General features: G+C 45.0%; 4 protein-coding genes and 1 non-coding gene across 5 annotated transcripts; 2 read left to right on the top strand and 3 right to left on the bottom strand.

Moving 5' to 3' along the window:
* The first annotated feature begins 10737 nt into the window (after positions 1-10737).
* Positions 10738-10810, top strand: TRNAR-CCG. The gene has a single exon. It is a non-coding gene; the product is annotated as a tRNA-Arg (tRNA).
* A 1941-nt stretch (positions 10811-12751) lies between these two features.
* Positions 12752-16913, bottom strand: LOC124682139 (ubiquitin-conjugating enzyme E2 7). The gene is made up of 6 exons (XM_047216887.1): positions 16661-16913; positions 16479-16581; positions 14783-14880; positions 14601-14701; positions 13876-13953; positions 12752-13136 (listed from the first exon to the last, which is right to left on the bottom strand). Exons 1-6 carry the CDS (start codon positions 16710-16712, stop codon positions 13059-13061), a joined length of 510 nt encoding a protein of 169 aa, XP_047072843.1. The 5' UTR covers positions 16713-16913; the 3' UTR covers positions 12752-13058.
* Positions 16914-26058: 9145 nt separating this feature from the next.
* Positions 26059-26831, bottom strand: LOC124682137 (osmotin-like protein). The gene has a single exon (XM_047216884.1). It carries the CDS (start codon positions 26800-26802, stop codon positions 26059-26061), a length of 744 nt encoding a protein of 247 aa, XP_047072840.1. The 5' UTR covers positions 26803-26831.
* A 10158-nt stretch (positions 26832-36989) lies between these two features.
* On the top strand, positions 36990-39820 carry LOC124682140 (heat shock cognate 70 kDa protein). Its single transcript, XM_047216888.1, has 2 exons — positions 36990-37206; positions 37958-39820. Exons 1-2 carry the CDS (start codon positions 36990-36992, stop codon positions 39718-39720), a joined length of 1980 nt encoding a protein of 659 aa, XP_047072844.1. The 3' UTR covers positions 39721-39820.
* Positions 39821-43114: 3294 nt separating this feature from the next.
* LOC124682138 lies at positions 43115-45124 on the bottom strand. The gene has a single exon (XM_047216886.1). It carries the CDS (start codon positions 44708-44710, stop codon positions 43166-43168), a length of 1545 nt encoding a protein of 514 aa, XP_047072842.1. The 5' UTR covers positions 44711-45124; the 3' UTR covers positions 43115-43165.
* Between the last annotated feature and the right edge of the window lie 16115 nt (positions 45125-61239).

Genomic DNA, 61239 nt, shown 5'->3' with positions numbered 1-61239 from the left:
ATCGATACGTTGGAGACGTATCGCATCCCCAAGCTTAGTTCTGCTCGTCCCGAGCGGTGTAAAACGATAACAAAGATAATTTCTGGAGTGACATGCCATCATAAACTTGATCATACTATTTGTAAAGCATATGTAGAGAATGCAGCGATCAAAACAATGTGTATGACATGAGTAAACAAGTGAATCATAAAGCAAAGACTTTTCATGAATAGCACTTCAAGACAAGCATCAATAAGTCTTGCATAAGAGTTAACTCATAAAGCAATAATTCAAAGTAAAGGTATTGAAGCAACACAAAAGAAGATTAAGTTTCAGCGGTTGCTTTCAACTTGTAACATGTATATCTCATGGATATTGTCAACATAGAGTAATATAATAAGTGCAATAAGCAAGTATGTAGGAATCAATGCACAGTTCACACAAGTGTTTGCTTCTTGAGGTGGAGAGAAATAGGTGAACCGACTCAACATTGAAAGTAAAAGAATGGTCCTCATAGAGGAAAAGCATCGATTGCTATATTTGTGCTAGAGCTTTGATTTTGAAAACATGAAACAATTTTGTCAACGGTAGTAATAAAGCATATGCATCATGTAAATTATATCTTATAAGTTGCAAGCCTCATGCATAGTGTACCAATAGTGCCCGCACCTTGTCCTAATTAGCTTGGACTACCTGGATTATCACCGCAATACATATGCTTTAACCAAGTTTCACAAAGGGGTACCTCTATGCCGCCTGTACAAAGGTCTAAGGAGAAAGCTCGCATTTGGATTTCTCGCTTTTGATTATTCTCAACTTAGACATCCATACCGGGACAACATAGACAACAGATAATGGACTCCTCTTTTAATGCTTTAAGCATTTGACAACAATTAATTCTTTTCTCATTAGAGATTTGAGGATATTTGTCCAAAACTGAAACTTCCACCATGAATCATGGCTTTAGTTAGCGGCCCAATGTTCTTCTCTCACAATATGCATGCTCAAACCATTCAACTCAGTGCAGATCGCCCCCTCGTTGCTACCGTCTTCTAGATTGCATCTTGGCTTGGATTGCGTGTTCGCGGTAGGAAAATTTTTGTTTTCTATGCAAAGTTATCCTACATATCGCACAACAAGCAACTTAATAAGAGATAAAGTGCATAATTACATATTCAATACCACAATAGTTTTTAAGCTATTTGTCCCATGAGCTATATATTGCAAAGGTGAATGATGGAATTTTAAAGGTAGCACTCAAGCAATTTACTTTGGAATGGCGGAAAAATACCATGTAGTAGGTAGGTATGGTGGACACAAATGGCATAGTGGTTGGCTCAAGTATTTTGGATGCATGAGAAGTATTCCCTCTCGATACAAGGTTTAGGCTAGCAAGGCTATTTGAAACAAACACAAGGATGAACGGTACAGACAAAACTCACATAAAAGACATATTGTAAACATTATAAGACTCTACACCGTCTTCCTTGTTGTTCAAACTCAAAACTAGAAATTATCTAGACCTCAGAGAAACCAAATATGCAAACCAAATTTTAGCATGCTCTATGTATTTCTTCATTAATGGGTGCAAAGCATATGATGCAAGAGCTTAAACATGAGCACAACAATTGCCAAGTATCACATTACCCAAGACATTTATAGCAATTACTACATGTATCATTTTCCAATTCCAACCATATAACAATTTAACGAAGGAGAAACTTCGCCATGAATACTATGAGTAGAAACCAAGGACATATTTGTCCATATGCTACAGCGGAGCGTGTATCTCTCCCATAAAGTGAATGCTAGGATCCATTTTATTCAAACAAAACAAAAACAAAAACAAACCGACGCTCCAAGAAAAAGCACATAAGATGTGGCCGAATAAAAATATAGTTTCAGGGGAGGAACCTGATAATTTGTCGATGAAGAAGGGGATGCCTTGGGCATCCCCAAGCTTAGACGCTTGAGTCTTCTTGATATATGCAGGGGTGAACCACCGGGTGCATCCCCAAGCTTAGAGCTTTCACTCTCCTTGATCATGTTGCATCATACTCCTCTCTTGATCCTTGAAAACTTCCTCCACACCAAACTCGAAACAACTCATTAGAGGGTTAGTGCACAATATAAATTGACATATTCAGAGGTGACACAATCATTCTTAACACTTCTGGACATTGCATAATGCTACTGGACATTAGTGGATCAAAGAAATTCATCCAACATAGCGAAAGAGGCAATGCGAAATAAAAGGCAGAATCTGTCAAAACAGAACAGTTCGTATTGACGAATTTTAAAATGGCACCAGACTTGCTCAAACGAAAATGCTCAAATTTAATGAAAGTTGCGTACATATCTGAGGATCATGCTCGTAAATTGGCGTAATTTTCTGAGCTACCTACAGGGAGGTGGACCCAGATTCGTGACAGCAAAGAAATCTGGAACTGCGCAGTAATCCAAATCTAGTACTTACTTTTCTATCAACGGCTTAACTTGGCACAACAAAACTCAAAACTAAGATAAGGAGAGGTTTCTACAGTAGTAAACAACTTCCAAGACACAAAATAAAAACAAAGTACTGTAGGTAAAAACATGGGTTGTCTCCCATAAGCGCTTTTCTTAACGCCTTTCGCCTAGGCGCAGAAAGTGTGTATCAAGTAACATCGAGAGATGAAGCATCAACGTTATTACCAGGGGTGTTGGGAGTTTTATCAATTTTAGGCCTATAGTAATTCTTTGGTTTAGGCACCTTAGAGACATACATGAACTTTTGCTCCTTACCCACATAAGCTTTCTCATTAAATTTAAAAGAAGAAAAAGTTGAACTCAATTTTCCCATAGCTTCTTCAAGTTTACCAATTCTATGGGTTTGATTATCATGGATAGCGCAAGTTTCTAGAGTAGCAATTCTTTCATTAATTCCTCCTAGGATTTTATCAAGTTTATCAGTATTATCAAGTAATATTTCCAATTTAGTTTCAACGCTACAATTTTTCTCTATGGTTTCCAATTTTTTCATAACATCCTCAAGGGAGGTTTCAATTTTAGTTTCATTAACAGGTGGTGTTCCAAATAAACTCTCAATAATGCAACTAGCTTCTAAAGCGGGAGCGCCTAGGAAGTTACCTCCCGCGAGACAATCAAGAACATATCTATTCCAGCTAGAGATACCAACATAAAAATTCCTGAGTAGGATAGTGGTGGAGTGTTTCTTAGTGCACCTATTATGGGCATCACTAATTCTATACCAAGCATCTTTTAAACATTCTCCCCCTTGTTGCTTAAATGAACGAACTTCAACTTCAGGATTACTCATTTTAGCAATAGCAAATAAAGCAAACTAGATAAAGTAAATGCAAGTAAACTAATTTTTTTGTGTTTTGATATAATGCAGCAAACAAAGTAGTAAATAAAATAAAGCAAGACAAAAACAAAGTAAAGAGATTGAGAAGTGGAGACTCCCCTTGCAGCGTGTCTTGATCTCCCCGGCAACGGCGCCAGAAAATATGCTTGATGGCGTGTATTTCACACGTTCGTTGGGCAACCCCAAGAGGAAGGTATGATGAGCACAACAGCAAGTTTTCCCTCAGAAAGAAACCAAGGTTTATCGAACCAGGAGTAGCCAAGAAGCACATTGAAGGTTGATGGCGGCGGGATGTAGTGCGGCGCAACACCAGAGATTCCGGCGCCAACGTGGAACCTGCACAACACAACCAAAGTACTTTGCCCCAACGAAACAGTGAGGTTGTCAATCTCACCGGCTTGCTGTAACAAAGGATTAACCGTATTGTGTGGAAGATGATTGTTTGCAGAGAAAACAGTAAAAACAAGTATTGCAAGTAGATTGTATTTCAGTAAAGAGAATTGGACCGGGGTCCACAGTTCACTAGAGGTGTCTCTCCCATAAGACGAACAAGCATGTTGGGTGAACAAATTACAGTTGGGCAATTGACAAATAAAGAGAGCATGACAATGCACATACATATCATGATGAGTATAGTGAGATTTAATTGGGCATTACGACAAAGTACATGGACCGCCATCCAACTGCATCTATGCCTAAAAAGTCCACCTTCAGGTTATCATCCGAACCCCCTCCAGTATTAAGTTGCAAGCAACAGACAATTGCATTAAGTATGGTGCGTAATGTAATCAACAACTACATACTTAGACATAGCATCAATGTTTTATCCCTAGTGGCAACAAGCACAACACAACCTTAGAACTTTCGTCACATCGTCCTGGTGTCAATGCGGCATGAACCCACTATCGAGCATAAGTACTCCCTCTTGGAGTTAAAAGCATGTACTTGGCCAGAGCATCTACTAGTAACGGAGAGCATGCAAGATCATAAATAACACATAAGCATAACTTTGATAATCAACATAACAAGTATTCTCTATTCATCGGATCCCAACAAACGCAACATATAGAATTACATATAGATGATCTTGATCATGATAGGCAGCTCACAAGATCCGACAATGATAGCACAATGGGGAGAAGACAACCATCTAGCTACTGCTATGGACCCATAGTCCAGGGGTAGACTACTCACTCATCACTCCGGAGGCGACCATGGCGGTGTAGAGTCCTCCGGGAGATGATTCCCCTCTCCGGCAGGGTGCCGGAGGCGATCTCCAGGATCCCCGAGATGGGATCGGCGGCGACGGCGTCTCGCAAGGTTTTCCGTATCGTGGCTCTCGGTACTGGAAGTTTCGTCACGGAGGCTTTAAGTAGGCGGAAGGGCAAGTCGAGAGGGGGCACAGGGGCCCCAGATGACAGGGCGGCGCGGCCAAGGGGGGGCCGCGCCGCCCTAGGGTTTGGCTCCCCTGTGGCCCCACTTCGTTTCGTCTTCGGACTTCTGGAAGCTTCGTGAGAAAATAGGCCCCTGGGCTTTTATTTCGTCCAATTCCGAGAATATTTCTTTACTAGGATTTCGAAACCAAAAACAGCAGAAAACAACGAATCGGCACTTCGGCATCTTGTTAATAGGTTAGTTCCAGAAAATGCACGAATATGACATAAAGTGTGCATAAAACATGTAGATAACATCAATAATGTGGCATGGAACACAAGAAATTATCGATACGTTGGAGACGTATCACCTCCCTCGCGCGTCCATGAGATTTCTTCATGTCCAGCTCCACGTCCATCTTCACGTCCAGCTGCTCTTCTCCTCCTCGTGCAATGCTTGTCTCCTCTTCATACCTGATGATACATAAGTAATGGGACTTAGGTAGTATAAAGTTCTGATCAATCAAAGTATCGTTTAGGAACAAGTTCACCTGTTGTTTAAGTAGCTTCGCACGAGCCCTTGTAATAGGTCCAATCCGAACTTCATTGGACTTGAGCTTCACAGCAGGTTCATCTTCAGTTGGTAATGACGGAGGTGGTAGTGAGGTAGGGATGTCCTCATCATATATCAAGCTAGGTTTTCATGTAATTCGCGAGTATGTCGAAGATGGTGACATAAATATTTGCAAAGTACACACAGATCTAAATGTGACAAATATGTTGACTAAAGTTCTCCCTATAGCAAAACATGACCTACACCAGAACACCATGGGTGTTAGGTACATTACCATTTAATCTAGATTATTGACTCTAGTCCAAGTGGGAGACTGTTGGAGATATGCCCAAGAGGCAATAATAAAGTGGTTATTATTATATCTTTGCATTTATGATAAATGTTTGCATCCCATGCTATAATTGTATTAACCGGAAACATTAATACTTGTGTGTTTTGTGAACATAAAAGATTCCATAGTAAGCCTCTTGTTAAACTAGCTTGTTGATTATTAGATGATCATGGTTTCCTGATCCTGAACATTGGATGTTGTTAATAACAAGTTTATGTCATTAGGAGAATGATGTAATGGACACACACCCATAGTAAGCACAGCGTAAGATCAAGTCATTAAGTTCATCTTGCTATAAGCTTTCGATACATAGTAACCTAATCCTTCGACCAGGAGATCATGTTAACCCCTTACACCGTAAGGATCCTTTGATTACATCAAACACCACTTCATAAATGGGTTTCTATAAAGATGGGATTAAGTATTCTCAAAGTATGAGTTGAAGCACATGGATCAAGAGTGGGATTTTTCCATCCTGATGATGGATAGATATACTCTGGACCCTCTCGGTGGATTATCATCTAATTAGCTTGCAAAAATGTGACAAGGTCACAAGGAATGAAATATCACGGTACAAGAGTACTTATCGGTAACCGAGGTTGAACTAGGTATAGAGATACCGATGATCGAACCTCGTATAAGTAAAGTATCGCGCGACAAAGAGAATCAGTATCGTATGTTAATGGTTCATTCGATCATGAAGTCATCGTTGAATATGTGGGAGCCATTATGGATCTCCAGGTCCCGCTATTGGTTATTGATCGGAGAGGTGTCTCGATTATGTCCGCATAGTTCGCGAACCGTAGGGTGACACACTTCGGGTTCGATTATGTATAGTTGATATGGAATATGAGATGGAGACCGAATATTGTTCGGAGTCGCGGATGAGACTGAGGACATCACGAGGAGGTACGAAATGGTCCGGATAATAAGATTCATATAAGGCAAGTAATTTTTGGGGTTCGGAAAAGTTCGAGAACTTTCCGGTGGAAGACCGAGAAGCTTCTATAAGGTTTAGGGTGCCACCTGTGGACCCACAACCCCGGTAGGGGACACCTGAGCTGAGGGGGTGCAGCCCATCCCTAATGGGCCACGCGCACCAGCTCTCAAGGCCCAGGCCGGCCAGACCTACGGTTTTAGGGGAAACCCTAAAGGGGGAAGGCTTGGGGGGAAGGAAAGTTCCCTCTTCCCCTTGCGCCGGCCCTAGATGGTTTTGGGCCAAGGGGGGCAACCTTAGCCGACCCCCTATATAAAGAGGGGTGGGGTGGCTGGCCATTGCCCGCTTCCCTCAACCCTAATCTTCCACCTCTCCTCCCTCCCAGTTTCTCCTGCTCCGGCTTAGGTGAAGCCCTGCAGGAATTCTCCTCCACCACCACCACCATACCGTCGTGCTGTTGGGATTCCGAGGGGATCTACTCCCCCGCTGCCCGCTGGAACGGGGAGAGGAAGGACGTCATCGACACCGTACGTGTGATCGAGTACGGAAGTGCTTTCGGATTGCAGCACCGGAAGGATCGTCTACATCCACCACGAGATCTGATCTCGTTAAGACTTTGGATCTTCGAGGGTTAGTCTCTCTTGTATCTCGTTGCTCCGATCTCATAGATTAGATCTTGGCTTTTCCATAGATTGGATCTTGGTTTTATTCGTCTTTGCGGTAGATTTTTTTTGTTTTCTATGCAACGAACCCTTCACAGGTAACATGATATCAAGAACTCATAGACAGGAACTTGTTTGCTAGTAAACCGGTGACCCCCCCCCCCGAGTGACACAATCGATATCCAAGAGGATCTAGCAATACTCGAGGAATCATAAGGAACCACCAAGCTTAAAGCTTTGATCTGGTTTAACCACCTTAATAGATGCGCTGACCATGGCTTTGGAAACAGGCAGAAGGATCATCGGAGAAAGATGAAATCTAAAAAGAGGAGTTTTTTTTCTCTTTTGGGATGCCTGCCTTCTCAGATGTAAATAGGAAGAATCATATTCACTTATCACATTTATTTCACCAGGCACATTCACTATCACCGTGAACTGAATCCTCCCGCGCCTACCTTTTCATCTGCAGAAACCCGTTTACTTCTTAATAGTTGTATACTTTTATGCACTTTCAACACTTCAAGTTCCCTTATTCATATTCAACATTTTCCATTTCAATCCTTGCAGTCAATTCACCTGAGACTTGTGACACCTTGGGTGCGACAGAAATACCGCAGATAAACATCCTCCTGCGCTCTTCGTTGGGACACGATATATAAACCGGAAATAATACTTCCACGAAAACATGCACGAATGACCTTGTGTTCTTGCAGGACATCACATCTCCTCCATGAGTTCGGATTGAATAAAAGGTGGTGGTCGTTGGATTCCTTCTCGGTGCCAAGGTGATGATCCGTCGGATGTCTGGCGTCATCGATCTGGCTGAGGCGTCGTATTCCGGAAGGCTCCGCCGGCGAGCTCCACTGGGCTCATCATGCCTGGAGTTTGCTGGTTCAGAAGGGATTCGGTCGTGCGCACCCATGTTTTACCCTGACCGTTTGGTTTCAGAGGGAGCGCTTCGAAGCTCTACTAGCTGTTAATATTGTGGGGCATATGTTCTCGTTCCATGGTGTTGATGGAGAAGGTCATGGAAGCCGAGATCTGAGGTATGGCAATGATGGTTCGAGTCTGGGCAGTGATGAGGAATTGGTTTGGTGGTTAGTGACTCGGAGCAGCTTCATGATAGCGGTTGCGAACTTGCGATTGCACAGGAGAAATCCATAGTCTTACCTTTCAAAGTGAAAATTCAAGGTCTGACCTTAACTGGTTATGTCTGGCAATGTCCTTGGCGTTGTTTTGAGAGTGAGGACTTTCTTCAGGGTGAAAACCTAAGATCTAGATCAGCCGATGACAGTGCTTATGCTATGTTCCCTTCTTGGAGACGCCGCTTTTGGAGAAGTTGGACTTCTAGTGTTGTCCTGGTGGTGTTTGGGTTGTTGTCTCAAGGAATTGATCATTGTAGCGGGTTTTTTTTTTGTAATTCTCCTCTTTTTTTAGTAGCTATGTGCATCTGTAATGCCGCTAAGGCTATACGTTTTTGCAGAGCTTGGTGTAATTGATATATCCGCGATATTAATATATGCTCCTTATTGAAAAAATGACTTGCTCCTAGTCTCTCAAACATGCAAACTGGAACGTGTGCAGATTGTCGTCCATGGTCCTTGTTTTGACATCTTGGGCCAGATCCCATGCCAATTTCATATTCTTGAAAAACCAGTAAGTGGAGTACTCCCCCTCCGTATAGAGCTTAGCAATTACAAGCCACCTCGTTGCCTCTTTCGCCGGCGAGCTCTCCTCCTCAGAAACTACATCATCCAACTCATCTTCCTTGATCCCCAATTGCTTCATCATCGCTTCGATCCCTCCATCACCTCCACTAGATGACGATCCTCCCTAATTTTTCATCATCATCTAAAGCGACTCACAGCAACCGAAAAAACGTGGAACCCCAGAAACCCACGACCTGCGCGAGAGATCCAAGGCTGGGCAACGCTACATGATCTCCCTGAATCAGCTCGCGATCGAACGCAGCAACATCAATCGTAGGAAACATGGGAAAACTTGGTCAACTCCGGCGTCGCCTCCGCGTGAAACTCCAAAACCCTAGCTAGAGGGAAATTTTTTTAGAACATTTTTTGAGAATACCTTTTAAAAATATTTTAGAGCTTTTTGAGAATATATTTTTGGAACATTTTTTGAGAATATTTTTTTTAGTTTTTTTTTAATCACTTGTATTGGTGTTCAAGTTTTCTCCGGTCAGCTAGTGCCACGGGCCCACGGCCCACAAAGCCAATCGGGATAGTTTCGCGCAGAGGCCTTCTTTCCGCCGCCAGCCCGCCATTGCTTCCTCCCCTCGTACAGATCGCGGATTCCTCAAAAGCCTCAAAAGAATAAAAAGATCGCCGTTCCGGCACGTCTGAGCTCTCCGAACGGGGCGACAGCCGATCACCGGCGGCGCGCCCCCAGCGGGACCGAAACCGAGCGCTCCAGCTGCCCGTGTAACCAGTCATGTCCTCGCCGGTTTGCCGATGTATCACCGGTACGCTCTATTCCATCTCCCACCATCCCCATGGCCCATCCGCCATGCCGTGAGGCAAGGCCTCACCAGTCACCAGATCCCCTTCTCCAAAGATTCGCTCGCTTCCGCCGCGATCGGATCTGCCTAGGCGCACAGCGAGTTAAGCCTCCCATCGATCAACCGCTCGGGGAGCTCCTAGGTCAGATCTGCTGGAACTTTTTTCTGCCTAAGCGTAGCAAATATGTATGCTGGTCAACACGCAGGCGGCGGTACAGTTCGTGACACCTAGTAGTATTTTAGTTCTTGTTTTGGTGGCCGCGGTTACTCCCCGCTTTCTTCCTCTCCAGACTAGGGTTGGAAGTTGGAACTTATGGAACCATGGGGCATTTCTGAACGAAATGAAATTTAGGGAGACACATGTGACCTGTTTGGTACCTCCAGATTGCTCCTTTCTGGCGGTTCGCTAGTTCTCCCTCAGCAGAGCCAGGATTGAACTGCTAGCTGCTGCAAGCAGTGAATGGAGTGATCACTGATCAGTGCGACAATGTTTGTATGTATTATGGTGGACATACGCTTAAACTTGTTGGTTCTTGCTGTTCTTGTGCCTTGAATTTTCATCTCCTTGCTTGTAATGTACCATTCTCCCTAGATACAAAATCATGTGTACAGCACATTAGTGTTAGCGATTAGCGAAGCAATTGTTTTGGAGTTGATATAGATCACCTCTGTTTGTGCTGCAAATTTCGCAACTCTGCCATGATCCCATGATGCAGCTATCATTCTATAAAATCTTAAACCTCTATGAGTGTGTTTTGATACCTATTGATAAATTGACATCGACTCTAATGTACCAGTACTAATGTAGTATACAGTTAACTTCACGGTTCTCTGGTTGTATATATCAAATCATTTTGTTTCAGTTTTGGATGTTACTGATGGTAGGCATGTGTGGTGTGGGCCTTAACCTTGTCTGGTGTCCCTTGTGCTTCTTTGAAGATAGGACATGGATGGATGTGGAAGCCTTATGTACCAAAATTCTGCAAGGAAGCCAAGAATGGTCATATAGCGAAGTGGATATCGCGTTAGATTCCGAATCTATAGGTCGTGGGTTCGACTCCCACTATGATCAATTTTCCTTGTGTTTTATAGAGGATTTTTTGTGTGGCTGCTGTTTTTTTGTTTCTTGTGTTTTTCAGAAAACAGGGACATACTGGAATGGAATTGCCCACAAGGTATCAGGGTTCTTGTGAACAAGATTGGTCCCAAGACCCCAGGTCCCCAGCTGCCTTACAGGGCGGTTGTCATGGAGTGCAGAATTTCACCTGTACTAGTGCATTATCAGGAATTTTTTAACCCCTCTCTGGTAACTGTTGGTGTAAATCATTGTGTGGAACAAATGTCACCATTCAATCACATGGAAGACTTGGTTGTCAATGAACCCATAATTATCCAGAACATGTGGACATAAGGTGGTTGTTTATAGAGCTGTAGTTATTTTGATACGGCTGCTACTTCGCTGTATGTTGTGTATGTTTTTGTAAAGAGATTGAATTGGTTTCAAGAGTTCCTTAATCTCAATCTGAATTCGCATGGCAAAAATGATGATACTAGGGAAATCGGAATGTCCCCTGAAAGGGGACGGGCATCGCCGAATCTAACTTCCTGGTTTAGATAGTACTATATGAATAAGCCTGACTAAATCCTTGTATCTTTCCTCTATTTCTCTATAAAATGAAATATGATCAAGAGTGGTTCGAATTTATATAGAACGAACTTTTTTTTTTAATATTTCCCACTATTAGATATTGCAAACTTGGATGTATCTAGACATCTTTTGTAAATGCATATGAATCTAACACAAAAATTATGGAACGGAGGCAGCAACACATTTCTGAAAACTTTGCTGTGTTTTGTGTATTTGTTGGAAACAGTTCAATTTGATTTCAGGCTCTCAGCGCAGTTAAGTTGCACATTTCTGTAAAAGATCTTACACACGTAATATTTTTGATCTTGTAGATGTATGAAAATGGATGATCAGAACAAAGGAAGCGAAAAGTCATTTTAGATCATGGGCACCAGTGCTCTCATCATATTAAAAATATTCGAAAAGGAGCTGATGATGTATCTCACTAAAGTACAAAATCTTAGTTACAAATGTTTGGTTTTCTGAGCTACACAAAAATGATAAAGTCTGATTTTTTTAGAGATTTAAATCACTATACTCAGATCTACATATTTGTTATTTTGTGTAACCCAAAATACACATTAATTTCAGCTGAAAGTTTACACAGTTGTGGGATACTATACTGGCTACATGATAATTTATTTTCAATTTTTAATTTTTTTAGAAATATAATTTTTAATTATTTTTTAAAAAGGGATCACTCGTGCGGTCGTGCCCATGCGCACCAAATCTCTGTTTGGAAGGAAGATATATAAAGCAAAGATAATAACGAAGATTTGTTGTTGATCTTGGGTGCATTATGCTTATCACCGAAAAAAGAAATTAATATGTACTCCCTCCGTTCAGAAAAAATTGACACAAGTGGTGCATAAAAAGTAGCCTAGGGACGCACGTATCTCACGTCAATTAAACAATACCAGAGGTAGTATATGTATATCTTGACAAAAAAATTGTACTACCCGGTTTAAAATAATTGCCGTAGATACATCTATTATTTTTAGGCAATTAATTTGAACTAGAGAGATTATGTATATTTTGAACAAAATTTTGTGGAGAGATTTTCTTACACCAAATTTTCTTTTTTTACAAAATACAATAAATTTTGGTTTTGCATGAAATGATTTTGCGAGCGCATGGAATCAAAATGTACATGAACAGAGCAAGTTTAAGCTTCTGCTCAATTGCAATGACAATTAAGACGGGCTTTTGCAGCATAGTACATTCCCTTCGAGTCTGCAATATAGTGATGACAACAAACCAAACTAAGATCAATTGTATGTGTCAATGTGTGGAGGGGCGATTTCCCTATCACTACCAGGTCAGATTAATGCTGAGACAAGAATTGTTTTGAGACGACATATTGCACCCATCCATAGACGTGTTCAATTTGGACTTCAACAATCAGCTCATCAGGCATGTGTCCTTTTATATCAGATCCGTTATAAATGTTATGGTGAGTGGCAGCTCTCCCAAGTTTTTCAATCATGATAGCCCAAGCCACAAATACAACAACGTTCGGTCCCAGTGCGATTCCAAAGACAGCCAAGATGAGACCGCCAATGGTGACGCACTAAATGGAAAATATACAGGGGAAAAGTGAAATTGCTATCGCCGGATGGGTATTTGGAGATCCACAGCAAAACCTTGCACGCCTGGAAAGGCATGGCTAACTTCCCCAGATACTCCCATTGCTTCATAGCATTTCCTGAGATTTACGTACGGCACGCCTAACCTTTTTCTTGAACTCATCCCGCTTGTCCCTCCAGTCTTTCTGCACAATAAACGCAGCAGGTGAATTTCAAGCCAAAGAAGTTCCATTAAGCGCATGAAGAACAAATTCTGCAACTTTTTGAACTTGCATTCACATCGCTGTAGTGACAATATCTCCATTCAGCAAAAAGATAACCCAAATGTTCGTGTAGATGAATTTACAAATGTTGCAAGGTTAAGATGAGAACCTAAAGAGTTGTCTACAGCAGTATTTAGGGGTGCTCAAACAAGGGTTTCCTAAAACCATTGAAACCCAAGAACTATTCCACTTCATATTTTGTGCATGTATCTTTATCGAATAGTTTTGGTGAGCTCCATAGTTGTTTTAGCCAATTATGTCCCTTTTGGATACTTACCATATCTGGTTGATTGGTCCAAACTATAAAACTTTAGTTACATGTTAGGCTCAGCTCTATCTAGGAGGAGGACTAGTTCACCACCCAACCTGTGCTCTCCGTCACCTAGCAATGTACTACTTCAAGTCATGCTGTTTGGCCTCTTGGATGTTTACTGTATTGTCACTCAACATGCACATCAAATAGTATTTATGACTGTCAGAGTGGCACTTTATGCATTGGCATGTAATAGAAACTGTAGGTGCTGTTATATTACAATATGAATCAGCTGCACATGCTTCAGCCAAATTAATTGAATTCATGAAAACGAAGTTGACTTTCCATCACACAAATATAACATCAGCAGAATAAAAGTTATGAGGTAATTTGTTATAGTGAACTTACAGCGGCTTCAATATTTGCTGGCGATTCATCATTGGGGCTAGAAAGCATCGAAATGATGCTCAGAACTATACTCTCAACCTGCAAATGGAGAACAAAGTTTTAAATTAACAACTACTATAAGCATATATAAACATTGGCATGCACATGCTCATTATTCCACTGTAGGTTTAAAATGAAACAAAAGTCTGATCAAGATGAGCACTCGAATCAAGTGGAAAATGTTCAATTTTTTCTCATAATTACCCTGAATGGAAACAAATTGGTAGCACGATTTAAAGAGAAAAAATATTCAGAGATAGAATTTATGAGGATGACATATTGACATCGCTACATCTGATGATGGATCTAAAAGCACATGAACTGCAAGAAGCCAAGCTCCTCTAGTATTTTTTTCAAGATTTTTCATCATCAGTGTACCAAGTGTGAGCTAGTTTAGAAGATTTTAGTATTGGTATTAAAAGAAGATGAATCGGGAGAAGGGCTACTACACAGGTAAGAAGTTTGACATAAAAGTTGATCATAAACATACAAAAATCAACACGGGGAGGCATCACCATGTTCTATGAGACTAATAAAATAGAGCCATGAAATAGTTGCATCTTTTGCCTTTCAAAAGCTGTTCGTTGATGTCAGCACATATAGCAGATAAAGCCATAGAGTTACTATCACAGAGCAAAACAGAAAGGAAGCAAACTGTTAGCGTGGTAGATCATCAGAAGCACTACCGTATGCACTGGTGTCCAACGCTCACTAGCAAGCTCGTATCCGTTGGGATCATCACCAGGTGGATGAAGAATAGAGATGCATACGCGCCCATCCGGATAGACTGAGTGGGGAAAGAGCACAATGTCAGCATGATGTATCGCACAAATACAGAAATATAAAGTTCTAATTGTGAAAATCTGACCATTTGGATGCCACATTTCAGAAGTAAATCTAACTGATGGAGGGCTGTTCGGATAATTTTGTGGGAAGCTCATTATTGCATTGAAGTAACCTCCATCACTGCAAAATGAAAATAAGTGTTACTAAGCAGATCAAAGAATATGATATTACATGACCGCGTGGATCTAATACTTAAAAGTATAATAGAAAGCTCGTGCACCAATATTATTTTTTTCGCTGAGAAAAGGCCCACTAAGTGCTGTCCGTAGTATAAACAATGGCAGCAGACCCATATAATCTCTCGACTGTTTACAATTCTATCGATATACTATTAACTGGACTAACCAAAGCATTGCTTAATTGGCGAGTCTAACAGTTAAGATCGGTGGAAAAAACTAATGAATGAACATTGAAGCTAGTAACAGAAAAGAGTTATATATTCCATTCAAGTCCCCTAGATTATTTTCTGGAAACGCCTAAATTTCAGCATTGTAAGAACATCCTGAGGTCTGTGCTTTGTTAAAGAGATCAATATATATGAAACATGTACTACTATAGATGCCAAATTTCTAGAATCAAGGACACATCAAGTCCAGAGTATCTCCTGACACCCCATAGGCAGAACCTCCTGCCAGCTTCTCAGAATTATCGCAGTAGAACATGCCCATACTTCTTGTCCTTAGCCCTCATTCCAATATCGTCTCCTTTGTTAAAATTTGTTGGAAACCACACTACTTGTCGCAAAGATAGAATGAATGTAAATTTCACAACCCCACGTGACAATTAACCCCATTACCCCCGCTTACATACTAGCATCAAGTCAAAATATAACATGATAAAGGCTCAATATATATCTCGGTAGTTTTGATGTCTGTAGCAGAAAACAGAGAAACATCCACCAACATCAGTCACTTGATTCTGCCACCTCGCCAAGGTACATTAATTTTAATTGAGTGTATATCACCAACACATGGAGGAAGAGAAGAAAGTCGCCGCAACACAGGTACATATGCCCCCCTTCTAATCCAAGCCCATCTCTATAAATCAGAGCACGGCATTTCAAACAGAAGGGATGCGCGCGACAGTACATATGTACATTGAACTCATTGATCAATAGTAGTAGTATTACAAACTGGTGTGTCCACAAGTTAACACAAAATACACATGGTTTTATCTTGTGAGGCATACACATGCGCTTGCTACTTTAGATATATTATTATTTCAAGCACCAGCATCAAAAAGTTTAGCACGCCTTCATCTTCGTGTGCTTAATAAGCTTTATGTCGGACTTAATTTTTCGATCTGACTGGGACGTCTATGATTGCTACTCCTCCCTCCGTTCCATAATTCTTGTCGCAGATTCGGACGTATCTATGCACAAAATATGACTAGATACATCCAAATCAGGACAAGAATTATGGAACAGAGGGAGTACAGAGTATCTCTTCGTGCACCAAACCACCTGATGAAATCAGCATGCTCAGCCACGAGATACATGTAGTCCATCTATTAACACGATGCTGAACAATTCGACCCAATTTTGCATGAATCCTCCCCAATTCCACACAAGCACCAAAACTATCGAGCTACCTGAGGTATACTAACGGTTTGCAGAGTTAGATTAGAGGCCACCACCCGCACGGCACAAACACACACACACAAACAGACGGTTCATCAGGAAGGGAAATCGAAAGACGATGAGAGGGAATCCAACTCACTACAAGGTTTCGGGCGGGCCGATGATGGTGACCTGCCACTCGAAGACGTTGCTGTCGTCGACGAGCCCGGCGGAGAAGCCGTCGACGGGGTGCTTGGCGAGATCTGCATCGAACAACAAAACCAGCCCCGTCAGATCGATCGATAGCTTCCCGGACGGGGGAGGGGGCGGGCGGATCCGCACCTCGGAGCTGCTTGGAGAGCAGCAGGCTCGCCTGGCTGGAGGCGGTGGCCATGGGATCCGCGGCGGGCGGCGGCGGCTAGGGTTTTCGCGGCGAGCGGAGGAGTAATTCGTTATCCGTGCGTGGCTGGATTGATGGCCGCCGCGGGCGGGCCGCCTGGCTTATTTATAGAGGAGTAGAGCTTGGAGAAGGAATCGGGGCCGGAGGAGAGAGAGAGAGAGAGAGAGACGGGAAGGAGAAAGCGGAGAGGTGGTTGAATTGGAGTCTGCGGCGGCCAGCCCAGCTATAAACGGGAGCCTCGTTCGGCGGCTGTTCGTTGATAGGGGGAGTAGATGCCAACTCTGTTTCGGTTAATCTTTGGGTAGTATCTTCGTTTGGGGTAGTAGTAGAATTGACTTTGAGTTGGGTGCTGTGTTAAGGAGCCATAATTTTATACGGAGTACTAATAGCTCTCTGTTTATAAAAGAAGGGTTGTAAATTTGTTTAAATTTAGATGTATCTAAACACGTTTTAGTATATACTGATATTCTTGGATGGAGTAGATGATTTAAATTTATTAAAACTTAGATGTATATAGATACAATTTAGTGTATAGATACATCTAAATATAAAAAAATTAAAACATCTATTTTGAACAGAACGAGTAGCTTTTTTGCGCTTTGTCTCCTGCGCACATCTAATTAACAAAATAATGATATTGAGTATTTAGCACATGTAATTATGCACTTTTAGAAATACTAATACTAATATCTGCTCGTGGTGTTCTTTCTTAAGAACCAATACTTTTAGATCTTGGTGGTAGTAGATATACACCTCACTCTCTGGAGAAACAACCGGTCTCTTGAGGCAGTTTCTCTTTCTCTCGTCAGTGTTTTTTGTCACTCCCCTTCCCCGCCTTCCTGCCATCATAAGGGGAAGGAGAGGTCGTGTTCTCATCTCTGTGCGTGTGTGTGTTTTAGCCCTAGGTTTTCTAGGCTTTCGAGTTTTCTCTCTTGAGCTATGGTGGGGCAGATGTTGACGGTGCTTTTAGGAATAATGGTATCCCAGTCCATGACCCTACTCGATGGAGGTGTTGTTGACGCCGATGAGAGGCTTGTGAAGTCCAAACTGTTAGGGTATCTTAGATATGTCGTTGCATCGTGGCGTTGCGGCAGGGATGGGCTGCTCGTGAAGTGCGACGGTCTTGCCTGCTCCGTGTTTACGGAAGACGTTGGGGGTCCGACCGCCTGCAGGGCGGGGTGGAGCTAGCCCTAGATCTGACGTTGAAGAAGCTCGAAGGGCTCCTCCAACAGATGTTCATTATCGGGATAGATCCAGTCTTACGTGCTGGTAGCTATTGCGGCTCGTTAACACCTTATGGCTAGAGGTTTTTTCAGCGCCAAAGTATGCTCTAACTCCTTGTGCTCTTCTTTCTCTAGCAATGTCAAGGATGTGTGTGATTAGTAGTTGCGACGATGGCAATTTGCAGCATTACAACCGTTTGCATCATCCTTGAATTATATCACTTATATTGTATGTGTATCAACTATATATTGTTATGTTTATGAATACAAGTAATGTATGTCTTTGGAGATACCTCATTTAAAAATTAATTTTAAATCCTTTTCAGGCCACGTCCCTTTCCCAGCGAGTAGCCACGACCAAATACGGTTGATAGCATTGTCGTAATCCTTTACAGGAGCCCACGAAAATGATTCGTAACCTAAGCTGCAGCGTACGTGGTCATTCTCGAGTGTACCATTGGCGAATTAAAAGCACAAGCGAGAGAAGCCTCACTTGGACTAATATATTTGCTGCAAGTTGGAGAAAATTTTAAAATACCATCGCAATAGCGTCTATGGTTTTCTAAAAAAAATTACTATTTCACGTTTACCATTTAAAAAGGCACCACTTTAGCGTTAACACGTAATAAAATACACGAATTCGCTCAATTAATCATAATCCAGCATGTGGGATCCCACTCTCAAGCGGACGTAGCATGTGCATTCCGCCAAGAAAGAAAGGCCTTCCTTCACTACAAATTCCAATTTCGTGAGCCTCATGTCCTTCTGCACCGTGCTTGCCGTCGTTCCAACCGTTGGTTCGGGAGGAGGATGGGCGGCTTCTCTACCAGCTCGCAGCCTAACCATGCCGGCGAACGACCGCACCACTGTCGTCGTTCCAACCGTTGGTCCAGGAGGAGGATGGGCGGCTTCCGTGGCCTCTTGCACGAAAGTAGCGTGTGTGGCCGTCGGCGATGGGTGTCACCGCCCCAGCTAGTATTTTAAAACCCTAGCCACATTTGTGGTGGTATATTGTAGTATTGTACTACCCCAATTTAAAAATAGGTGTCTTAGTTTTGTGTAGATATAGATATATCTAGATAAATTTTAATTATAAATATATCAACATCAAGATAAAGCCGAGACAAATATTTTTGGACGCAGGGAGTAATTCTCTCTGCGAGTTTTTTTTTTTTTTTTTTTGATAGAGAATTCTCTCTGCAAGTTGGCTAGTGGCTACTCTCGTCTCTCTCGTCTCTCTCGTCGTTCCTTTTTACGGCTACGCGACACGGCGGCAGTGCGACGACACCCCTGACGGCCCTGACCATAACGAGCAAATGGGCCGACCAAGGTAGCGTAGCAGCGCAGCGGCAGCGGTTGCGTTCGCGTTCCCGAGCCCCGGACCCGTCGCTCTCTCCCCCACCGCCCAACGCCCAATGCCAACGCGAAGCGATGATGAGCCGCCGCCCGCCGACTGTGCCATGGGGCTATCATACGCGATCGCGATGCGTCCCCCCTGGCGGTCGACACGCACAGGAAACACCACGTACGAGGCTGGATTCAGCGGCAGGGTAAACAGTCTCGGCAGATCTCCCGTGGATGGGAAATGGTGGCTGTCCACCGATTCATCGCCGGCCGGCGCCCGGCGGCGGCGGCGGCGGCCCCCGCGATAGCGACTCGCCGGTCCTCGTGTAGATAGATCCGTCTCCCTTGACCCGTATCGCAGCACTATGCGAGTTTCCTGTCCTGCGCGCCACCAATAGTGCGGCCGATGATCGGTCTACGCGACGGCGGCGGTGGACGATGGATGCGATGCGTGAGGCGACCGCGGCGTCCGTTTTGCTCGCCGGCTTTTGCTATTTCGGGGCATCATATCTCGCCGGTACGTGTTGGTCTGGTATAGGCCACTCGCAAAGAAAACTCCCGGTGAAAACGCAGCCGTCGCTCTCGGGAATCTTTCAAATCGAATACTGTGCTACCAGTACCAGCCATTCATTTTTCTCAGCAAGCTTTTTTCGAATCGCGCAAGTAGCATGAACGACAAATGTTGCTAGGGCCCGTGGATATTCAGTCTACATACACCACCAAGGCGTACACCGCCCATTTTCATCTGCAGGGTGATGAATCTGGCGTTTGATGCCCTGCGCTTTTTAGAATCGTGCAAGTAGCCTGAACGACAAGATATATCATTACTAACCGAACCGGCACCGGAAAGAGAAAGATAGCAAGGCGATCTGGAGGCGGCCCTTAAACTCATCAAGGTTTTCTTCTCTCTCACCGGCAATGCTGCCGGTCCGCTTCGTCCTCGGTGACCTTGATGCTTTGGAGGTGTGCGGACCGCGGTCTCTCATCAACGAAAATGTTCTAGTTCTTCGTTTAGTTTGTTCTCAGTGTTTTTTAGGACGGTGAGCTGACAACTACTTCCTGAAGTTAGAATAAAGTCCTCCCCGTCTTGTCCTCGCTCCGGTGATGCATCTAGCGCTAGCAGAGGGCGCATGGAATTCTGTGTCCGGCAGATCTCCCGTGATTCAGTTGTCTTTCATGTTCGATCGTGTGGTTTCATGCTAGTCTCTTTCGATCTACGGTTGTCATCATTACCGATGGTTGCTGCTCTGGTACGTTGGTCCTTTGGGGCCTTAGCACGACGACTTTCCATCTGTCTACTACACAACAAGCTCTACTACGACAAGCTTTGCCTGGCTCCGGTGATGGAGGGGCGATGACGGCGGCGCGCCTTTGGCTCACGCTAGTGTCTGTAATCGTCGCTAGGTGGTCTAGTGATATATTTGTAATTTCTATTACTTTTGGGCATCTTTGTACTGTTGTTGATAATTATTAATAGATCGGTGAAATTTTTGCAAAAAAAGGTAGCCTAAACGCGAAGTGTTGTCACTGCAGGGTCGGTGGATACGAAGGCGTGCACGGTGCAAAAGGACATGTTTTTTTTCCAATTAACCAAAGTTTACCATCCACTGTGCTCGAAATTCGAATAAAAAGAGGAGAGAGAAAACAATCTTTTCATCTACCATGGTGAGCACGAATCTCAAGAAATAAATGAACGGTTATGGAAACACCACAGTACCACACCCATGCGTGTAAGTACAAAATCCACTCTCTTAAGTTAAAGCTTTTCAAATTTCATCAACTTTTTAACAAAATATTAGCAACATGTGTCACATCAAGCTAGTATATCATGGAGCTACATTAAAAATGAATCTACCGACGCTAATTTAATGTCTTAAATATTGCTATTTTTCAAAAAGAAGTTCAACTCAATTAAAGTTTGACTTTTGGCAAAGGTCAGCGTACCACTTATCTGTTGACGGAGGGAGTATTTAGCTAGCCAACAATTTGGCTGACCTTTGGTTCCCATGACCTAACCAGTGTTGGCAAGAAAAATGTACCGCTTGGAACAAAGGGGTATTGGCATGCCAATAAGTTGGTAATCATCCAAATGAAGATCATTTCCTTTTGTCATGAGCTAACAAATTCGTGGTGTGTGTATTGCATCATCAAAATATAACCCAAATCCACCAAGGAAATGTGATTCTAATGCATCTACCCACTTGTGCTGTCAAATAATTGGTGTGGACGGATGGTCGGGTGATCCATTGGTTAGGCACAATCATTGGGATATTTTTTTTATGTTAGAAAAAAATGTTCAAAATATACAAAACCACTAAGTTTGTTTAGTTCTTCGAAAAACATGTTGCATTTTTTGTCAATAATTTGTTAGAGTATAAATAACAATTATTTAAAATATTATATTCTATAAACCAAGATATTTGTTTTGAGAACTCCAAAATAATATACTTATGAATTAAATGTATGTGATATATGAGGCTGACCCATACTACTATGACTAGGCATGGACATTTATCGGTTTTAGCCAAAAATTCGGTTCAGTTCTTCATTTTTAGATAATTCAGTTAGTAAGAAATGAGCACCAAAATTATATCATTTTCTGTAGTTTCAGGTATACAGGAAATAACAACACTGGAACATGCGTCCATATGATGGCATGTATGCAGCTAGACCCCGACATAAACTGCAATTTTTACAACACACATTGCTCCTAGAACTGGCCACATGTCCATGCACTAGTCTGAGCATATGCCTAACTGAATGAACTAGTATAAAACAACATAAGAGCACGTGTATAGCAAAAAAAAAAGGATGAATGCATGTTGTCGGCAGTGGTGGAGCCAGCAGGGCGCCCCACCCTAAGATTTTGGTCCAACCCATATGTTTTTTATAGAGAAAAAACAAGAAAAAAAAGCCTAACCCAAGTAAGGTTCGCCCCACCCTAGCAAAATAGGCTGAATTCGTTGATTGTGGGGACTAGATGTAAATGCTTGGGGTTGCCATGAGTGCATACAAGTTGTACATGCGTACTCCTGGGCCTCTTGCATATACCGTTTGTCCTGTAAACTAGTATGAACGGAGTGAAACATTTAATTTCCATCGAAGGGTTCTGCTCTCTCTCTCTCTCTCTCTCTCTCTCTCTCTCTCTCTCTCTCTCTCTCTCTCTCTCTCTCTCTCTCTCTCTCTCTCTCTCTCTCTCTCTCTCTCTTGTGTGTGCGTGTGTGTCTGTCTATCTCAGTTCTTGTGTCTGTCTATCTCGGTTCTTGGGCTTATGACATTTATGACATTTATAAATCGACGTTAGATGTTTAAATTTGACTTATGACATTTATAAATCGAAATTAGTTTAGGTTAATTCGGTGTATTCGGTTTTGGTTCGGGTCAGTTCAATTTCAGTGCTTGGTTTTTTATACCACCCCTAACTATGACACATAGACGATCACCCCCGCATACTACTAGGAGTCTTATGCGTGGCCGCACTAGTCCTTTCGGTTTATGGCGCACATGTTCCTAGAGGGACTGCAACACGAGTCGGAGCAGAAGAAGGAAGTACATCTACCAAACTTGGAGCAGAAGACAAGGAAAATTACTCACATACACATAAGGACATCCCTAATACTACCTATATAAAGGTTAGAAGTTCTACACGATATGGGACGACTTCTTCGATATCAGGCGCATAACCAACATCTAGACGACCACGCCCCTAGACGACTATAAACATGTAAAATTTTAATAGATACGAATTTGTATTGTAGGGACACAGATTGACAAGCGTGGACCTAACTATAGTGAATAATGCTCATTTTAAAACTACAATTTTGTCAGATTTTATCATTTTTATGTAATCTGGAATATTCAAACAAATACGTTAAAATTTTCATGTTTGTAGCATACACCATTGGCTACATACAAATCTTTTGAAAAAAAACTAAAACATAAAAATAGGATTTGAAATTTTTGAAAACAAAGGTCTACACGTAGCTCACCTTCATTTGTCCAATTCTACATACAATATATTTTTTCAGTGGAATATTTAGAATCTGCGTAAAGCCCTTTCTAAGCTGGCCCATGCTGCAGTGTTGTGGGCGGCGAACTTGTGAACGCTTGCAAAGCGATAGTTTCCGAGACTGCGAGCAAAAGCCCCATCCAAACCCATGGGCCTAGGAGAAACTACCTAAACACTATCCAATTTTATCTCATTTCGTAGAGCCTTTCACCTTGCTGCTCTTGAAGATCATCATGCTAGTTCATGTTTATCTCATTTCGAATGGACCACCGATTTTAGCGAATATCAAGGTAAGCAAAAAGAAAAAGGTGGTACTGCGTGCTATTGAGTTGTGCGTGCAGTCATGCTAGTGCTGTGCATCTTTTCACCGCTTCCCATGCAATGCGTCGGCATTTGATGCTTTCCCTAAAGCTAGCTCAACCGTAAGGGTATACGCCGGCTGGATCAGTCAGATGTTCAGACCTCACAATAGACCAGATCTAGCATCATGTCTCAATAGCTGCAGCTTCGTTCAAAAATACAAATACATCCGAAAAACACCAAAGGAGGTGTGATTTATGAAGAACTTGCAATGTAAATTTCAACCAGAAACCGAGTTTTTAGGCAAAGCTAATGAGCTTACCTTTTACTGAACAGCTGTTAATAACAGAGAGTAAGCTGCAAAAACTTAGCCATGGGCCCGGACCAAGCTCTGCCCCGAAGGGCGTCAGGGCATCTCCAACGCGGGTACGCAAAAGGTAAAACGGATATCGCGTGCGTCCGTTTGGGTAAAAACGCGTCCCAACGCGCAGACCTAAATGCAAAACGGACTGTCCGTGAGGTCCGGCACGACCCAAAGCCGGCTTAAATCTGGGAGGCTTTTGCGTCCTCCCGGACGACTTCGTGCGGCTCTGGACATCCGTTTATATCCGCCCGACCCCACATCTTCTCTCTCCTCTCTTCCTCTCTGACTTCTTTTCCCCCTTGATGCTCCCATGGCTGCCGGCGGAAAGGCTCACCTGGCGCACTGCCGTCGTCGCCTTCGCATTGAGGCCTCCGCCGCTCTATGCTAGGCTTTTTTTTTCATCCATGCCGGAGTTCGCCGTCGCCGAAACGAGCTCCGGCGGCGAAGCTCGTCGACGGCGATGCGCAAGGCGACGACCAAGGGCGCCGGCCGCTCCGCCCGCGCCGCCCGCCGCTGCTGCAGCTGCCGCTCCGCCCGCCGCTGCTGCGGCTGCCGCTCCCGCCCGCGCCGCGCGCAGCCTGCTCCGCCCGTGTGCTCGCTCGCTTGCAGCCGCTCCGCCCGAGCCCCGCGCCGCGTGCGGCTGCTCCGCCCGAGCCCCATCGCCGCGAGCACGGGCCGCCCGCGCCGCGCGCCGCCGCTCGCCCCATCGCCGCGAGCCATGCCGCCGCGGGCGCCGGCCGCGTCAGTCCTCGCCATGCCGGCCGTGTCGCGCTGCGCGGTCACGGGCGCCGGCTGGCCGCTGCGAGCACAGGCGCGCCTCAGCACGCCACCACTCGTCTTGCCATAGCCGAGCCCAGGACGCCCGCCCAGGGAGATGGACGGGCCGTGCACGCGGTCGTCTCCGCCTGGGAGGAAGCAGCGCGTCGGGGCGGCCTCGCCTTGCAGTGCGTCGCAGCGGCCGTGCGCGAGGCGCTCGTCCCGGCCAACCTCCTCGACCCGGAGCAACGCCTGCGGCGGGAGCTTGCGGGATCTCGCCGGCGGCCCTGCGCCATAGAGCTTTTACAAGCGCGGGCGAGCACGGCCGGCCACCCACGGGCATAGGCGGGGGCGGTCAGGCACGGGCGGAGGCAGAGGTCGCCGAGGCGCGGGCTGCCGGGACGCGGCGACCACGGGCGGGGCACGGGCGGGCGCGGGCTGCCAGGACTCGGCGAGCACGGGCGGGGCACGGGCGGGGCGAGCCGTGGCTGGGCGGAGGTCGCCGGGGCCGGGCGGGGTTGGGGGCGGGGCGGAACTCGCCGGGGCGGAACTCGTCGGGGCTGGTTCATGACAAAGTACTAGTATGCAGTAGAGAAGAGGAACAGTGATTTGAGTCTGTGCGTTGGGCAACAAAAAATGCCACGGACGTCCTCGTCTGTCCGCGTCTTCGGAGGCCGACCCAAACAGCCAAAATCGGACGCGAAAACATGTCCATTTAGGTCGTTGGGTTGGAGATGCCCTCAGGATGCAGAGAGAGATGAGTCGATCCCACGAACTGAAAAGGCATCGGGGCAGGGTACATGTCTTGGACAGTTGGACTCTTGGTGCCATTATTCGTCCAGTGTCGATTTTTTTTTTTTTGCAAAAATAAAAGATTTAGTTTAGTTTTGAAAAGTTTGTAAACACTTGGAGAACTTGAGACACAAGTGACACAACACGCGATTTAACATTTCTGAACATGCCATCAGATCACTGGCCATCCAAACATATGTAATTTTAGACTGCAATCCAGGCAGCTAGTACTTCATGAAACACAACCGGCACGTACAGATAGATTACGAACAACACCAAACACTCCAGAGTCTCCAACTCTCCATACTCAGTAGCATAATCGAACACTTGCACATATGCAAATGCAGCACACACACATACCATAATCTGATACCATAATCAGTACTTCCTCCGATTCATATTAATTGACTTCAATATTGATGTATTTAGAACTAAAATGTGTCTAGATACATCCATATTAGAGTCAATTAATATGAACCGGAGGGAGTAGCATAATGGGAGGCCAGCGCCGGCGGTGCGCGTCCACGGGCCGGCTGGAGCGCCGGACAGGCTCTAGTGGCAGAAGATGACCTTGAGCTCGCGCGGCGCGGAGCACTCGTGGGTGAGGGAGGGGCTGTCGTGCGCGTAGGTGAAGGCCTGCGGGCACTCGTTCTTGAAGAACTGCGAGTACTGCGACGCGCGGCATGCCGCCGGGCTGTTGTACGCGTTGCGGCAGCACAGCTCGTCGGTGCCGAACGCCTCGCAGCCGCTCTTGCACGCGACGACGCCGCCGGACCCGCGCACCTGGAGCTCGCTGGGGCAGCTCTGCGTCAGGTCCTTGCGGCAGGCCAGGACGGGGCAGTTGCCGCGGCCCTCGTGCGGGGTCACCGACAGCCCCACGTTGAAGCCGTCCACCACGCTCACGCCGTAGAAGGACTGGTCGTTGTTGCCGTGGAGCGAGACCTGCGCCAGCGTGGCGGGCGACGCGCCGCCGAGGCCCCCGCACTGGAGCCGCCCGCCGCAGTCGCCCGTGGCGCAGCGGAGCTGGTCCGCGCCCTCGGGCGTGCAGCCGGTGCGCGCCCAGATGCGGCCCGACCAGGCGCTGGTCGGGGCCGGGAAGGAGCGGTGGGAGAGCGCTGGCAGGTAGAAGCCGCCGCCCTCCAGGACCTCGCTGCCGGCGTTCGCCTGGATGCCGGGCCAGATCGGGTAGGCGCAGTTGTTCACCACGGTCAGGGTCATCGGGGCGAAGTCCGCCAGGAGGAGGCCGCAGCTCGTCAGGAAGGTGGCGACGAGGAGGAGAAGCTTAGGAGAAGCCATGGTGGCGGTGGCTAGCTACTGGCTAGTGCGGCTACCTGAATGGCTGAATCCCGAGGCCTTGGTCAGGCTGTGTTGGAGTTGTGTGACTAGTGAAGGGGGTTTAGAGGGGTTTTATAGGAGAATTTGAATTGGATTGGAGCCTCATGGGTACCAAGTGAGTTGGGCACTCTTTTTGCGGGTTGGGGAATTGAGGTCATGCTATTTGAAACTTAGCAAAGAAAAATCACATTTCTAATCTTTAAAAATTGTGAATAAAATCCCCACATATAGACCACACATCATATGAATTTTGGTAACAAAATGCTATTATTTTCTGTTTGTATTATGCTATAACTCACTGGGGAAGAACAACTTAAATTGTTGTTTTTCCTCATCTCGCAGATTCTCATATTTTCCGCGAAATTTTACTTGTCCATGTGTCCATATATCTTATTTATGTTTCTTTTTTCTTAAAATAATCGAAAACCTACAAATATGGTTTTGCCTAAGTTAACTGCATCACGAGCATATGCTCATAGGATCGGTAAACTCATGTTCATCCTGTGAAGTTGTGCTCCTTTTTGTGCATAAAATTTTGTAGTGTACTTATATGTTTAGCCTTGGACACTGTAGGTATTTTTCACATTGTATTTGTGTTTAAAAAGTATGTTTAGGCTTGAGATAAATCAACATAAGCTTGGCTTGCACCGCCTGCTGAAGACAATTTTAGAATAAAAAAGAAATTCGAAATTATTTAGCTAATTCTCTCGATTTCAATCGACCACATGGGAGAACTTTTGGTTAGAAGACATAAAAAAACACGGATAACTAGATGACTTTCTTGCGTGAAAGGTGCCCACACGTGTAGTACCATTTCAAAACTTCAATTTAGGTCGATGCGTACTAAATACCGTGTGTTAAACTGACCATCAATAAAGAATAAAAAGATAATTGATTTGAGATTGTGTCTCTTCATTGAGCATGCTGAGGTTTAGGTAACATGAAATGAGCAGCGCGTAAGGGAGCTAACAAGTGTTATGAGCCTAGTAGAATTTTTATTTTTCTTTCGAAATGGGGTTCACCTTAGGCTCTGCATCAATTGATGCGTACAAGGCTGAAGGAGCCTAGTCGAAGTAGATCTCAATCATTTACAGATAGTAAACACTTGTGTGTGATACCTGTTCCTTCTCGACTAAGGATCTTACATGGCATCAAGTCCGGAAACAGACAAGTTACATTGGAGTTGCTTAGCCTTGAACCTAGCTACTTTCCCAAAGCGGCGTCCCGAAAACAACCAAACAGCATACAAAGTTAACCTCACAGAGATAAGCTTTTGGGTTCATGTATTCGGCCGAAGTCTTTCTAAAACTTTTGTAGGAGTAGACGGATTCGGCCGTTTGATCGCCGGATGGACACCTTGCTAGTTTGAAAGCTCGAGACGCGGTGAGCAGGAACAGGGCGCGCCATGCATAGGCCCATACCAGTGCGGCAGTGCCCAGTTCCGCGCCATCTTTTTGGAAAGCACGAGCCACCACCAGGCTCTGTAAACGGCAAGCCAGCCATCGGATAAGAAGAGGCAGACATGGCACGAGCAAGATGATAAAGTGGAACAGGACATTGGAGATTGGAGGGCCAGGACTCAGGAGCACAGAGACGAATTCTCGCTTCGTTCTTTTCCGGCTCGCCGCACCACACACGGGTACGAGCTAGCAAATCATGCCAGGTTTCTTCCTCCTCCAGTCCTCCTGTCCTTGGTACGAGCTGCGTGCACGACTGCACGGTGGTGGGGGTGAGGGAGAGAGCGCTTTCTCGCTTTGTTCGGTTTCAGTACGCGCCTTTTCCCACTTCTCGCGTCGCGCCGACCGCTCCAAAGCGCCGCCCCACATGCGATGCATGTGTAATTGTGGGTGCAATATTTTTGTTTTCTGCTGACGGAGTGGGATTTCAAGTTTGAAATCGGTCCAGACGTCCAGTGTGATGTTTCTGTAAAATAGATCGAAACTGCGGCAAATAATTGACCAATTGCTGCCCACTGGTCACTCCAAAAGCTAGCGGAGATGCAAAACAGACACTAAAAATATCGGTTTTGGTCTATTTAGGTTGGACCGTGGATAGATAATTGGCCGCGCCGCGTCTCTTATTTGTTTGGGTTCGGCGGCCGACACATTTTTTTTGAGACAAATTTCATTGATATGGAACATGATTTACATAGTTTAAAACTTTAAAATAAAAAATTATTGCAACTAAAATGGGCCAAACCCTAGTCTGCTCTACTACTCATCGTCTTCGCCCTTTTGGTGAGGTCCACGAACGCCGGCATCTCCCACAGCCGGTTTGGTACCGGCCGTGCCAAATGGTACACTGGTGGTGGAGGAAGCACGGTCGGGGCAGCCGCAGCTGGTCCCATGGCTAGTTTGGCGTGAAGGATGGCCGATGGCACGCTATTGGAGGCAGGGGAGGAGCAGCCCACGCAGGTGACGACCATTAATCCCACGACGATGCTGGGCGAGGAGGCGGCAACGCGCTTGAGGCCTGAAAGGGGGGCCTCATCGCCTCATCCTCGGACAACCCAATCGGCATGAGTGTTGAGGCCTGAAAGGAAGTCCTCTTAGCTGGGGAGAGGTAGCCGTCTTACTTGGCTTTCTCCCCCAAGTAGGCGAGGTAGCTGAGGAAGTCGTCAGTGTCATCGCGTTCTTCCTCTCCCCAGACCTGCTCGCCTTTCCCAGGTGCAGGCGGCTCCTCCTCGCTCTCCTCCTCCACCTTCATGGACGGCGCCGAGGAGCGCCATAGTAGAACTAATCGTCGTCGACGAACCTCGATAGGCGACGGGCCTCCCACTCGAGGTGGCCGAATGCGTTCTACATCAGCGAGTTGATGTCGTAAGTGGGTTGGCAAGGAGATCCGGTGGCAGAAGGGCATGCCGCCAGTCGCCTCTCCCGGCCATGGCCACGGCACGAGCGGCATGGGCATCCTCCGATGGCTGAGGATCCACCCGCCGAGGAGGTGGACATCGTTCCACTCAGTGCAAGGCGTTCGGTTGTTGCAGATCGTCCATGCCATAATGACGCCGATGGGGATGCGGTTGCACGACTTCTTCAGTTTCGCCATCAACGACCCCGTCTCATGTTCATTCTTGGGCTTCCTGAACGGCCACGATCCCTTGCTCATGGCCGTGATGTAGATGTGCCGCATGTGCTCTAGGGTTCAGGGAGTAGTGATGGTCACGGACACTTTCAATGTCGTCGCTGGTCTCCAATTGTGTGCCACTGATGACGGCATAGAAGACCAGTCGCTGCCCGTTAGTACTTGCGCGTTTTCGCTGAAAGCCGAAGCGTGTCATTGATGGCAGCCGCAGTAGTCGGCGTGCAGAAGGAGAGGCGAAGCACCCGCCGCTAGGTGGACCGAAGAAGACAGGTCGCAGACACGATCGTGGTCTACATTGTATCCGTGGCAACCCATTTGCTGCATAAATTTAGACCGGTCCATTTATGTTGGACCGCTGGAGATGGCCTAAAGACTGAAGAACAGTCTGGATGTTCAAGTTTGTTTTAGTTTTCAGCATATACAGAGCATTAGAGCACGGCACTTCAGGTAGACAAATTAAAGGACATGCACGATTTTCTCCAGCAGAATCCATGTAACTTCTCTGCATTGAGTTCTTCTATTCAGCAACTTCAGCAGCCTACTGAAGCTATTTGACACTGAAAACTCTGAAGCTACGAAGGTCAGCTAGGCATTGTGCAAGGTCATGGTAAAGCACAACGTAAATCAACGATTCGCCTGAAAAGGTCATGCGATCTGCAGCCTCGTTAGTTGGTTGGAAGCGATCGATAACGGCACACATGCCCCCATGGTAGTAGATTCCTTCGTTTTCACGCATTGTTGCGCATGGTGGATCACGAGGTTTGGGACACGGGAGCCTCCAAGTTGTCGATACAGGGGCATGCCGTGAAAGAAGTGATGGTTTCGGTTCGAGGCTGCCGCGGTCCGCAGACATGAACGCGCCTCCCATCGTGATTGTCTTGTGGACGGTGCGGTGGAGGAGAAGGACGACGCCGCGCCGATGGGATGATGACACGGCAAATCCTATACACCGACCAGGTCGGTCCCTACCGCGCGCCGCACACCCCCCGCGCGTGGTATGGGCCGGCCTGGTCGGCCCAGTTCGCCTCTTTTTTCTGTTTTCTTTTTCTGTTTCTTTCTTTTCTTTTCTTTTTTCTTTTCTTTTCCTTTTTCCTTTTTTATTTTCTGTTCCTTTTTGTTTCTTTTTTTTGTTTTGTTTCTTTTTTGTTTATATTTATTTTTGTTCAAATTTAAAAATATTTCAAATTCAGAAAAATTTCAAAATTGAAAACTTTTCAAAATTTAAAAAATGTTCAAATTTTAAAACCGTTCAAATACAAAAAATGTTCAAATCTGAAATCCGTTCAAATACAAAAAATTGTTCAAATTTGAAATCCGTTCAAATTTGAAAAATGTTCAAATAAAAAAATGTTCAAATTATAAAAGCGTTCAAATTTGGAAAAATGTTCAAATTCGAAAAAATGTTTAAATTTCGAAAAAAATTAAATCAAAATCTGAACATTTCCAAAATTTCGAATCTGAACAGATTTTGAAAATTTGTTCTCCGAAATATATTTTTTAAAAGTTAGATATTAAAAAAGAAAAATATTAACAAAAAAGAAACAGAAAAAAAAACTTACCTACTACTAATGGGCCGCGGCCCAACCAACCGGCCTGGTCGGTGGGGTGTGCGGTGGCCCGTACACACCGACCAGGTCGGTGTACAGCACTCCCCTGATGACACTACCTATGATTCTATGAAGACCGACGGTTGAAAAGCCTTCGTAAATTCGGCCTTCTTTATGTGTGGGGCAGAAGGCTGGCCTCGTCATCCCAGATTCTCAAAGAAGAAACAGAATTGCAAGGCTGCTTCGTGCTAATGGGCCACCGCAAGCAAGTTTACTGGCCTTTCAGCCCGGAGAGGGGCTTCTTTGCTTCAAACAAAGGAAATACACATGAATTTTAAAATTTTGCATTCTGTGAAATTCTTCATGAACATGTTGTTTGTAGGAGTATTAGTGTTTAATCCTTCATACTCCATTCATATTATTATGATGTCTTTGTAACGCCATACTTGAGTAGTTCCATTAGTTTTTTTAAAGAGACGGAGAAACACTAATACTATTGTAATAACCTGATGTCTTCCTATTTTTGTTTCTACAACAATCCACGATGATCTAGAGTATTATCCCCACTAGTTTCTACAATACTGTAGTGCCAAGCAAGACCTTAGTGAGTGAACTGATTGAGGGAAGAAAACGGATAATGGGATGGAAAAAGGAAGAAACGGTCTAATCAGCTGGGAAAGAAAACTAAAATGATAGTAGAAAAGAAAAATACTAGTGGAGATTTGGGCACATGGGCGCTAGTTATCCCGTTTAAAAAAAAGTTGTATTTTGAGTTAAAAAAAATTAAAAAATAATCCGCATATAGTTAACGTTGTATCCCATGAACGTCAAACTATCTATTTCAAAAACTTTACATTCCGAGCTACACAAAACTGACAAAAGTGTAATCCGATTAGTACATTTCAAATCTTCAAAACATATCAGATTTTGTTATTTTGTTATAACACAAAGTGAAAAAAATTTGTGTTAAGATTTTGCTTGATAGTGACAATCTCTAAAATTATTTTCAAATTTTTGAACAACATGCAAAAATATCGTTTAATTGTTCAAAAATGACGGGAGCACTAAACCTCCGGATCTAATACTCCGTGAAATAAATCTGTACTACTTAAAAAATACGAAGGCGTTCCGTCGTCAATCGATAGCATGGTACGTCGTCCGCTTGGTCGCGCTCCTATCCGCTTCGCCCCACGAATGAACGGATGGGCCAAGCCCAATCAAACGTTCTGATCGATCCTCCTCCCTTCACCGTCTCCACTCTAACGAGCAACTCCACCTCGAGACCGAAGCCATCCATCCGCCGCCCTTGCAACCACCCCACCTCCACCGGCCCGCGTCGTCGATCCCGACGGCTTCCACATCCGCGAGCACCTTCCATCCTATTCCCCTCCGCCCGGCCTCTCTTCCATCTCCGGCGCGGACTCTCTGGCCCGCCCAAAAACTCATCGATCTCGGCGGCATCGGCATCAGCGAGCACCTCTATGTCCTCTTCCCCTCCGCTGGGACTCACCCCGACCTCGGGCGCGGAGTTGGTGCTGTCGATTGGGGCCGTAAGGAGGGAGGTAGAGGAAGGGGTCGTGCGGCTCAGAGCGAGCAGTGGCCTATGGAGCGGGGAGCCTTGGCGGCGGCACGACTACAAGGGCCGGTCGAGGTAAATGTTAATCGTGGGTTGTGCTATCAATCTTTTACTCATTCCTGGAGATGACCCCATTGATGGTTAACAAGGATTAGCACCGCAAGCATAAGGATTGTCTGCTATTTCAGTGGGCAAGACAGCCGGCCATGATGCCGGCCTCGCTGACCGTGATCCAGGGGAAGAGGAAGATGGCGGAGGCACGCGGGGTGCCGCAGGAGACAATGTGGCCAGAGGGCCGGGCAGGGTGCACGGCACAGCAGACGCCATGGCATGGGTCTTTCAGAAGGTTGATTCCGCGTCAACCAAACCTCTCTGTAGGCCTGCTCGAGTTGTACGAGTCCTGCCTCTACAGTCTACATAGCCGTGAAGCTGCCATCCGCGATGTCCGGATTGCTGCTAATGGAAGTGCGAGGGTCGATGGCTAACCACACTCTTCACATCAGCAGCTTTGGAGTAAGAAGTAAAAGAGTTATTTTGTAGTGTTGCTATGATTTTATTTCATTGTTTCATGTGGATTTACCAACCGTTTGTTTAACTTCTCAGATATCAGGCCTGCCAAAATTATAGGGGTATGTGCTATATAATATTCACTGGTGATCTACAATCCTGGCTATTACATTTAACTACTAACAATGGGGCATGCAAGGCTGAAATGACCATGACGTGGTACGGTTGTGAGGGGAGAAATGTGGGGCGGGGACTGGTGGTCCTTTATTACTCCTTGCAATAGAATAGGTAAAAGTTAAGAGTGGGCTTTCTTCAGGTTGGTTATCAGATGGTTAGTGTTTGATTCTTATATTATATCATCTGTTCCCTTTCTCTTCGGTTAAAAATGATGTCCTGGGCTGACCACATTTTGCTTTAGATACAGAAAACACATAAGGTGCTTTTGTGTTTTGACTAAACTTTGATTAAGATTCAGAATATACATACCGTATTTTCTTTATTTTGGCTCACTTTGGCTCAGATTTAGTGTTGCAGTTTGGAACCAACAAAGTATTCCTATTGTTGCATTTTACCATTATATATATTGTAACTTTATTTCATGGAGATCTTTGTCGATGTTCAGACATTTAAATGAATATAGGATCATACTACCCTGGAACTATTTCCTGTTGGAATACAACAATCTACATAAATTAATCATATGGTATTGCAACTTTCGGTCCATACCCTAATGTATTGTTGTCATGTTTGTATTTCTTCTTAAGTTTCATAGGTGTAAACAAGCAGGATATATTTTGGAAACGACCTCTCTATATGAAACTACGGTACTGAGCTTGAAATCATTACATTCATGTTTCTGAAAATTGTTGGGGAAACTACGATACTGAGCTTGAAATCATTTCATACATGTTCAACCTTTCAAGTCCCAAATTTCCGATTCAAGGTGAAGTATGTGTACTTAAAGTTTAGATACAATCTTGAGCTCGCATCGTGGATAGTGTTGTGCATATTGGATTTTCAGTACTCTGTGGTTGGGTTTTGAGTTCTGTTTCCATTTCTTAATCCGTGCCGGCATATAATTTCTGGGCAAAGAAAATGCCCAATCCAAAGTGGAAGATCAAGCCTGTTCTGCTAATTCACGTACGCATTCTCATTCAGTCATGGGAGAAGGTTGAGATAAGAGGTACTACAATGTCTCTCTGCTTTTTTGTATCAGCTATATATGTATAAAAGCCATTTGGAATACATGGTGTTTATGTTAATGTTAATTTTGAATGTGCTGACACAATCGCTCACCACCAGAAGCCCTCTCATCATCATGTGACAGAAGCCACGAGAGCTAACCAATCATCCGCCTCCTCACATTTATATGTTCTCTAAGGTATGTGTTTCCTCACCTTCCAACGAAACGGGCTCATTCAAGTACGCCTTTTAGATTTGTTTTACTTAGGAGATCAATAACTAATTTAGCATAAGAAAGATTATTCATCGATCTTTTTGTTTTCTTCAAATTCTGTCCATTCAAATATAGGTATCATCAAAGGATTTCAGTTTTTATATTTTGCCAATTTAATAGTAGTCAATACCTTTATTTGATTTCAGTATGTAGGAAAAAGAGGAATCAAAATGAATGCTTTTATCTTTAATCTAAAACACAGCTTATAGCTGATGAAAGGCAGCAACTCCTTCCTATAAATTTACAGAATGGTGCTTCTGACAAGAAAATAATATTCCATTCAGACCATAGTAGACATTTATAGCATAGCTGCCACTTTTTTCCACTTCACATATCTGGGACGAAAGAGAGAAGCATACCAAAATAATAAGAACTAAATATTTAGGTGGACTCTGTGTTCAAATCTATGTAGCTTCAATCCTTTGATTTTCTTGCGCCCTAGCCTCTGCAAGTAATCTTCTGTGATAAACATGTATGATCACTTTGTTTATATTATGTTTGTGTTCCAAAACAACGGGGTGCGAAATATAATTTATTTGCTCTGGAGTTTTTTCGAGTACCTTCATTGTCATCTATCGTTACATACCACCTTTTTTGTCTTCAATAGAGGGAGCATTTGTTGTTCATGTTTCATATTTTTACAGAACACGGGTTTTATAACTACAATCCAAGAACACATCCATTAACTCCTTATATGTCACCAGTTTCTGTTAGTGAGTGTACTTTTTTTTTTGTACCAAAGCTTTCCCGCCACAAGGCACCATGTTCTTAATTTATACCTGCATACTGGTGCAATAAGGATATCAACAAGTCAGTGATGTTGGGAGTTAGAGCTTCCATCATGCATGACATCTTAATTCTTTTTGAAGTCCTTCACTGAAACATTTTTACTGAAAGGTAAACTATTCTTCTCTCATAGTTGAGTGAAGTTCGCACTTTTAGGAATCCACCTCGAGACCAAAGCCATCCTCCTTCCCACTAGATTTTTGTTTACTGGTGCTTCTGACTCATTGGTGAGACTTGCTGGAGGCTTAGCATAGCTAGAAACAAAGCCGGCCATGTCTTTCATTGCTAGGTATTTCCATTTGTCAAATGTCATCGGGATTAGTTCATGAGGGGTGGTTGACTCAAAATGGGTAGGGAGAGAAATATGTGACAGGTTGTTGTGATTGTATCAAAAAAATTAAACCGTACCAATAAGCACACTTTTTTTGCAGGATGGGGGCAGAGAAGGAGAAATGATGCACATGGAAAGGGTGTTCATGTTCATAGCTATGCGATGAAAACTAAGTCTATATTGTGGTCGACTTATTTGAAAAAATATCAGTGTGCACGGACTTTAGTTATTGCTCCCTCGTAATGCATTGTAATTTGAGCAACCCAAACTAGATGCTCTTTCCCGTTTGGTTAGATGCTCTTTCCCGTTTGGTTGGATGATATTGCCGTTCAAATGTTAGAAGTATATCCATGCTTAACGTTTACATGTTAGGGGAGAAAGAACTCTCGAAAGCCCGTGGCAATGCACGGGCATTTAACTAGTACTAGATGAAAAAAAAGGAAGAAACAGCCTAGAATCGAAACCGCACCACAAACCCATCGCATCGTGAAATCGACGGTAGAACCTGCCCGTTTGCCCTCGAACCTACGAGGCCGTTCTCAACGCTGAGACTTGGTCCAAGGCAGGTCTCACCGGCGCGAGTCTTGTCCAATTGGCAACGCCACGTGTCACGCTCCCATTAACCGACTCACAGAAACTCGCACAGCCCAGACGCTTCCAGAACGCCCTGGAGCTCGTCGCCTGAACATTCCCGAAACGCTCCCCACGAACCCCATAAAACCCGCTCCCTGTTCGGCCCTCCTTCCTCATCAGTTCCAATCAGCCATCGCGACGAATCCCAACTAGCAGCGAATCGAGCGATTCTCTTTCAGATCTCGAGTTCCAATTTCGAGTTTTCCGTTCGAGTTTAGTGAGGAGGAGATGGCGAAGAAGGGAGGAGAGGGGCCGGCCATCGGCATCGACCTCGGCACCACCTACTCCTGCGTCGGCGTGTGGCAGCACGACCGCGTGGAGATCATCGCCAATGACCAGGGCAACCGGACCACGCCGTCCTACGTCGGCTTCACCGACACCGAGCGCCTCATCGGCGACGCCGCCAAGAACCAGGTCGCCATGAACCCCACCAACACCGTATTCGGTACGTGCACAGCTTCTCCTTAAATCGCCTTCTGCTGTTTTTCTGTCTGCCCAGGCGTAAGTGATTTTAGTTTGCCTTGTAGCGCGCTTGTATCCAAATTATCAATGTACATTCATGAACGTGGATTTTAACGGTCCAAATCTGTTCCCCGTGCTTAGCGAGCAGCAGAGGATAGTATAACATAATGGGGGATCTATAATCTTGATGTGTAGATTAAACAGTTTCTGGTACTGCATTGTCCTGTATCCGATATCTAGTTCTGACGGAACACCATATATTAGTCTGGTATACAGTTTGACACCCTTTAGTTTCAGTAACATTCTTCTAAGATTTCTATCTAGATGGTTCACATGTTCGATTAATCTTAAAAGAAGTTGCTCGGCTTGCCAATAGTTACAGAAACAAAAAAATATGCTGGTAGGGGAATGTCGTGTTAATTTAAGGACAGATAACTCTGTTTCCTCTGTTTGGTCTAGTTTCAAACCACTTACTTTCAGTGAGGGAAAACTAATTCAGTTCATATTTCTGCGGGAAGTTTCAATTGTTCACGAGTCAATGCTGATTTCTGTAGAATCAATCAGTTCGGGTAGGAGAACGTTGTGGCAATTTCAGATCAGATAGCTCTGTTTCTTGCTCTGCTTGTTTGCTTTTTAATACATGACTGAATTAACCTGTATTAGACTATTAGTTCGATCGCAAAGCATATCTGCCGAACGATTGGACTCACAGTATTGCTATGTCTCTATCGCAGATGCCAAGCGGTTGATTGGCAGGAGATTCTCCGACCCGTCAGTGCAGAGCGACATGAAGCTGTGGCCATTCAAGGTCATTCCCGGCCCTGCTGACAAGCCCATGATCGTCGTCCAGTACAAGGGTGAGGAGAAGCAGTTCGCTGCCGAGGAGATCTCTTCCATGGTGCTCATCAAGATGAAGGAGATTGGTGAGGCGTACCTCGGCACCACCATCAAGAACGCTGTGGTGACGGTGCCGGCCTACTTCAACGACTCGCAGCGGCAGGCCACCAAGGATGCCGGTGTCATTGCCGGCCTCAACGTGATGCGCATCATCAACGAGCCCACTGCTGCTGCCATTGCCTACGGCCTCGACAAGAAGGCCAGCAGCTCTGGCGAGAAGAACGTGCTCATCTTCGACCTCGGTGGCGGCACGTTCGATGTGTCGCTGCTCACCATTGAGGAGGGCATCTTCGAGGTGAAGGCCACCGCCGGTGACACCCACCTCGGCGGGGAGGACTTCGATAACCGCATGGTGAACCACTTCGTCCAGGAGTTCAAGCGCAAGAACAAGAAGGACATCAGCGGCAACCCTCGCGCCCTGCGCCGGCTGCGCACTGCCTGCGAGCGCGCCAAGCGCACCCTGTCGTCCACTGCTCAGACCACCATCGAGATCGACTCTCTGTACGAGGGCATCGACTTCTACTCGACGATCACCAGGGCTCGGTTCGAGGAGATGAACATGGACCTGTTCCGCAAGTGCATGGAGCCCGTGGAGAAGTGCCTGCGCGACGCCAAGATGGACAAGAGCACCGTGCACGACGTCGTGCTCGTCGGCGGCTCCACCCGTATTCCCAAGGTGCAGCAGCTGCTTCAGGACTTCTTCAACGGGAAGGAGCTGTGCAAGAGCATCAACCCCGACGAGGCCGTGGCTTACGGCGCCGCCGTCCAGGCCGCCATCCTCAGCGGCGAGGGCAACGAGAAGGTGCAGGACCTGCTCCTACTCGATGTCACGCCTCTGTCCCTCGGCCTGGAGACCGCCGGTGGCGTCATGACGGTGCTCATCCCGCGCAACACCACCATCCCGACCAAGAAGGAGCAGATCTTCTCCACGTACTCCGACAACCAGCCGGGCGTCCTGATCCAGGTGTTCGAGGGCGAGCGCGCCCGGACCAAGGACAACAATCTGCTCGGCAAGTTCGAGCTGTCCGGCATCCCTCCTGCTCCACGCGGCGTGCCCCAGATCACCGTCTGCTTCGACATCGACGCCAACGGCATCCTGAACGTCTCCGCCGAGGACAAGACCGCCGGGGTGAAGAACAAGATCACCATCACCAACGACAAGGGCCGGCTGAGCAAGGAGGACATCGAGAAGATGGTGCAGGAGGCGGAGCGGTACAAGGCGGAGGACGAGGAGTTGAAGAAGAAGGTGGAGGCCAAGAACGCGCTGGAGAACTACGCCTACAACATGAGGAACACCATCAAGGACGACAAGATCGCGTCCAAGCTCTCGGCCGACGACAAGAAGAAGATTGAGGACGCGATCGACGGCGCCATCAGCTGGCTCGACACCAACCAGCTCGCGGAGGCGGACGAGTTCGAGGACAAGATGAAGGAGCTGGAGGGCATCTGCAACCCCATCATTGCCAAGATGTACCAGGGCGCCGGCGCGGACATGGGTGGCATGCCAGGTATGGGTGGATTTGGCGGTGCTGCCGGCATGAACGAGGATGTGCCGGCCGGCGGAAGCGGTGCCGGCCCCAAGATCGAGGAGGTCGATTAAGCTCGTCGTGGTGGAAGTTGAAGTCTGAACTGTCGGTGTTGTGTCGTCGTTGTTAGGTATTCTGCAAGTTTTTAGGGGAAATGTTGGTTGAAAGTCTGTATTGCTGTGGTCGTGAACTTTGTTAACCGGCGTTCTACCGGTGTCTGCTGAATTTGCGAAGTTCGTTCCTTAATCTTATGATATTTGCTGAATTTTGCTGAATTTGCGATTCTCCAGGCAGCTACTTTGCTATTTTCAGATAATTGGACGAGAGAGAGTTTAGGCCTTCCGCACATATGGGAGAAAGCTTGTACCTTATCATTTCTTCAGACAGTGCTTGCACCAAATCTAGCGAAATGTAATGCAAAAAGGGGTGCCTAGAACACAAATCCTGAACCTACTTTTTTCCCGAAGAAGAATCACGAACAATTGGACCAGACAATTTCTTAGCCATTTCTGGGACTAAAACTACCACTCCGCCATATCACTCAATCGATTTCGCAGAGGGAGGGAAGAACAATGCTTCATAACTAACTGGTCTGCGAAGTTCAGTTACTTTTGGCATTATTGTACACCTATTGAGGATTAATGGATTATGAATAGATTGTTGGACTTTCTGCAAAAAGAAACTCATGTAAAAAAACTCCTATTAATTTGGAACTTGGATTCACTTACATTTCAGCTGACATTTTATTTTAAACAGAACTCAGTACATGGTGAAGGACAAACAATTCTGTCATAGCTAAAGAACATGAGAGTTAGGCTGGAACAAGCTAGTCAAGATTTTCTGTACATGTTGAAGGACAAACAATTCTGTCATAGCTAAAGAACATGAGAGTTAGGCTGGAACAAGCTAGTCAAGATTTTCTGAGAAATGAGCTGCCGGAAGCTTTGATTTTCCTGTTCAATTACGGCCGGCCCTCATTTAGATCAATTGCCTTGCATTGCTTGGAAGTCTGACGTTCAAACACATAAGTTGCTTCTTCTGCGCATGATGATCACTGAAAGCTGTGTCCTTTCTTCTCTTCAGATAAAGAATGGCTGCTTCTTATACTGGGTAATTAGGTATCGGCCATACCATGTTGCTTACTATCAGTGCCTGCCCTGACATGAAACGCTCCTTAGGGCTGCTTTAGTGTTGAAGTCTTAAGTCTGAATTATAATGTTCGTGTCGTGTCATCGTTTTCAGGTGTTCTGTTGTTTTCCAAGGCATTCTCTAGGGGTTACTTTTGGATGGAACTATGGAAGTCTGTATTGCTGTAGCGTGGTGGTGAACTTTGTTGATTTAACTGGCATTATATCTGTGCCTGCTAAGAGTGAAGTTCGTTCCTTAATCGTTCTACCCTGTGCTTAAACTCGCTGCCTTACGACTCCTCTCTGCTATTTTTTAGATCAATTGACCATACAGAAATTATGAGGATTTCGATACATGATGACAGAAAGATTGTTCATTTTTCATTTTCTCTTCCGACAGAGAAGCTGATATTAATATTGAGTGCCTCTCTGCCTGACTCGAAAGGTGATCTATGCGGCCACTTCAGAATTGGATGCCTAGTTGGACAATTTCTTAGCCGCGCATTGACATTTCTGAGACTAAAACTGCCACTCGACAACAACTGTCACTCCATGTATCAACTAGAAGGGCAATGCTTCGTCACCAACTCAATGCACTTGCAACATGTATTCAGATACAGTTTTTCCAACGCTGAAGAGCAAAATTAGTTTGTTGAGAGCAAAGAAGATTGCTAATTTGGGCAAATATGGAGTCTGGGCAAATGAGCTGCCGGTAGCTTTAATTATGCTGTTCAATTGCGGATGGTTCTCTGGTGCCTTACAGTAACTTGGGTCAAGAATACTGGATACGGGGAAAAACTTAAAAATTGAATAAAGTCTGACGATCAAAAGAGTAAGTTCAAGGCTTTTGGCGCATGATGATCACTGAAAGCATGACCCTATCTTCTATTCTTCAGACAGAGAAGCTGCTGCTTCTTGTACTAGGTAACTATGCTTACTACGAAATGCTCCTTATGTAGCAGTAACTCAAAATAGGAATTTTCTTCTGTTGAACTTGGCACAAATTCATGAACACAACCACACCATATGGTAAAAGGAGAACACGAGGGTTAAAGACACATACACCCAACATACGAACTACTCGGTTCCATATTACAAAACGTTTTGGTAAACTAAATTGGTATGCCAAAACGTCTTCCAGTATAGAACAGAGAAGTAGATCAAACTATTCTGCAGCAAAGGCTTTGTTGTTGAAGAGGCCTACCGCAGTAGCAACACCTTCAGGACAAGTTGCTACTAGGAACCCGCAAAAAAAAAAAAAAGTTGCTACTAGGAAGGTGAGGGGCGGCGCATGACATCGCTAGTTTCTTAACGGAATAGAGCACTATTAACTTGGGCAGCACAGACTGGTGCTAACAAAAGAATCACAGTAGAGATCCAAACATGGAGTAGCAATTAGGAATAAGAAATTTATTAGCAATTAGGAATAAGAAATTTATTCTGCCAGCAGACTTCGTTTCAAGTATAGACAATTTCCACCATTACGGTTAAGCTTTCTTTTTTTACTGTAGTTACGGTTAAGCTTGTTCTAGATTACGGTTAAGTTAGAACAAGCTTTTGGAAATGAGCCCCCCGAAACTTTGATTTTGCTTCTCAATTACAGCTGTTCCTAGGTTTGGAGTACTGGGTATGAATTCTGACGCTCAAAGGGCCAGGTTTATGTCTTTCGGCGCATGATGATCACTGAGAACAGGGCTCTTCAACAAAGAAAAGCTGCTTCTTGTGCTAGGCTTACTAGGTAGCCGCTCTACCATGCTTGATGTTCCCTAGTATGAGTGGCTGTCCTGACATGAAATGCTCCTCAAGCGTCCACTTCAGAATTTGGAGGCCTTTGTTGCGTGGCATACTATGAACTCACAGCAATGACTGGAACCGGCAATAGTTGCGCACAGATTCTTCAGCCCAGACATGATAATTGACGTGATACTTCTGGAACCAAGTAACAGCAACTACCAATCAATGCACTATATGCTTCATCGCATAAAGAAATTTCAAGGCAAATGCAAATTTCCGCAGTACAGATTGATGGCAACAGGAGGACAATAATCCAGAGACAGACACGGAGCAGTAACTCGGAAATATGAATTTTATTATGTTAACTGAGCTTAGTACAGAATCGAGGACACAATCCCAGCATATGCTAAAAGGATTACACGAGGGTTAAAAAGACACCCACAACATACAAGCTAGAACAAACTAGTCTTCAGCAAAGGCTTGTCAGCTGAAGAGGTCGAGGGCAGTAAGCAGTAGCAACACCCTCAGAACAAGATGCTACTACACCAAGGTGAGGGGGGCGCATGGAGAACCAAACTTTGCCCCTTGGAGCATCTGATCACATCTGATCTGGTGATCAGAGAGAAGATACCAACATGGTGAGGAGATCTTCCATTACCTATGTCATAAGCAGGTCGTTAACTCCAAGGTGAGGAGGGCGCATGGAGACTCTAACTTCATGCTCTTCGGGCTCGTTTCCTCGTTTGGGGACCATGATCTCAAGAACTGCAGCGGCCTCATCAAAGCATGCCTCCAGCTTGGCATCTTCAGGGATACGGGTAGCAAGATGTATTTCGCGTATGAACTCCCCTGGAGGGCAGTGCTCAGGCGTAGCATCAGTGAGCTTGAATACCCTATCGTGTCTTCTTATGTATTGCGTCCGAGCTGTACTGTTACAAAGGATCTTGACTATACCATGAGTAAGAGTGTTCTTCCATGAAACCTTTACCCTCTGCTGATCAACAAATGGTAAGCTGACCATTATCAAGTAGCCGTGATCATCCTCGTAAATAGACTTGGCAGCAGTTGCTGGCCCGCAAGACTTGGTCATCGCCCCGCTGAAATCATGCAGCCAAGAAGGCTGCACCGCTGAATGCATCTCGGTATCTTGTTGTATCCTCCCAGCGCAAGAGCTTAACGGCAAGAAGCACTCCTCATCCATGGTATGCGGAAATGACTCCTTCCTGCGTTTGCTGCTAACAGGGGAGAGATCCATACCGTCTTCTCCTGAATGGTTGGATGGTGATGACAGATTCAAGCCTGATCCGTTTAGCAACTTCTTTGGGGGTTGCTGCTGGACACTGCTCTTCATGGTAGGCTGCGGCCTCTCCAGCTCGAGCTCTGCGTTTGGCATGGTCCTCCATGTCCCAAAATCACTGGCCTCCTGTGGGATGCAGAAATTGAGCTCCCTTCCTGTAAGCTCCGCCCACCTCCTCCGGTCCGCCTCGGTGATGCTCACAAGATTCGGCGAAGTCACAACCTCGATCCCATGAATACACTGCGGGTTCGACAGCCCCCGGTAGTGCTTACGCTGCATCCGGTGTGATCTGACGAATCCCCTGTCGACGCTGAAAGGGAAATGCGGCTCACCGGGGCGTGAGTGCCCGTTCATGTAGCTCCTCAGCTGCATCTTGCCCAGGGCGTTGTCCGGCCTCTCCTTGAAGGCCCACATGTACATGTTCTCCATGTCGTGCTGCACCAGGAACATGTCGAGGCGGAGGTCCGACTTGTCGAAGCCGGACACGCCGTTGGCGTCCCGGACGACCTTGCTCTTGCCCTTGTCCGAGAGCAGGGGCTTGAAGTAGAAGGTGAAGAAGAACCAGGCGCCCCAGATGCTGTCCCCGCGCTTGGCGGTCTTCCGGCTCCCGGCCTTGGGAGCGGCGCTGAGCACGGCCTCGGCGTCGAAGACCTGCGGGCCGAGGCCGACGCCCAGCATGTCGCAGGCCTCGGTGAGCCAGGGCTGGTTGATGTCGGGCGGAGGCGCGCCGGTGAGGGCGTGGGCGCGCGCGCCGGGCCCCGCTCCGATGCGGGGCTGCACCATGACGCCGACGGCGCGGCCGTCGAGGTGGCCGGAGGGGTCCATGGAGAGGAGGGTGCAGGGGCCGTGGTGGGCGCCTCCGGCGCCGTTCTCCATGGACAGGGTGGTGACGAGGTCCTCCCCCATGGCTGGTGACTCGCGCCTTGGGATGGTGGTGGTGGTTGTGGTGCTAACGGCGGCGGCCTCCTCCTCCTCCCCGGCCGCTATCTAATCGGCGGCCTGCGGATCCCTCCGCATTCCAAGAAGGCGTCCCACAGCAACCAATCATGCGGCCACTCCATGTAACCCACCATGAATTCCCCCGCGGGAATACACCACAAATCTGAACCAGGCTCCGCCTCCCTCCCCCGCCCAACCAAATCCACACACACCCCGGAAAAAGATCCTACGGACTCGCAGGAATCAGGTATCCGGCAAGATAGGGTCAGCCGACGATTACCTCCATTGGGAAAGCAAGAAGCTTTAGGGTAATTAGCGCGGCGGATGGGGTGGGGAGCGAGAGCGCGGAGAGGTGGTCGAGGACATTGGGGGATGGGCGTGGGAGGTGGGAGAAAGGGAAGGGAAGCGGTGGTTGTGGGGGGACGGCCGGTTTTATTGGGTTGTGGGTGGCGGAAGCGGCCTCCACCGGATACGGCTGAGACGGACGGTGCCGTCACCTTCCATTGCACGCCCACGGCCCACGGCCCACGGCGTTAGGGCACACGCCACCGCTGCGCTCACCCGTACTACGCCGTGTCGACCGCGAGGTATCCCCCGAGCTCCACTCATCTTATTTTTCTTTAAATTCAATTTTTCATTTTAAAATCTCAAAAAAATCTGAAAATTTATACAAGTATATATATATATAGATGTGTACTATCTACATACAAAAGTCCACCAACATATCTCTTCAACAATGGTACGCATTAAGAAGACAAAAGTGCTCGATAAAGTTGTAGCTTAAAATTTAGTGTATTATTTTTCGAAAGATTGTTTCTTTCCTATCTTAGACAGAAGGCTCGAAATGAGATCGACTTTGAATTAACGAAGCCACCAACCGACCATGAGTTACACCATGAGTTACAACTTACAACACACACACGAAGAGCAAACCGAAAACTAACAACAAAAGACAACACAGGGAACACCACCAAGCGCTAGGTCGAGGGAGCCTTGTCTTCTCTTGCACCGAAGCGAGCACGTCCTAGACCACGTCAACAAACCTTCTACGCATCAACACAACAACTCAAGGGGGACTCGACGACGGGCCAGCAGCCTAGCAGAACTTGAGGATCAAAAGGAGAGGGGGTCTTGGAGCGAATGGTGTAACTTGCAGCGACACCTCCAAGAAGGTGCATGGCGCCAGAATGCGTCATCGTCATCGACTAAGACCAAGGTCATGCAAAAGCTTTCACCCAGACTCCGAAGCACCACCCGCGAGCTCAGGTTAGGTCCAGACCAGAAACACAACATCCTCCAATGGAATTGGGGTAGGCACATCGGCCGAAACTATGGCCAGACGCCGACCTAGCAAAGCCCCCCAAGGCACTAGGCAAGCCGTCAGCTACTGAATCAAGGCCGTGTATAAGCATCTAGGCCGACGAGGTGAGAGGGTTGGGACACCAGCGAGAGATCAAAGGGTGATCCACAAGACACTACAAGAGAAGCTTGCCCGAAGCGGGGCCACCAAGATTAGCAGGTTGAGGCGGAGGGACGGAATCCATCAATTCGAAATGGGGGATCAACATCGGGATGCCTTCAACAAGGGAACGCCACCTAATAGGTGAAGCCGTCGCCGGCAATGGCAAGGCCATGCGTAGCTTTCGCCAAGATCCCACTGGGTCAAAATCTAGACATCGTCGCGAGGACGCAGAGCGGACAGAACAGAACTCGCTACCGCACCTCCAACCCAAGACACACAAAGATCTAGCCCCAACTAGATTCACCCATAGGAAGGACGCAAAATCTAGTAGGCCAAGCCCGGCCAAACCCGGAACCAGACGTCGCTCGACATTGGATCGACGACACCACGCCCTAGCACGCCAACACATGTAGCAGCGCGGCCCAAGTAGATCGGAGGGAGAGACCACAACTGCAAGAGCAGTTGCAATACGAAACATGCTGCCGACCCCGGCGAGCACGCGCCGGCTTAGGAACCCTATCCCAGAAAAAGCTGGCCAGGATGTCGCCAAGTGCAGCGTCCGAGTGTCGGGAGCCCCCCGCAAGAACCAGAAGGACACTGACACAGACGGGCTACGAGGATGCCAGATGCGCGAATATGGCCACCCCCGCATCTGAGGGCCTCATCGCCCGTCATGGCAGAAGGGAAAACTAGCCGGGCCCTGCCAGGCCCAGATCTGGGCCCACAGACCGAGATCTGGCTGGAACCCAAAGGCTCAAGCCCATGGGCGACTGTAATAACCCAGAACATAGGATCAACGAAGGGTAGATTTAGAAATGGGATGTGCATTTCATCGCAAAACGGGGGAATTTTCCGCGCCTTATTGCAACTAAACCTAAGAGGGATCGAAGTTCTATCTCGAATTGCTATTAGGGTTTGGGAAGTCGAGGTGTGAATTTTGACATGACTTCTTTTGTATCTTGTTGATTTTGGATTTCAATTTCATTTGCCAAGTAATATATAATTACTAACTTAAGAATAATCAATGAATCAAAGTAAATATGGAAATTGAATTCATGATTTAAAAACAACTCATTAATTCAAATGACTATGGAATTTCAAATGGAAATTTAAATACAACACATAAGCTCATAGAGAAACATTGAGCTTTATTGATATATAAACACACATACATGGTCGTTACAATATTTTTATTACAAGAATTTAATGAATAATAAACAGAAATAAAAGAAGAGTACAACATTTGATTCTAAACTAAGATCCTAGACTAAGGACTTGTAAGAAATGCTTCCATGGACATATTCATCTTCAAAACCTGAAAAATAAAGCAACAATACTAGCCAGAGGGTTAGTGAATCACATATATTCAGTTTGGACAGTAACCAAGTGTCATTGACACTTGTCTCTGTCCAAAGGCCTGGACAGTACAAGGATAAGAGCAGCAGCTGACCAAAACTGAGCACACCAGGGCTCAAGTTTCACCACAGCACATGTAGGTGCTGTGCAGCAACAACACAACACACATAGATGAGTCACTAGACAGGCCAGGGTAAGGTGTCAAGGCCAGAGGAGAACCACAGCAGTAATAAATAGGATAGGAACCCTAGAAAGAATGCACAGTCGACTGCAGCATCATTCAGACAAGCCACAACCAAGAACATCCAAGTGTTCTTCACTGTTCTTGCTCAAGAACATCACAAACCATCACAGAACCAACCAATCACCGTAAATCATGGTGACTTAAGGAGGAGACCATCCAGAAGTCTGCATCAACAAAACATTTCTTTCTAGGAGCTGGAACAAGGTATACCTAGTTCCTGGAGTGGATCTAGTGGATCCAATCCATTATTCATGCATGACACATGTCATGGGCTTGAGCAGATGCTCAAGGGGTCATCATCACTTGGTTTTCACCAAAGATCACCGCGTAACGAAAACCCACTAAAACTAAAATCATCCGGATACGCATCTTGTGCACATAAGCTAGAGTACATGCACAGATAGCACCAGTAGATAGATTACTAGGAATAGCAGGTACTAAGAACTATCCAGTGAGATCTTAAGCAAGTAACCATCAGGAAAACCCAGATTTCTTCACAGGCAAGCATATTGGCGTTCATAGTAAATATGATCCCCAAATATGCAAGCAAAGATGAGTAGCCAATAAATCTAGTCAATTGTATGATGCAACCAGATGCAGTAGACAAGTACTGAGGTCACAAATCATCAAATCATGCAAGCAAAGCCACACAGGCAGTTGACATCATCACCACACAGGTTCAATCAAGAATTTGTATTCCAAGATGCTCTTGGAATTCATTTAAAGCAACAGCTTAGGCATTGAATCATAACCAGATATGGTTCATCAAGGATAACTGACAGAAATAAAAACCTTGTAACAAAGATGACGTGCACAGGAGGATTGCTGAAGCATATGATTCAGTAATACCTATATGAATGCCAAGGCTATTGACCAAACAATAAATCATCACTACCCAGTAATAGATTCAGATTCCATTTACTTATTAATTAATCATGAAAAATCAAATCATGCTAAGTAAGTCATTTGATTCACACTGCATAAGCAGTTCATACATAAGTATTTCATTCAAGCATGGATATACAACAAATCATGCTTGAATAGGATAATAACATCACTGTGAGGTAACAATAGCATGCACTAGTGCATTCTAGATACTGGATCAAATCCAGTGAGCTATAGACAGCAGCAGCAGCAACCACACACAGAGACATAAGCATGCAGGAGTTATAACAACAGCAAGCAACCCATTCATTTAGCAAAAGGAACCCAAGAGTAATCCATCACCAACATTTAATTGATCAAAGTGATCAATTGAGCCAAACCAAGTAATCCACACACAGTAACCATGCATATGATGATCCAAGGGATCAATTGGATCATGCAAAGAGTACTAAGCACCTCACTAGCAGCACAGCATGACTGTAAGCATCACCAAAAAGCAGTCATAGTTATACACCTAAATAAACAAGGATAGGATGCTAGTAAGCATAAGCAGCATCACAAACATGTACAACATAGTTTAGGAGCCAACAATGGAGCATGGCATAACAAGAGGAAGAAGAAGCACAGTGACATGGAGGCGCACAGACAAGGAGATGAGAAGGAGAAGAAGCAGGAGGACTTACCAGCGCCTGGAAGCAGAAGCCACGACATGGCGAGGCAGTGCCCGCGCGGCCGTAGCAGCTGCAAGTCCAGGGAAGGCGCCGGTGATGGCGTGTATTTCACACGTTCGTTGGGCAACCCCAAGAGGAAGGTATGATGAGCACAGCAGCAAGTTTTCCCTCAGAAAGAAACCAAGGTTTATCGAACCAGGAGGAGCCAAGAAGCACGTTGAAGGTTGATGGCGGCGGGATGTAGTGCGGCGCAACACCGGAGATTCCGGCGCCAACGTGGAACCCGCACAACACAACCAAGCTACTTTGCCCCAACGAAACAGATGAGGTTGTCAATCTCACCGGCTTGCTGTAACAAAGGATTAACCGTATTGTGTGGAAGATGATTGTTTGCGAGAGAAAACAGTAGAAACAAGTATTGCAAGTAGATTGTATTTCAAGAAAGAGAATTGGACCGGGGTCCACAGCTCACTAGAGGTGTCTCTCCCATAAGACGAACAAGCATGTTGGGTGAACAAATTACAGCTTGGGCAATTGACAAATAAAGAGAGCATGACCATGCACATACATATCATGATGAGTATAGTGAGATTTAATTGGGCATTACGACAAAGTACATAGACCGCCATCCAACCGCATCTATGCCTAAAAAGTCCACCTTCAGAGTTATCATCCGAACCCCTCCAGTATTAAGTTGCAAACAACGGACAATTGCATTAAGTATGGTGCGTAATGTAATCAACAACTACATCCTTAGACATAGCATCAATGTTTTATCCCTAGTGGCAACAAGACAACACAACCTTAGAACTTTCGTCACTCGTCCCGGTGTCAATGCAGGCATGAACCCACTATCGAGCATAAGTACTCCCTCTTGGAGTTAAAAGCATCTACTTGGCCGTAGCATCTACTAATAACGGAGAGCATGCAAGATCATAAACAACACATAAGCATAGCTTTGATAATCAACATAACAAGTATTCTCTATTCATCGGATCCCAACAAACGCAACATATAGAATTACATATAGATGATCTTGATCATGATAGGCAGCTCACAAGATCCGACAATGATAGCACAATGGGGAGAAGACAACCATCTAGCTACCGCTATGGACCCATAGTCCAGGGGTAGACTACTCACTCATCACTCCGGAGGCGACCATGGCGGTGTAGAGTCCTCCGGGAGATGATTCCCCTCTCCGGCAGGGTGCCGGAGGCGATCTCCGGGATCCCCCGAGATGGGATCGGCGGCGACGGCGTCTCGGCAATGTTTTCCGTATCGTGGCTCTCGGTACCGGGGGTTTCGTCACGGAGGCTATTTGTAGGCGGAAGGGCAGGTCAAGAGGCGGCGCAGGGGGCCCACACCACAGGCCGGCGCGGCCAAGGGGGGCCGCGCCGCCCTAGGGTTTGGCGCCCCGTGGCCCCTCTTCGTCTCTCCTTCGGACTTCCGGAAGCTTCGTGAGAAAATAGGCCTCCGGGCTTTTATTTCGTCCAATTCCGAGAATATTTCTTTACTAGGATTTCGAAACCAAAAACAGCAGAAAACAAGAATCGGCACTTCGGCATCTTGTTAATAGGTTAGTTCCGGAAAATGCACGAATATGATATAAAGTGTGCATAAAACATGTAGATAACATCAATAATGTGGCATGGAACACAAGAAATTATCGATACGTTGGAGACGTATCAGCATCCCCAAGCTTAGTTCTCGCTCGTCCCGAGCGGGTAAAACGATAACAAAGATAATTTCCGGAGTGACATGCCATCATAAACTTGATCATACTATTTGTAAAGCATATGTAGAGAATGCAGCGATCAAAACAATGGTGATGACATGAGTAAACAAGTGAATCATATAGCAAAGACTTTTCATGAATAGCACTTCAAGACAAGCATCAATAAGTCTTGCATAAGAGTTAACTCATAAAGCAATAATTCAAAGTAAAGGTATTGAAGCAACACAAAAGAAGATTAAGTTTCAGCGGTTGCTTTCAACTTGTAACATGTATATCTCATGGATATTGTCAACATAGAGTAACATAATAAGTGCAATAAGCAAGTATGTAAGAATCAATGCACAGTTCACACAAGTGTTTGCTTCTTGAGGTGGAGAGAAATAGGTGAACTGACTCAACATTGAAAGTAAAAGAATGGTCCTCATAGAGGAAAAGCATCGATTGCTATATTTGTGCTAGAGCTTTGATTTTGAAAACATGAAACAATTTTGTCAACGGTAGTAATAAAGCATATGCATCATGTAAATTATATCTTATAAGTTGCAAGCCTCATGCATAGTGTACTAATAGTGCTCGCACCTTGTCCTAATTAGCTTGGACTACCTGGATTATCACCGCAATACATATGCTTTAACCAAGTATCACAAAGGGGTACCTCTATGCCGCCTCGTACAAAGGTCTAAGGAGAAAGCTCGCATTTGGATTTCTCGCTTTTGATTATTCTCAACTTAGACATCCATACCGGGACAACATAGACAACAGATAATGGACTCCTCTTTTAATGCTTTAAGCATTCAACAACAATTAATTCTTTTCTCATTAGAGATTTGAGGATGTTTGTCCAAAACTGAAACTTCCACCATGGAACATGGCTTTAGTTAGCGGCCCAATGTTCTTCTCTCACAATATGCATGCTCAAACCATTCAACTCAGTGTAGATCGCCCTTACTTCCGACAAGACGAACATGCATAGCAACTCACATGAAATTCAACAATGAGTTGATGGCGTTCCCCAGCAAACATGGTTATCGCACAACAAGCAACTTAATAAGAGATAAAGTGCATAATTACATATTCAATACCACAATAGTTTTTAAGCTATTTGTCCCATGAGCTATATATTGCAAAGGTGAATGATGGAATTTTAAAGGTAGCACTCAAGCAATTTACTTTGGAATGGCTGGAAAATACCATGTAGTAGGTAGGTATGGTGGACACAAATGGCATAGTGGTTGGCTCAAGTATTTTGGATGCATGAGAAGTATTCCCTCTCGATACAAGGTTTAGGCTAGCAAGGTTATTTGAGGCAAACACAAGGATGAACTAGTACAGCAAAACTCACATAAAAGACATATTGAAAGCATTATAATACTCTATACCGTCTTCCTTGTTGTTCAAACTCAAAACTAGAAATTATCTAGACCTTAGAGAAACCAAATATGCAAACCAAATTTTAGCATGCTCTATGTATTTCTTCATTAATGGGTGCAAAGCATATGATGCAAGAGCTTAAACATGAGCACAACAATTGCCAAGTATCACATTACCCAAGACATTTATAGCAATTACTACATGTATCATTTTCCAATTCCAACCATATAACAATTTAACGAAGGAGAAACTTCGCCATGAATACTATGAGTAGAAACCAAGGACATATTTGTCCATATGCTACAGCGGAGTGTGTATCTCTCCCATAAAGTAAATGCTAGGATCCATTTTATTCAAACAAAACAAAAATAAAAACAAAACGACGCTCCAAGAAAAAGCACATAAGATGTGGCCGAATAAAAATGTAGTTTCAGGGGAGGAACCTGATAATTTGTTGATGAAGAAGGGGATGCCTTGGGCATCCCCAAGCTTAGACGCTTGAGTCTTCTTGATATATGCAGGGGTGAACCACCGGGTGCATCCCCAAGCTTAGAGCTTTCACTCTCCTTGATCATGTTGCATCATACTCCTCTCTTGATCCTTGAAAACTTCCTCCACACCAAACTCGAAACAACTCATTAGAGGGTTAGTGCACAATATAAATTGACATATTCAGAGGTGACACACTCATTCTTAACACTTCTGGACATTGCATAATGCTACTGGACATTAGTGGATCAAAGAAATTCATCCAACATAGCGAAAGAGGCAATGCGAAATAAAAGGCAGAATCTGTCAAAACAGAACAGTTCGTATTGACGAATTTTAAAATGGCACCAGACTTGCTCAAATGAAAATGCTCAAATTGAATGAAAGTTGCGTACATATCTGAGGATCATGCTCGTAAATTGGCATAATTTTCTGAGCTTCCTGCAGGGCAGTGGGCTCAGATTCGTGACAGCAAAGAAATCTGGAACTGCGCAGTAATCCAAATCTAGTACTTACTTTTCTATCAACGGCTTAACTTGGCACAACAAAACTCAAAACTAAGATAAGGAGAGGTTGCTACAGTAGTAAACAACTTCCAAGACACAAAATAAAAACAAAGTACTGTAGGTAAAAACATGGGTTGTCTCCCATAAGCGCTTTTCTTTAACGCCTTTCAGCCTAGGCGCGAAAGTGTGTATCAAGTATTATCGAAGGGTGGTACTTCTACAGCGGGGTGCGGAGTTTTCTCAACTATGCATACTATCTTTTCTATGTGAGTTTCAGAGGCCCCCTTTTCATTAGTCTTGGGTTTGCTACTCTCATCAAACAAATCTTCAGGAACAATCCAATCAAAATTCTTTTCTAGTGCCTCACACATTCCCAAGAGCTTGCAAGGTATTGATGTTTTAATATCCCCCTCATAATTAACTTCATTAGTGTACTTTTGTCTATCCTTTTCCATCTTCTCAAGGGTACTAGCAAAGTTGGTATAAGAGCCTAGCATATTATATTTAGTGAAGACTTTTCTAGCTTCTCTCGCTATTCCTCCAAATTCTTTAAGAAGGGTTTCTAATACAAAATCTTTCTTTTCTCCTTCTTCCATATTACCGAGTGTAAGGAACATATGCTGAATCACAGGATTAAGATTAACAAATCTAGCTTCTAACGCGTGTACTAAAGAAGCGACAGCAATTTCATAAGTGGGGGCAAGTTCTACCAAGTGTCTATCTTCAAAATCTTCGACCGTACTAATATGAGTGAAAAAATCTTCTATATTGTCTTTCCCAAGGATAGACCCTCGGCCTACCGGTACATCTTTAAGAACAAACTTAGGAGGAAACATGATGAAATAAGTAAAGTAAATGCAAGTAAACTAATTTTTTGTGTTTTCAATATAGCAAACAAGATAGCAAATAAAGTAAAACTAGCAACTAATTTTTTTGTATTTTGATTTAGTGCAGCAAACAAAGTAGTAAATAAAATAAAGCAAGACAAAAACAAAGTAAAGAGATTGAGAAGTGGAGACTCCCCTTGCAGCGTGTCTTGATCTCCCCGGCAACGGCGCCGGAAAATATGCTTGATGGCGTGTATTTCACACGTTCGTTGGGCAACCCCAAGAGGAAGGTATGATGAGCACAGCGAAGCAAGTTTTCCCTCGTAAAGAAACCAAGGTTTATCGAACCAGGAGGAGCCAAGAAGCACGTTGAAGGTTGATGGCGGCGGGATGTAGTGCGGCGCAACACCGGAGATTCCGGCGCCAACGTGGAACCCGCACAACACAACCAAGCTACTTTGCCCCAACGAAACAAAGTGAGGTTGTCAATCTCACCGGCTTGCCGTAACAAAGGATTAACCGTATTGTGTGGAAGATGATTGTTTGCAGAGAAAACAAGTAGAAACAAGTATTGCAGTAGATTGTATTTCAAGTAAAGAGAATTGGACCGGGGTCCACAGTTCACTAGAGGTGTCTCTCCCATAAGACGAACAAGCATGTTGGGTGAACAAATTACAGTTGGGCAATTGACAAATAAAGAGAGCATGACCATGCACATACATATCATGATGAGTATAGTGAGATTTAATTGGGCATTACGACAAAGTACATAGACCGCCATCCAACCGCATCTATGCCTAAAAAGTCCACCTTCAGGTTATCATCCGAACCCCTCCAGTATTAAGTTGCAAACAACAGACAATTGCATTAAGTATGGTGCGTAATGTAATCAACAACTACATCCTTAGACATAGCATCAATGTTTTATCCCTAGTGGCAACAAGCACAACACAACCTTAGAACTTTCTCGTCATCGTCCTGGTGTCAATGCGGCATGAACCCACTATCGAGCATAAGTACTCCCTCTTGGAGTTAAAAGCATCTACTTGGCCAGAGCATCTACTAATAACGGAGAGCATGCAAGATCATAAACAACACATAAGCATAGCTTTGATAATCAACATAACAAGTATTCTCTATTCATCGGATCCCAACAAACGCAACATATAGAATTACATATAGATGATCTTGATCATGATAGGCAGCTCACAAGATCCGACAATGATAGCACAATGGGGAGAAGACAACCATCTAGCTACTGCTATGGACCCATAGTCCAGGGGTAGACTACTCACTCATCACTCCGGAGGCGACCATGGCGGTGTAGAGTCCTCCGGGAGATGATTCCCCTCTCCGGCAGGGTGCCGGAGGCGATCTCCGAGGATCCCCCGAGATGGGATCGGCGGCGACGGCGTCTCGGCAATGTTTTCCGTATCGTGGCTCTCGGATCGGGGGTTTCGTCACGGAGGCTATTTGTAGGCGGAAGGGCAGGTCAAGAGGCGGCGCAGGGGCCCACACCACGGGCCGGCGCGGCCAGGGGGGGCCGCGCCGCCCTAGGGTTTGGCGCCCCGTGGCCCCTCTTCGTCTCTCCTTCGGACTTCCGGAAGCTTCGTGAGAAAATAGGCCTCCGGGCTTTTATTTCGTCCAATTCCGAGAATATTTCTTTACTAGGATTTCGAAACCAAAAACAAGCAGAAAACAACGAATCGGCACTTCGGCATCTTGTTAATAGGTTAGTTCCAGAAAATGCACGAATATGATATAAAGTGTGCATAAAACATGTAGATAACATCAATAATGTGGCATGGAACACAAGAAATTATCGATACGTTGGAGACGTATCAGCCGGCGTTACGCCGACGAGCACACGCACAGCACAACACCCAGGGGAACGACGGCATAGGCGCTACCAAGGCAGCACCCGCGCCAGGTCAGTCCCAGGCACACGTTCGCGTCGACGGCGAGGACCCCAGCTCGTCGGAGATCACAGATCGTCGGGGACGATTCTCCGCGAGATCCAGTAGGGAGGCGAACTAGCAGAGGAGGAAGAAATCGACGGAACCGCGCGGACATATCGATAGATCGTCGCATGGCGGTTCAGGTGGTGTCGGCGGCGAGGCCGGAGTTGGCCGGAGCGTGGCGGCGGTCATGGCGGCGACGCTGTCGCCAGTAAATCGCCAGAGCGCGTTAGGGTTAGGTCACGAGAGAGAGTGAGAGAGATGAGTGGGTGGGCCGACGTGGTCGGTGGCCACCTGGGGGGAATTTGGCTCGGCCAATTGGGCCGACCCAATTGGGCCCATTTAGTTAGTTTAGTTGGGCCAAGGTTATTTTGGTAATTTCACATTTTAAATAACCCTAAATTTTACCAAGTTCCAAATAAATTATTTGAATCCCTAAAAAAATCAAGAAAATAAGATTTATGAATCATAAATTACTTAACAAGAATAAAATAAGAAATAAAGTTTAGAAAACAAATTCAAATTTTGGAATTTCTGAATTAAGAATTAAAACTTGGAATTTTAAATTTTTATTTCCTTGTATTTAAAAATCAAGGAAAATTGCAAATAAATTTAAATATTTGTTTTCAAATATTTCAAAAAGAAAATTCTTTTATTCCAAGTCATTTCTTTCAAGAAATTTTCCAAAGGAAAATATTCTGGTATTCTAAATCCAAAAATATAGGGAAAACTCTATTATTTCCAATTATGTTGAAATAAATATTTCTTTCAAAAGTAAAGTTGTATTACTTTGAACAATTCTTTATTTATGAAAGTGTTTTTACAAATAAAAGTAATTGCAAATTACTGCCAAAGGCACAAATCTTAATTCAACCCTAAATCTTAATACAAAAATGGGGCAAGGGATTCAACATAAAATAACACATTCATGACTGCATTATTTGGATTTTATAACATTGTCCTTACTGGACAATGATGCTTCTTTACAGAACTCGAGGTCCAGGTTCCATCCACTGCATTGAACTGCATTATCTCACAGTCCACAGGCAAGTTCACTCTTGCTCATATCAACTTGAGTATTTTCTATCAATTTAATGCAAAGCTATATACTTACCATTCCTGCATTGAAAATGAAATGTTACTTTTTCAATTATGAATGTGACTATGTGGCTGGCAATGGAACCATGATTGATATTGATATGGTGGAGGTTCCATTGCATGGGTTTTATTAACCTAGGATTAATTACCAATGCCGTCCAGTGATTCTAGCGCCGTACATATCGCGTTAACCATAAGATCTACAATGGCTCTAGGGAAGCCAGCTGTATCTTTTCCCTCCTGTACGCCAACAGACTTGATAGGGCCTGGCGGGGTGTTGGGAGAACACTGCTGTAGGTTGGGAAATCCTTTAAAATCCCCATCCGTGTGGATGAGAGGCTCTACCGTCTATGAAGGATTCTCCATAGTACACCGGGGGTAAAGCCGTATGTACGGGAGATGTCTACCGGGGGTGTACGGATGGACAAACGGGTGGGTTTGCAGGGTCGCAGAAAAGGCGGTGTGGGCTTGGATCTTCTTTCCTGGCCTCATGATACGTCTCCGACGTATCGATAATTTCTTATGTTCCATGCCACATTATTGATGATATCTACATGTTTTATGCACACTTTATGTCATATTTATGCGTTTTCCGGAACTAACCTATTGACGAGATGCCGAAGTGCCAGTTCCTGTTTTCTGCTGTTTTTGGTTCCAGAAATCCTAGTAAGCAAATATCCTAGTAATTGGTAGAATGTCTTGAATAATTTGATACTTGGAAATTTGTGTGCTCATGTTTAAGCTCTTGCATCATATACTTTGCACCCATTAATGAAGAAATACATAGAGCTTGCTAAAATTTGGTTTGCATAATTGGTCTCTCTAAAGTCTAGATAATTTCTAGTATTGAGTTTGAACAACAAGGAAGACGGTGTAGAGTCTTATAATGTTTACAATATGTCTTTTATGTGAGTTTTGCTGCACCGGTTCATCCTTGTGTTTGTTTCAAATAACCTTGCTAGCCTAAACCTTGTATCGAGAGGGAATACTTCTCATGCATCCAAAATCCTTGAGCCAACCACTATGCCATTGTGTCCACCATACCTACCTACTACATGGTATTTCTCCGCCATTCCAAAGTAAATTGCTTGAGTGCTACCTTTAAAATTTCTATCCTTTACCTTTGCAATATATAGCTCATGGGATAAATAGCTTAAAAACTATTGTGGTATTGAATATGTACTTATGCACTTTATCTCTTATTAAGTTGCTTGTTGTGCGATAACCATGTTCATGGGGACGCCATCAACTACTCTTTGTTGAATATCATGTGAGTTGCTATGCATGTCCATCTTGTCTGAAGTAAGGGAGATTTACCACTCATTTAATGGTTAGAGCATGCATAATGTTAGAGAAGAACATTGGGCCGCTAACTAAAGCCATGAATCATGGTGGAAGTTTCAGTTTTGGACATATATCCTCAATCTCATATGAGAACATTAATTGTTGCTACATGCTTATGCATTAAAGAGGAGTCCATTATCTGTTGTCTATGTTGTCCCGGTATGGATGTCTAAGTTGAGAATAATCACAAGCGAGAAATCCAAATGCGAGCTTTCTCCTTAGACCTTTGTACAGGCGGCATAGAGGTACCCCTTTGTGACACTTGGTTAAAACATGTGTATTGCGATAATCCCGGTAATCCAAGCTAATTAGGACAAGGTGCGGGCACTATTAGTATACTATGCATGAGGCTTGCAACTTGTAAGATATAATTTACATGATACATATGCTTTATTACTACCGTTGACAAAATTGTTTCTTGTTTTCAAAACCAAAGCTCTAGCACAAATATAGCAATCAATGCTTCCCTCTGTGAAGGGCCTTTCTTTTACCTTTTATGTTGAGTCAGTTCACCTATCTCTCTCCACCTCAAGAAGCAAACACTTGTGTGAACTGTGCATTGATTCCTACATACTTGCATATTGCACTTGTTATATTACTTTACATTGACAATATCCATGAGATATACATGTTATAAGTTGAAAGCAACCGCTGAAACTTAATCTTCCTTTGTGTTGCTTCAATACCTTTACTTTGATTTATTGCTTTATGAGTTAACTCTTATGCAAGACTTATTGATGCTTGTCTTGAAAGTACTATTCATGAAAAGTCTTTGCTTTATGATTCAGTTGTTTACTCATGTCATTACCATTGTTTTGATCGCTGCATTCATTACATGTGTTTACAATAGTATGATCAAGGTTATGATGGCATGTCACTCCGGAAATTATCTTTGTTATCGTTTACCGCTCGGGACGAGCAGGAACTAAGCTTGGGGATGTTGATACGTCTCCGACGTATCGATAATTTCTTATGTTCCATGCCACATTATTGATGATATCTACATGTTTTATGCACACTTTATGTCATATTTATGCGTTTTTCGGAACTAACCTATTGACGAGATGCCGAAGTGCCGGTTCTCGTTTTCTCGCTGTTTTTGGTTCCGGAAATCCTAGTAAGCAAATATTCTCGGAATCGGACGAAATCAACGCCCAGCATCCTATTTTCCCACGAAGCTTCCGGAACACCCGAGAGCCGCCGGAGGAGGGCCTCGTGGGCCCCGGACGACGAGGGTGGCGCGGCCCGGGCCTTGGCCGCGCCCCCTAGTGTGTCGTCGCCTCGTCGACCCTCCGACTCCGCCTCTTCGCCTATATAAAGGTCCCTGACCTAAAAACCTCGACACGTTCGACGAAACCAGAGAAAACCTTCCAGAGCCGCCGCCATCGCGAAGCCAAGATCTGGGCGACATGAGTCTCTGTTCCGGCACGCCGCCGGGACGGGGAAGTGCCCCCGGAAGGCTCCTCCATCGACACCACCGCCATCTTCATCACCGCTGCTGTCTCCCATGAGGAGGGAGTAGTTCTCCATCGAGGCTCGGGGCTGTACCGGTAGCTATGTGGTTAATCTCTCTCCTATGTGCTTCAATACAATAATCTCATGAGCTGCCTTACATGATTGAGATCATATGATGATGCTTGTAATCTAGATGTCATTATGCTAGTCAAGTGGATTTTACTTATGTGATCTCCGGAGACTCCTTGTCCCACGTGTGTAAAGGTGACAGTGTGTGCACCGTGTGGGTCTCTTAGGCTATATTTCACAGAATACTTATTCACCGTTATGAATGGCATAGTGAAGTGCTTATTTATATCCCTTTATGATTGCAATGTGTTTTGTATCACAATTTATCTGTGTGCTACTCTAGTGATGTTATTAAAGTAGTTTATTCCTCCCGCACGGTGTAATGGTGACAGTGTGTGCATCGTGTAGTACTTGGCGTAGGCTATGATCGTGATCTCTTGTAGATTATGAAGTTAACTATTGCTATGATGGTATTGATGTGATCTATGCCTCCTTTCGTAGTGTGAAGGTGACAGTGTGCATGCTATGTTAGTACTTGGTTTGGTTATGTTGATCTGTCATGCACTCTAAGGTTATTTAAACATGAACATCGAATATTGTGGAGCTTGTTAACTCCGACATTGAGGGTTCGTGTAATCCTACACGGTTAGTGGTGTTCATCATCCAACAAGAGAGTGTAGAGTCTAGCATTTATCTATTTATTCTGTTATGTGATCAAAGTTGAGAGTGTCCACTAGTGAAAGTATGATCCCTAGGCCTTTTTCCTAAATACTGCTATCGCTGCTTGTTTACTGTTCTACTGCATCTGTATTGTCCGCAATATTACCACCATCAACCACACGCCAGCAAGCACTTTTCTGGTGCCGTTACTACTGCTCATACTTATTCATACCACCTGTATTTCACTATCTCTTCGCCGAACTAGTGCACCTATTAGGTGTGTTGGGGACACAAGAGACTTCTTGCTTTGTGGTTGCAGGGTTGCTTGAGTGGGATATCTTTGACCTCTTCCTCCCTGAGATC

This window comes from Lolium rigidum, unplaced genomic scaffold (assembly GCF_022539505.1).
Source record: "Lolium rigidum isolate FL_2022 unplaced genomic scaffold, APGP_CSIRO_Lrig_0.1 contig_68743_1, whole genome shotgun sequence".
Classification (NCBI taxonomy): Eukaryota; Viridiplantae; Streptophyta; class Magnoliopsida; order Poales; family Poaceae; genus Lolium; species Lolium rigidum.
This window is presented reverse-complemented; position numbering and strand designations above follow the sequence as displayed.

Excerpts from the sequence above, each read along its gene's own strand:
- LOC124682139 (XM_047216887.1), bottom strand. The coding sequence starts at position 16,712 with ATGGCCACCGCCTCCAGCCAGGCGAGCCTGCTGCTCTCCAAGCAGCTC. Across the intron at positions 14,702-14,782 it reads TGAAATGTGGCATCCAAATG|TCTATCCGGATGGGCGCGTA; the intron begins GTCAGATTTTCA and ends TTCCCCACTCAG. Across the intron at positions 13,954-14,600 it reads GTTGGACACCAGTGCATACG|GTTGAGAGTATAGTTCTGAG; the intron begins GTAGTGCTTCTG and ends CTCCATTTGCAG.
- LOC124682137 (XM_047216884.1), bottom strand. The coding sequence starts at position 26,802 with ATGGCTTCTCCTAAGCTTCTCCTCCTCGTCGCCACCTTCCTGACGAGC.
- LOC124682140 (XM_047216888.1), top strand. The coding sequence starts at position 36,990 with ATGGCGAAGAAGGGAGGAGAGGGGCCGGCCATCGGCATCGACCTCGGC. Across the intron at positions 37,207-37,957 it reads CCCCACCAACACCGTATTCG|ATGCCAAGCGGTTGATTGGC; the intron begins GTACGTGCACAG and ends TCTCTATCGCAG.
- LOC124682138 (XM_047216886.1), bottom strand. The coding sequence starts at position 44,710 with ATGGGGGAGGACCTCGTCACCACCCTGTCCATGGAGAACGGCGCCGGA.